The 72089-nt window shown below is 45.6% G+C and overlaps 2 protein-coding genes across 2 annotated transcripts; both read right to left on the bottom strand.

Moving 5' to 3' along the window:
• Positions 1 to 6704: 6704 nt before the first annotated feature.
• On the bottom strand, positions 6705 to 12056 carry LOC126531990 (disintegrin and metalloproteinase domain-containing protein 10-like). Its single transcript, XM_050179697.2, has 3 exons — positions 11855 to 12056; positions 7510 to 7671; positions 6705 to 6985 (listed from the first exon to the last, which is right to left on the bottom strand). Exons 1-3 carry the CDS (start codon positions 12026 to 12028, stop codon positions 6980 to 6982), a joined length of 342 nt encoding a protein of 113 aa, XP_050035654.2. The 5' UTR covers positions 12029 to 12056; the 3' UTR covers positions 6705 to 6979.
• Positions 12057 to 19026: 6970 nt separating this feature from the next.
• LOC126531989 (disintegrin and metalloproteinase domain-containing protein 10-like) lies at positions 19027 to 48496 on the bottom strand. The gene is made up of 11 exons (XM_050179696.2): positions 48460 to 48496; positions 43598 to 43742; positions 42295 to 42416; positions 37206 to 37477; positions 33962 to 34462; positions 31611 to 31803; positions 30549 to 30739; positions 28347 to 28584; positions 24611 to 24767; positions 20310 to 20494; positions 19027 to 19049 (listed from the first exon to the last, which is right to left on the bottom strand). Exons 1-11 carry the CDS (start codon positions 48494 to 48496, stop codon positions 19027 to 19029), a joined length of 2064 nt encoding a protein of 687 aa, XP_050035653.2.
• Positions 48497 to 72089: the final 23593 nt, after the last annotated feature.

Here is a 72089-nt window from a genome sequence, read left to right as displayed (position 1 = left end):
CAGACATAGCTAAACGACTACAAAAGCGCTACGACGAAGTCGCTGACGTAGCCTACGTGGACACAGCGGAATGCCCCAGCCAGAACGCCATGGCGGTCGTCGGAGTCGCGGACTCGCAGTATTGCCTCGCCGCGACCGCATCAACACTCCCCACTCAACCCGAAGAAGAAGTGGCCATCGCTTTGGCCTACGCCCCTACCATTGCGCACTGCATCATCAGCGATTCAAAAACGGCCATTCTCAACTACACAAGAGGACTGATAGCGCCCCAAGCGCAGAAGATAATCTCCGACACGCCTCCCTCAAAGCAACGCCGCGTCCAGGTCATCTTGGCCCCTGGTCACTCGGGTCTGGCTGGAAACGAAGCCGTCCACGATGCCGCTCGAACTCTCGCACACAGGGTACATCATCATTCTCCTGCGTCTTCAGATCCTGCTCAGCCCACTTTTCTGCATCGCGGTCACGCACGAAACCGAATGATCATGTTCAGGAAGATCCTCCTCCACTACAACCGAGAACGGTTGCACTACCCCTCAGCACACAAAACACTGAATAAATCTCATCCACCACTTGACGACTACTTCAGACGTGAACTTTCGCAAATCCCATGCTATGCAACCGCATTTACCCCGATGCATACTCCCGACTCTGCAAAGCGTGCGAGGCCCGCGCTGTACTCGATCACATTATCTGGCAATGCCCCAAAGCCTCACCCTCCAACACCTACCCACCCCCACCGCACCAACACTGCACGCATCATAACTACGGCCGAGCAGTGAGAGACTTTCCTGCTTAGCTTGTACCCAGAAGAGCAGCTCTGTGCCCTCCGGATGGTCGAAGACGCCACCAGAAAGCAAGGACTGGCCGCCGTCTGAGGAAGGGGGAGGGGGTACTCGAGGTTAATTTCGCAGCGCCCCCCCCCCCCCCCGAACCCCATCAAGGACACAAGTTTTTTTTCTCTCTCTCTGCCTTACGGGGCTATGAGCCATTGCATTTTTTGCTTGCTTGCGCGAGTATGAATGCTTACGGAGGTATGAGCCATTGATGATGGTTTTTGTTCACGGAGAACAAAAAATGCACGGAACCCTAGCCATGTACAGCTTAGCTGTAATAATCCATGCTCCCACCTAATAATTTCCTGGTTAGCCCAAATAATTGAGCGACCACATAAGGCTTAAAGCCCAGAACAAGGCGAATATTCTTCACCCATTTCTATTTGTTGTTTTTTTTTATTCGGAAGTTTATATCTAATGGTTTAAGAGTATGTCGAATTGCTGAATTAAATCCTTTCCTTGTTTCACGTGTGTTTGAACGTTGATCCTCGCAGAGCAGCAGCCTCGATCAAGTCACAGTGCTTCCATCTCCATCACAACTTCAAGGAAAATAGGCGAACTTGCGTGCACCGCACTTCAGAAATAGTATGCCAAAACGAGTTAGACTCTATTACAGGTCCAACATGCTTAGCACTCTCTCCAGCGCACCGTAGTGCGTTGAACTTCCGTCTGCTTTCGCTGTCTAAAAAGAACAAAATCTATCCTAATATTCCTTTTTAATTCTATTTAGCCTACTCACTAAAGACGGTGGTTGGGAAGGCCAGTTGTGTTTTTATATCACCAGCGACAAGCTGCGATGTTTAACCCCACGGGCCCAGAATTAGATATTTACCTATTTTTTTTTAACAGCGGAGAGGTTAACGCGGCTAAAAGCGCGCTCATAAAACTTATTTTCCCGTTTGCACGGTTTTATATTAAAAAAAAAAAAAACCTGGTTTACTCACAAACCCAATATTTTGAGGGAATGTGGTTATTTCTAGGGGAAGTGTGCAGGCAAATGTTTAAATGTACTTATGGGTTAAATAAAATAAAACCACGTTTTCGGCCAGTTTGAAGCGTTATATAGAACGCTTAAAAAGTTAACCTGCTACCGTGGGAGGACCATAAATGGCAGAGATTGCATAGTTCAAGGAAATGGGGACCAATTACGTTACGTGTTACGTGTGCAGCAATATTGAACTGTCTAGGGTAATTGAGTTCATCGAAAATAATTATTCGATAACTATCTCCTCCCAATTTTTATACTTTATGCACGGCATGTAGTTGCTCTTGCCTGGTCTCCATTGCGAACTATGCGAAGCATGGCGATTATAATGTGAACCTAGGCAGAGAGCAACATTGCTTCTTCGGGAATAACATCCACATTTCAGACCATAGAGTTACAGTGAGAAGCTTTACGATTCAGACAGATTAAAAACTAAAGAAAAGAACTATTGTACAGCTAATTCCAAGCATACGTACAATGATACACGTGAATGTATTAAATGGTTATGTATAAAAAAAAGTGTTTTGAACGTTTTCGATGAAAACTCGAATGGCTGACATATATTCGATCCCGTTGCTGAGCAGCACATCAAACATGCAGGAATTAGAAACATGCAGTGCATCATTTGTAAATGGCATTACACACACCAGAAGGACGAGCAAAAATCTTTCTGGACCAAGTCAAAAGTAAAGCCACCCATTTTCTTTAACTTGCATTTATCCGGTACTGCCGTGAAAGCATCTTGTTTTAACAAAATGTCTTGACCTATTGAGGAGGTTAGTTCCTCCTTGACATTACCTTCTATTTCGCTCCACAGTAGTACGTGCCTGCAGAGTACAGTGTACGCTTGTTGCCCGCATTTTGGGCCTAGGTTTCGCCCCTAAGCGACTTTCTAATATTTGCAACTCCTAGTTCCTTCCGCCGACTTCACTATCAGACGAATTTTCGCTTGATGCCTGCAGCCATCCCTAAACCTTCATTCAACGCTGCACGTTGGTGGTGTAGCCAGCGTTCATACTATTTACGCTCTGGCACAGCATCTCCCGATCTGCTTGCGCTCCTTTGACCGGCTTCTTCGCGCTCCGTGTTTCCTTCTTGTCCTTCTCTCATTTAATCGCTCCGGTGAAGCGATTTTGTCGCGTCCTTTGGTCGGCGCGTGTGGCTACTGTTTTGTAGTCAATATTTTTGGGACTTTTGCCTACGAATTACGCTTCTGCAAAAATAAACGTGAAACGCATGTTTGGCGCAGTTTCAGATCATCATTATAGTAATGAATGGAATCCTGCAGGTCATGAGTGCCGTGTCCCTTACTTGTAGACGTCGTTCGACGTCACCCAGCGTGGTGGTTCAGCAGCTGAAGAGGAGGCCGCAGCTTGTAAAATATTTGTTTATCTCTTGTATTGTTATAAGTTCAAAAATTCGAAGACATTTATATTACGGTGTCTGTAATCGCATCCGTGTCGCTTTGCGAAATTAAACGTACCAGTTATCCCCAGTGACTAAGTACGATGCCCTGACTTCAGTACCCAACCGAAGGGTCTGCCTTCCGTATCTAAATAAACGCATAGGCCTCACATTCGATAATTCCATATAAAGACACTCATGTTACCATATATAAAATGGCGCATGTAGCTACACAATATATTGGAACTACGAGCGTTTATACGGGATTATTTGACATGAGCCTTATGGCAATTCTTATAACGTTTCGCATGAGTATTATATGTAACAAAAACGTATACGTCTATTTAAATTCTACTAAGTCTGCTAGAAGCCTCAAGGGGTAAAAATGCACCGCGTCTTGTTACTCTGTCATTGCTTTTAAATGTTTAAACTTCACCAAGCAATATGCATCGTAATTTTAACACCCAGTCCCTATAGTTGCTGCCGTGGCACCAGCCTTCTAATTAAATCGAAGGAGGGTTGCCTGCCTACAGCTGGTATTATCGATATAACACAGCAACTGGAGCACAATCTATGATATTGTATGTTATTTATTTATACTTATCTTTCAGAACGTTGAAAATATCATCAGCACATAGTAGGCCAGAAGTGGTTGAATCGGAGTAAACTAGTTCTGGGCGGCAGGAGTAAACTCAACGCGACACACGCTATAGCCATTGGTTAGCCACTGTATTCAACAGCGCGAATACATGACTATGGGTGGGTTGTTCACAAAAACAACAAAAACGTAATTTTGTGATCGGCCGGATCTAAAACCCAAGCTCACTCTATGCAGCAAGCAGTGAAGAGAAATAGGTTCTAGTAATCTGCGTCATCGATGTGAGCGCAGTATAGTTAAACCAGATAGCAGTTGAAGTTGTTTTGAGGGCACAGTCGAGGTTAGTAATGTTTCAACAGCCTGAATGAATGCGCACATTTCCCTGCCGCTAAGCCTGTAGAGTTGCTCATGGTATATTATTCCATAACGTACCGGTACCAAAAAGTACTACACTGCGAGGGCAGAGATTAGCCGCTGGTGGGGAAATGCGCAATAACAACGCGATAGAGTTAAGAGGAAGCTTTAGCTCGGGTGCTCCTATCTAAATACATGTAAAAGGAGAATTCGTTTTTCTCGGCAACCACTGCACCAAATTTGACGGAGTTTGCTGCATTTAAAAAAAAAACTTAAAATCTAGTGACTGTTGGTTTCTCATTTTCGATTTAGGTCGTCAATTTTTTTATAAAAATGTGACAAAGATCGCAAATTTTCAGAAAACGAAACTATGAAGTTTACAACTCCGTAACTCAGCAAGAAAAAATGATATCGCAATTCTGTGAATTGTACCTGATAGCACATCTAAAGCGGACAAAATTGATGTGTTACACATGAACCTCAAAAAATGGAGTAATGTGTAATTACAACTTTTGCAGAACCCTCATAAACAACCTAACAAATTGTAAACTGACATATCAAATTTGTCCGCTTTGAATGGTCTAATGGATGCCGTTTACAGAACCGCGATATCTGTTCTTGATGCAGAGCTATTAGTTTGTATAAACTTCGTGCTTCTATTTTTTTCATACGTCTGAATTTTTGAAAATCCTTTTAACAAAATTCAAGCCCTAAATCGAAATTCCGCTTCCAACAGTCACTAGAATTTAACTTTCTCTGTCAAATGCAACAAATTTCGTTAAAATAGGTTCAGGGGTTATCTCAGAAAAACGTTTTCGCCTTTCTACATGTATTTGAATAGGCCGCGTCGGAGTTGGGCCCGAGCTAAAGCTTCCTCTTAAGGGCACGGTGTCGCAGCAAATCCGGTGCTGGAGCCGGTGTCGGCGGAGTTGTCAGTGAGCGAGACTAGGATACGATACGAAAGGGGCAATAGATCGAGAGGCGGACATCCCAGACAACGTCAGACAAACCCTCAGAATAAGTCCAATTCCACGCAACATGGATGCAAACCTGCACGCAGCCAGAAGGCAGGCAAGGGCAGATTACGTGGAAGGCCACCTGGCAACACAGGAAAACACGGTGTACACGGATGCAGGGCTATACCCGTGGGACAAGCACACTAGAACACACAGAGTAGCTACGGCTGTAGTAGACTACATGGGAGAGACAATCAGCTGCGCAACCATAAGGAATTGCACGGTAGCGGAGGGGGAAGAGGTCGCCATAGCGCTTGCAGCGACCGAAGGCTACCGAAGTAACAGATCACTAACCATATTAACAGACTCCAAAGTTGCATGCAGGCATTACATGCAGGGGAGAGTCTGTAAAGAGGCGCTGCGAATCCTCCTCGGAGCAGGAACCCTCGGAAATAAAGTTAAACACAAACTTTTCTGGATACCGGCCCATTCAGGGATAGAAGGGAACGTGAGAGCAGACAGTCTAGTTCGCGAGATCACATACCGAGCTGGACAGATAGAGCCTCTCGAGAACCCTACAACGGTGGAGCCGACGTGTGCGGAAATATTAAACTACTATAGAGGGCAGAGAATCAAATATCCTCCGCCACACACACTACTTACACAACAGGAAGCAGCCGACTGGAGAAGGCTACAAACCGGAACTTTCTATAATCTACACATACTAAGTAAAATGTACCCGACACAATACAGAAACTCCTGCCCATGGTGCGGAGAAATACCAACTCTTTACCACATAACATGGGAATGTAAGCATAACTACACATTCCATAAACATAAAAACCCGAGTGCGGAGCAATGGGAGGGCCTGCTCACCAGCAGCGAGCTCACCGCCCAAAGGGCAGTGGTGCAGCACGCGTGCGAAGTGGCCAGGCTCAGTGGAGCCCTGGAATAGGGGCACACCCGTGCTGAAGAGCCAGGCAGCAAGCGCAAGACGGCTCACCGCTAAACCCCTTGATAGCATCAATAAAGTTTTTCTCTCTCTCTCTCTGTCAGTGAGCGAAAATTTCTGTATATGCTTAGGTATCTGTGTATGCTACGCCTAGCTACATGACATGCGGTATATGTGGATTATACTACCACGTCATTCTATCACAAGAGTTGCTCATACCTTGTCTTACATTCTTGACAAAGTTCTTCGTTGTAATATTGAGAATGACTGTTCACGAACAAATGCCATGAAAGAAAACACCGACGTTGCATACCTTTTGTGTTAAGTGTTCTCAGACTTAAATATTAAAAGTACGAAACAATAACGGAAGCCTGAAAATGATGTAACTTTTGGCATGGCTGTGCAGTACCTCCGGGATCGGCCCACGCAAGAGATCGTGCTTCTACCAGAAAGCTCGCCTTCGTGTATAGCGTTCCCGTACACATTGCGATTACGTAAGCTGCCGTTACCGGGAAGCGTGAGTAGCAGTCAGGAATCTTTGAATCATATACATTCTACTATTCAAGGCGAAGTTTAAGCATCCTCCTAGTTTTTGAATTGTACTTCGCTAGAAAGCGCGAAGGTTCATTCCGAAGCTCATAGAACTACTAATCTTAGGCTCCAATTTCACAAAGAGTAAAATTTAAAGTATATCATACACGAATCGGGGAGACCTTGTGAGAATTGTAATGCCTGAAATAGACATTCAACTAGTATAATAATAATGAAGAACATCCCAGCATAAGGCAAGGCCTTTGAAGGGCGTTATTGATCCATCACGGAGTCATTAACAACGCGTCCCACTTCGTGTTGACGCGGTGGCGGTTCCCCTGTATGATGACGGCAGCACAGCCCTCGTCAGCTCTGTGAACGAAAAGACAAGGATGAAATGTTTATTTGAAACAGACCCAGCTCGGTGGTCATACATTACTCAAAACTATTCCTGCTGTGCCCTGCAAAGGGCGTTACTTCCAGAGGCACTGTAATTTCTTTCATCGCTTTCATCGCTTTCATCGCCCCACGAAAAAAAAAGAAAAGAAAAAGAAACGCTTGTTTACATGTTTGCTACAGTACATCATTTCCAAAATTGCACCCACCCCGTTGTTTCACATATACTCCTCGCTTCACTTGTGGTTGTATTCTCAGCTGATCACTTTCGGGGATACTCTCTCATGATTTCTCGCTGCATTCACTGGACACACGCCAGCGTGCTTCAATGCCAAGTGGAAGAGTACGCCAAGAATTATGTCTCGGGTAGACACCAGTGCTTCGCGCGCTAGTCACACAAAAGAGAGCGCCGATACGGCCTGTGGCCGCGCTTAGCAACAGGATTAAGTCACCTTTAAACCAGCTTAGTCAACGCCTGCTTTCAAGCGCTTGGCACTCACGCTGACGAGGGTGTTGATAGGGTGCCGCAGTGTGTCCTTGAGCTTGAAGGGCGGCTTCTTCAGCGGGTTGTTGCTAGGCGTATGCAGAGCGAAGCAGCGAAATATGAGCAGCATGAACCAGGAAGAGCCGAGGACCACCAGGCACGATACGATAGGATGGTGCTGCAATTTCGTAAAACTCATATAGCGGCTGGGGAGCGCGCACTGTTCTTTATAATGCAGGAAAAGTACATCCATGGTGCGCACTAAACGAGGCGTATGATTTCGTCTGGGTCCTTAGAGCGTGCGGGGAACGCTCGAGAAAGAAAAGGAAAATCTAGGAAAATTCGCTAGGAAGTGCGAGCATGCAGAAATACGGCGCAATTACATCATTATGATAGATTATACCTGTAATAATGTTAAATACCTGTAATACGGTTAAATGCCTGTTTCCACGATGTCTATAATATATAGGGAACGTGGTATATGTTAAGGGTGATTATGGCTAAATGTATATTTATGAACCATTGTTCTATTGCCTGTTTAAAAGTATTGTATAAAACGCTTACACAGTTTACCCGCGGTCCTGGCAGAAGGAAACTGGGGTCAATTCTATATTTGCAGAAAATAGCGACATACGCCGAACGTTTGAAGTGTGTAAATTATAATATATTTCTGGAAAATATTTATACAAGCGTATTTTACAAACGCTACAGGGAGTTTGCCCAATGTGCCGCAACCTTTCAACGGCATCAGTTTATCAAAACATCTGCGAAAAATTAGTTAGGTAAATGCTCAAAGCATTTACTTAAGCTCATATAAACCGTTATAACCTATAATCCCCAGTGTCGAAGTGAGAAATGGGGTGGGCGTTAATAATGTATAAAAATACGTAATCTGTATGAAAACAGTTTCTGGGCAAGTTATTAGTTTGCAAATAACTAGCGAACCTTGGTTTGATCACATTTTTTTGCGGGTTTGTGATAGCGTTCTTCGCTGAACTAAGCAAGCCACCAAAATCAAATTTCTTGAAAATGGATAAAACATTATAGCCATGCAATGTGCACATATGTAAGTATTTGTGAAAAGTATTCCTTCATAAGGTGATGGAAAGTGTTACACGCTGTTTCCCAATGTTCCGAGAAAATTCTGTCACACGGAGCTTTACAAATAACACCCCCCTCCCCCCCCCCCTTTGCGCGTGTTATGTGTAATGCGCGGGGAACGTTCGGCATTTCTGTAATAATTAGGAATAGAAATGTGCGAGAATTCTTTTCATTCAAGGAAAACAACAGTTCTTCACGTCTATCGTGAGATAGATAGATGCAAAAGGGGGCTAGTCTGAACGAGTCTGGTTCAGGGGAACCACGGATGTAGCGTAGACGATCCAGTTACTTAACAAACATCTAGAAGCCACATATGCGCAATAATTGCAAGACACTGAGTGGGTATGTCCCGCCTTGGGCAGCCTATGAATTCGCTTTATCTATTTAGACAAATCAATTGGCCCCTCGGCCCATCTCAGCATGTTTAGATTCCTTCAAAACGATGACACTGGGCTGTGATATAGCCCTTAGCTGTATCAACGACCTATACACTCTAGTATAAGCATCTGGTCACGTGCTGTTTAAATTGTTTATTCCATGTCATTGTCATAGTGCACCAGATGGGATCGTACTTTATTTTGCTTCTGAACAGATTCAGTGGAAGATTTCATTCTTCTTTCTCTAAAAATTGAGAATATCCGCACAAATAAGACGTTTGTAAAAACTACTGAATACTCGTGCTCTTTCTATCCTCGCGCGTCATATGAAGCACCTGCGTCCTCTGTGAATTGAAGCAGTCACCTTGTTTATATTTTTTGAAAATATGGGGCAGGAAATTTACGTATAAAAATGCTTCGGAGCGTTGTATTTAACGAAAGGGGCAGAATTTCACCCGCATTCATGGTAGAACTACAGTTGGCAGTGACACCAAATGTAGTAAACGTGTGGGGAATATTATCGGGTGATATCCATGGAAAGTTTAATGCTTGTGGATAAATTTACACCACTTATAATGAAAGAGGTGGAGTGCTGTAGCGATCCGGTGACGGCTTCTCAAGAAAGCTATAGTAATGCAGAAGCCGCAGCGTGCATTGCTGAACTCATTTTAGCGATAGCTTGGTGCCAAAGTGAACTTTCAAAACACGGAAAATGTAATGTGGTCTGCTTGCAATACTTTAGTCCTGCTTGTGAATAAAGATAAATGAAAATATTCTGTTCAGGTTACCACGGTGCGCCCTACAGTCATAACATTCCCCTAAATTATTCAGAAGAGGGAGAAGTAGCAAGCAGAAAAATGGTTTCCAGACAATCAATTGTGATAAATATGGTAAAAAATAATAAAATATACGCAGCCAGACAGAAAAGTACCAATTCCAACTGGTTTTATGGTGTGTCGCAGACGGACATTGTAAAGAAATTTTACACCCTTTGGGTTGTATTTTGTCCTAGTCACGAACGGCTCGTACGTTATCAGGTTGACCCAGAATTCTCGACAGGAAAGTAGCGAGCGCCGAGTTTTCAAGAGAGGCAACGCAAGCAAGGCAGATGACGATTATTGTTGTGGGATAAGATAAGGCCCAAAGGGTGTAGACTTTTTTTAGAGTGTAGCGGGTATAACTGCTTTCTTCGTGGTTCAATACATCGATACACGCAACAGCCATACCACGGGCCTTGTCAAACATCTCCTTGACAGTTCTTAGAGCTCATGTTTAGCTCAGTGTTCAAAATTATGCTTTAGAAACAGCCGATTCACTCTTGTCGTCAAAGCATGGAGTGAACAATGAGCAAAGTCTTATCTTCTTCAATACAGAAAAAAAATGTAGGCAAGTGAATAAGGAATTGCTGAACTCCTACAACAGTGTTATTCCACACTACTTCAAGAGATCGCAGAAAAAAAATTGGGGACGTAAAAGGCATGTTGAAGCCAAAAGCCATGTCTGCAAATGTTGACCCAAGTTCAGAAACGATTTGATGAGCTTCTTGCAACCATCTTCTTTAACGGCCGCCTCAGCCGACATATGGCGCCCTTCTGTGGAAGCTGGGTGAACCAGACTAATAAAAGCGCGCGATTTGAATGCTTCGGAAGTGGTCACTGAGGCGTACATGGCTTTAGAAGTGTCGACAAATATGCATACTGGCACTGATCAGGTTATCCGAGCATGGATATACGCAGTCGTCAACAAATACTAACACTCAATAATCCGATCTTTGGGTTGGAGTATTCAGTGATGACTATAGGTCTGTAAAATAAAACGTAATTTTAAACACCAGTATAAGCACGCTTGAATTGTAGTACGCTCTCATGTTTTGCAAAGTAACAGTGCTAAACGGACAAAGACTTAGGAAGAGAAGAATACGACACGGGCGCTTCTTGTTCTTTGCCTAAACCCTTGTCCGTTTAGCGCTGTTACTTTCCAAAACATGAATTAGCACCAACTCGCCCTAGATTTCCTTCTAATACACCTATAGTTTGTCTTTAAAAAAGATGTATTTATATTTCTGTCATTGCGATATGCTTGAAAGAAATAGTTACTGATGTCTCACATGAACACCTGCACTTTTCGTATGCGCAGACAAGCAATAGTATTAATATTTGTTCCACATCCGCGGGCAAGGTATACCAATTGAGAAAACTGCTGACATGTCACAGTAAACCGTTGTACGAAAGCGTTTCTGGTGATCTGCGCATTGGTCAGATTCCAGCAGAAATAAAAAAAAAAAGATAACTCCTGAGGATGTCGGTGTTTACTTCCTTTCGGCGCAGGATGGGCATGGCTTCGGTACGGACACCGGCCCAAGCAAAGCGCAGAAGCTGAATTTAAACCCGCGAACTGGATGCCCGGGAGATAGCGGGAAGAGACGCTGTGTGTCTTTTAGGCACACAGCGTCTCTCCTTGTTCGCCATGTCCTGGCCACCGAGCGCAGACAATTGTCGTAATCCGAGTACCCATGGCAGGGAGAGGGATTCAAACGTCACGCTTTGAGCGTGCGAGCTCGACACGTTACTCGCTTAAACGGCGGAACGGTAGAGCCAATGCCATGTGAAATGTCCAGTAGCGTGAGCAGCATACGTCACATGACTGTTAGAGAAATCGGTCCTTGCAGCTACAGAAACGCAATAGTGGCATGTAATGTAACAAGACTGAACCATACTAAATTGAAAAGGCGCGACAATAGCTTGCATCGTCGCTCCTTTTGATAACAAGCGTTGGCAAAGAGATCGCAGCGATATTTTTAACAACACTGTTTTTTCACTTCATACGTATACAGCAGTCTATTGCCATCGTATCTCGTAACGGGATACAGTACGCAACACTCACTGCGAGAAACTCGTACAGGGTGTGCACTGATTCGCCACCGAAGAAGAACGCCTGCAGCCGGGTCAAGAAACCCCGTGGCTCGACGAGGCGACACTTGTGAAAGATGTCGCAGTACCCGCGCATGTCATTGCACGGGGACCCCGGCTGCAGCTTGGCACCACAGTGGCTGGCCATCTTCGGGAAGGAGCACGCAACCTTGCATTCTGACGAGCCTGTCAGACGCAGATTACAATTAGATCGATTTCACTTTATTTTGGTGACCTTCAATGCCCATATTTAGCTGTCCTATCTTGTAGAATGGCATCGCGCCAATAGAAAGCGATAGTTTGCATTCCAAATTTAACAAGAACTCTACCTGGCAGTCTGTGTAGTGCCCGGGCTTCAATTATGAGTTTTTGAATGGGACCAGTAATAAAGACGTAAATTGTTTCGGAAGTTCGTTGCGCATGCCCGAATTGAGGGCATGCAAGTACTTTATTCTACAGCTGAATGAATGAGGAAGAATTCAAGGAGAAGGGCCGATAGAGAAAGCTGGGACAGGACACTATTGCAGTACAATAATAAACCTCAAGCAAGATTGCTTCTCTGTATGATGTGTGATCATCAACAGTGACAGCGATGACTTAGCGCTCCGTGGAGCTGTAACTAGTGTAGTTTCCTGGGGTAAATATAATGTAATTTCACTTTCCGCGAGCCTCTCCTACTCTTCATTGACGTTCAAGTGAGGTACCACATGTGGCTTTCTTGATTAGGGAATGGTCTCCAACTTGTGTGTCTAGTTGTGATCGGCCTGGAATTCGATCACTCAAGTGTAGGAAGCATTCCACCTTGCTGCCCAGTGTCGAGGTAATTGCCCTCGCCCCTGAGAAAGCGCCACCCATATGGCCCCTGCCACGCCCTGAGCGGATACCGAGGGGGAGGACACAAAGAGAAAGAGGCCGTCGACTTCACAACCTGACAAGGGTACACAAGATGGCGCTGAGCACGCAGGCACGGACACCTCCATGAATTCCCCAAGTTCGGCAAGTTTCCCAAGCAGACGTCGACTACCACAAGACCACTAAAAGGGAATGACCCTTCGCTGGAGACTTCTCCACCGTTTGTAATGGCCGTACGCGAGGGATTATTTAAGGCCGTCCCCGTGTTAGGCAGAACTGCTCGAGACTCGGATAGAGTGACAACCATGTACCAATCAAGTGAATACATTCCTTCAACTTTTTTTCATCATCACGATGCCCGCCTTTGTCTCTGTCTCCCGATTCTCACCCACCTTACCCTGTCAAGATCGTATCAGTCTTTTATGTTAGTGCTGCAGTTCTTGGTACACTTACTGGCTTCGTTCAGACTGAAATTCTCGAGAAGCTCATTTTGTGGTTGTGATACAATGTGTTGCTTGAAATCATGAAAACAACATCTTACGGGCACTCTAAGATCCTACATCGTTTATCATGACGCGCAATGGCAATGTTGCCATGCACCTCTATCTTCTTTGACCATGACCATTCGTCTAGGCCGAGTAAGAATCTTGGTGTTATTTCTGGTACGTTCGCCCTCTGTTAAGTTCAGCGAAACCCAAGCGGGTGATTTCGAAACTTCGGTGTTTTCTGCTTATTATTGCGTCTGCTCGTATGTCGTCGTTGATGCTTGGTCAAGTGAGCCTCTTCATGATTTTGTTGTAGGTGCACCAGAAGCCGTTGTGAGTATTATGTAAACTGATGGAATCATCCAAACGATTGTCAGCAGTAAGTTTCACTTTCCTTCAATTAAGTGCATTTTCTGATTGGCTCCAGATAACTTCCTGTTGTATGTGTGATCTAGGTGGTAGCTTGCGTCTGAAACGGCAACCGTTCACAGCATACCAGGGTTACGTCATATATCAGTCTTATTGCTGTGGATGGTTCATATATCTGAAAATTTGACACTTTGTTTATACGATGCCAGTTTGTTTTTATAGTTAAAAAATACCGTACAACTTTTATTTTTAAATATTACCGGTGTCCTTTCTTGGGCGGTGTAAATGGCTTCAGCATGCAGCTTCAATATCGGACTATGTGGTGCTTCTGACTACACCCATTGTGTCTACAACACGAAAGCAAAAGAAATCAATGTGTGGTATGCTTAGAACGGGATCCGATGATCACATTTATTAGGTCGCGATTGGTGCTTTGTGCACATGCTATTGTGCGAGATATTGTCTTCATAGTGTGATTTTTCGCTGAGTACCTGAAATGTCCAGCCAGGATTCGAAGTACCCGCAGGAGATAGACGTCGTAGAGCTTCACTATAGGTCGGCAAATTCACTCAGTCTAACCCGTAAGTCCCAGAAGTGCAAATGTGAGTGAGTTGAAGTGAATCTGAATCAAATGTGATCACGAAACTATACACGTGAGGATAACTTGACATATTTTTCAATGATCCTGAATGAGTGCACCTGAACAGTGCATTGTTTTTCAAAAAAAAAATTCATTTCATGTACCTAAGAAGCCAGGACAATAATGAGAGTAGTGTGAGCCAGTTCATGAATTTTTTAGTTTGATTCATTGATTTCATTTATTGATTTCCATTTACACACACACACACACATACAAAGGACTGGTAAATCAATCTGACTGAGGGAAAGCAGCACAGACGTGGCTTGAGGCAACCTCACCCCCTTAGGTACAAATACTTGCATGGAATAGGACATGAAGCACCTTATATAATATATTTATACAGTGGCCATAAATCATTGCAGTTATACAACATATGAAAAAAGAAAGAAAATATTTGCACGAGTAAATGTCATTACAAAGACACTAAGGCAACGGTATAAGTAAATGATATGCACTTCATAACATACACGAATACATAAAGAAAAAGAAACAAACACACAACATTAACATTCCTAAACGCCCTTTAAAGAGAGGCAATCAATATTCTTTTAAATTCTCACAGTGATAATTTCTGTAAATTATAGCCTGCTTCTGTCGTATGAATTTAGCAATCTTGGGAGAATATTACACGGCATTTGACAACCGTAGTTAGATTTAAAGCGCGGAACTTTTCATACTTCAGGTGTACGAGTTGTATAACGGCATAAATTGGCGGATAGGTTTGTAAGTTCTACAAGTAAGCTATTGTTTGGCACTAAAGTAATATTCGCGTAAGAGTACGAATTTATAAAATTTATGGGCTGTAATAATGTTGTATTTCCCAAACAAGTTTTCAGTATGAGCGACCTACGGTACATTAGCGATGACACGTATCATTTTCCTTTGCATACGAAATAATTTATTCAAGTTGCACTGAGTCATGGCGCCCCATACTAGACGCCCATAATGAATGTGAGACACAAATAAAGTATTATAAATTATTCATTTCTCAGAGACAGGTGAAGTATATTTGTTGCGATTTAAAACACCTGTTCTGTGGCTAAGTTTTTGGAGTACCGAGCATACATGGACTTCCCGTTCCATAGTACTTGTGAAGTGTACTCCTAACAGCATTACAGTATGTACAAGTTCTATATGTTATATTTATACGCAATGTTAAATCTGAAGGAAGGCTCATGCCTATGGCGTGAAAAATTGCAGCCTTTGTTTTCGCCGTATTTGCTTTTAGACGCTTTTTTGCGGCCTAATGGGACAGACTGCACAACAAGTTATTTGCCATAGTAACTAAATTGGTGCAAGAACCGGACCCGGACGAGATGAAAACGCTTGTGTCATCTGCGCATATTATAAATTTCGGCTTTTCGTAGATGGAAGTAATGTCGTTGGTGTTTAAGTTAAAGAGGAACAGCACCGAAATGCTGCCCTGTGTCACGCCACAAACCATTTCTTTGGTTGCCGATGTATTATTGCCTAGAGAAACAAACTGGCGTCTGTTATTAAGATAAGATTTTAATTGTTCAAGTGGAACCTCTCTAATTCCACAGTTCTTTAGTTTTTAAAGTAAAATGTTGCGATTAATATGGTCAAACGCCGGTGCGAGTCGACAAATATGCCTATTTTTAATAGCTTATGTTCGAAGTTCTTCAATATAAATTCTTTTTGATCGAGGAGAGCTAATTCAGTGGATCTGGTTTTACGAAAACCATATCGAGCATATTGAATTTATATTGTATTTTTGACAGAAGGAAGAAAGTTGACATAGAATAATTTTTTTTCAAGAGCTGTTGAAGCAACAGAGAGGATCGATATCGGGTGATAGTTTCTTACATCTAATTTATCCTCCCTTTTTACGTAATACTGTTCCCTTAGCAACCTTCACATTTTCTGGAAATGCGCCTGTGGAATTACGCAAACGTTGCCAGGGAGCGTTACCCGCGCACTGCCTCTCGCGATCTCCGAATTAGCGAGGCAGTCGCGGCACACTTCGCTCCGTCTGCAACGTGCCGCGCGAGACAGATTGTCCGCGCTAGCGATTATGCCGCGATATGAAAGCACGAATACAGCGGCACTCAAATTACGCGTTAGGGAGTAGCGTAATCGTCTGTGAACATTTTCTGTGGGTGAAATCGTAGGTATAGGAATAATCACTCGTACTCCTACGAGGGTCGTTCAAGTCAACCTCAGATTTTTTGTAGTGTTCACTCTAGCTCAATATTTTCGTCCGCAATGTGCACGTCACCGTGCGCTGATGTCGCTTCCCGCCGTAAGTGACGTGTTAAGAAACATGGCGGAGCAGCCTATGAACTTGTGGATTATAATTTGAAGACACAATAAAGAAGTTTCTCAGAAACAAAAGACTAAAACTGACTTCGAGCTCAGCATGGCGATTAGAAACAAAGCCACACCACAATATTTAAGTGGTAGAAATAGTTACAAGACGACGTGGCATCATTTATATTCATTTCCTCCCCATTCATAACACCACCAAAGCAGGATCATCTGAGACATTTCTCAACGTGTACACAGTGGCAATAAGACAAAGCAGCCTGAACTGTGGCGCAAAGCGAAATATTTCGATGCTGAAACGTTGGCAACACATTGACGTGTCCGAATAACTTCCGTAATCGTGAAAAATAAAAAATGTCCGGCTTAGACTTGAACGACCTTGGTGCTTTCGCATATGCATGTATTATGAATGAAAAGATCTTGAGCGCAAGTGAGTACCTATATATATATATTGGAACTAAAGCATATTAAAACGGTTGGAATAGGTATGTCAGAAAAAAACACCCTTTATCGCTTACTCATGACCCTTCATCTCCTGTGCACGTCTTTCTCCGTCAAATCATTAGGGCAGCAAGCCCTTCTTATTGCATGATTTTGTGACGATAAACTAACTTTTAATCACTAGCACCAGTTAATTTCGATCACCCGGTGTTCAATAACGCGCCGAAAGATTCAGCTTCATTTATTTCTTTTATTCCGTAATATCTGCCCTACAACAAGGGCAGATATTAAAGCCAATATGAAGGATATGGGCCTACTTCCAAGAATGTTTCTCTTTAATTTAGTGGAATCTACCTGGCTCTTACAGAAGCTTATTAGCAAGTACTGCTAACAAAATACACGAAGGTGGAGAAATCGTTTTTCTCGACAACTACCTTGCTAATTTTGATGAGGTTTGTTGCGTTTACAAGGTGGTGAAATCAGTACTCAGCCAAAATTTTCATTGGTGCCACATAATTTTTTTGCGCTGTAAATTTCGTACTCCATTTAAGTTTGAGCTTTTACAGCTGTGTAACTCAAAAAACGTTGACAGTCACTTTAGCCTACGCTAAAGGGGATGAAGGCGAAAGCCTACGTGCTCACGAGCCAGTGATTAAATTACTTGACATTGTCATAGAAATGCGTTGTTACTTCCTATTACTTGTTTTCTCCCACCAAAGGTCGTGGTTGGAGTGCCATAATTAACTCTATCTTAATAAGCTGTGCCTTTGCTTCGCCTTAACACCAAAAGTCGGACGCTCTACTACCACCAATGGTCGTTGGTGCGACAGTGAATGGTGGGACCATCAATTTTGTTGCGATTGAATTTTGGTCCCATCCATGGTTGAGGGTTCGTGTGTCTTGTTACCTATACCTTACCGTCGCCTTAATTAACACTAAAGGTTGTGGGCTCGACTCCCACCAAAAGCCGTGGGTTCCAATGCCTTGACTAACTCTATCGTAATTAACTGTGCCTTAGCTTCGCTTTAGTTAGCACCAAAGGTCGTGGGTTCACCTCCCACCAACGGTTTTCGATTCCGCCAGAAATGGTGGCGCCATCGATTTTGGTGCCATTGAATTTTGGTGAAATAACGCTGGACGGCGTGACGACGGACGTAAGATTTTTGGTGCTGTGAGCCGTATAACGCTTGAGCCGTAATAAGACAACGGTATCACAATTCTGCAAACTGCACCCATTAATATATCTAAAGTGGATAAAATTTATGTGTTTGAAATATAATCAGTAGGGCATTTGCGAGAGCCTTGTATCAGTTGCATCAATTGTAAGCTCGACATTCATATATCACATGTGTCCGCTCCAAATGCTCTAGCAAATGCAGTCTACAAAACGGCTATAACTGTTTTAGGTGCAGAGTTACTGACTTGTAATCATCGTGCTTCTCACTTTGTTATTTGTCGATTGTTTTCTTTATTTTTTGTGAAAAATTCGATGTCATAAATATTCTGCTTTCTGTAGTTATTGCAACTTACCTTTCTCTACAAGGTGCCGCAAGTTTCATTCAAGTTAGTCCAAATGTTCTCTGAAAAAGTATTTTTGAGCCCTACATGTATTTGAATAGAGAAGTCTGGGGTCCCCGCGTGCTAAAGGCTCCTCTGAAGTACCAATATATGCGTTAATTTTTTGTCACGACTGATGCGGATGAATATGTACGCATTTGAAGACGAGGGCTGATGTAGAAACAAGTATACCAGGACATACTTTCACGTTGACATTTTATTGTGATATTTGGAAATGCCATGCGTGCTCTTTTCTACCTTGACTTTAACCTACGTGCAGAAGCACATTAATTTCGAAGTAATTAGTGTTCATAATGTGATGTTATGACGAGAGGTACAAATCGATGCTAGATGGCTCATATATGTGGCACTTTTTTACTTCACTCAGAGAAAACAGTCGAGGTGTAAACGATAAAACTGAACAACCTTGGTGCTTGTTCCTACGCCAAACTCGACTACAGATATGAAAGCGTAGCAGCAAGTGCTGTTCATAACGTTGCTTCATCGTTGTGACATTTACGCGATGAGGCGCAGCACATCTTGAACAGCATGCAGACAACTGGACTGTGTGATACTGTATCTTCAACTCTGATTAAAATGCATGAGCGCTAATTTGGAGTAAAGCACAAATAACGCCGATTCGAACTGCTTTTCTTTTCTTCAACGGTTCCAAGGATTGGTACAATGCCCGTCAGTACAGAACGAGCCAACTAACTAGTCGTACAACGAATAAACTATAATTTCCTGTACATGTTCGCGCAGTTGTAAAGTGTTTGCTACAGCATTCTTCCCAGTCGAACACGCTCAGCTTAAAACTCTAGCGATACCTAATGTACAGTAATCCACGAAGTTTCACGGTGGTTCCCACTTAAAAGCCATATTGCAAATGGAGCTTTCATTTTATTTCGGGTTTTCTGTTCGGTTAAAAGACTTTTTACTCCGTTCAAGATCCCATGCGTGCTACATTATAGATTTCTCGCAGAGAGATAAAAAAACTAGTGCTTTGAACACTGGCACTAACCTTCTCGGAGATCTCGGAGATGGTATATTCGCGTGCTGTCGTTTCCGCCACACAATAAGCAATGGAGCTGCATCTGTGAAGAGCTTATGAACGCAAATGACACACTCCTCCCTGTTCGTGACATTATTAACTCTCGTTAGTACTAACTGTAGTTCTGCAGGAATGTATAATGATATTTAGTTCAATAAGGCCAGGAAGGGCGCTAGATGGTCACCTCGGCTCACTAGGATGAGTGTTACGGTGCCGTTGTTGCCATGCAAAGCTTCAGCGCTGGTTGCTCATAGGGAAAAAAGACCAGGAACCTACGAACAGATACACCGCAGTGGTTCGATGGCTATGACACTCTAGTGCCCAGTAAGAAATCACCGCGGCACCTCGATGGAAGCGAAATGTAAAAACACCCGTGAACTCAAATTTAGGGTCGGCTTTAAAGAGTGCCAGGTGGCCAAAATTAACCATGCACCCCGAACTATACGGCGTCTATCGTGTAAGATACTGATCTGTGTCGTTGTGACTGTTTCGTTGGGCTGCGTTGATTAGGTGGCATGTACCAACTAGCTAAATACAAGTTTTTCTAGGGGCCTGCAGTGCCTCCCATACCTCTGGAACATTAACAGTTTAAGCCTTGGTCGCACTTACGAACGACCCAATCAATAGAAAGAAACAATTTAACGTTTACTCCTTTTGCTTTGCCGTGATTCCGGCTGCCTTTGTGACTAAAGATCGAATTTATCCTAGACCCTGCATATCTACTGCAGGTGTGTAGTAAGCCACTCACCCCGTGCCTGACAGGTGAGGAGGCACTGCTCGTCGAAGCTCAGCCCCTTGGCGCTGCGGAAGCACTCCTCAAGTCCGTACTTCTGGCATATGGAGCCCATGCACTGTCCTGAGAGGCACACCTGCGTGTTCTTGTTGCACGCCGTCATGTTGGGCTTGGCTGGCGCCTTAGGACACTCGGCCCTGCTGCCGGTGCGAATGCATAAGTCAAGGAACCATTGTCTTGCAGCGCGCTGCAGCGAGTGGTGCGTATATGGTGGTGGGAGCGTTGTACTCAATCTTGCGAACCTCCTCATACAGCGAAGTTATCTTCATTGCACTGTCAACGTCGCATGAAACTTAGAGCCGAACGATTGCATTCCTATGAATGGAGTCAACTACTCAGCATTTAAGACAGCAAGCTGTCCGAACAGAACATGAAGCCTTGGCTTTGTTTACTTCGTATGGTTGTTAGTCATAAAATGTCGAGCCTGTTGGTTCGTCTTATGCCTCTCACTCAACTCTTCGGATCTACGAATTCTCTTCTAGACTGTCGACCATTTTTGCACATTTCTGCGGGTGAATAGCACCCTGCTTAAGGCTCACTCAAAGGATATTCGCAGTACGAAACCTCGGTGCAGTCGGTCGCCTGACTGCACAATTTCCCTCTAGGTACGAAGTTGCACGACGCGTTGCAGCAGACGCCAGCTGTGGGGCTGCACAAGAGGCATACAAATTTAATTCAATTTAATTCAAAATCAGTTTATTCAAACGGCTAATAAGAAGTACATGTGAATCATCTGAGCCCTTAGCCTTCTCGGCTAGACTTGGGCCCATGCAGGAAGTGCGAAAAAATAATTATAGCGAGACAACTCAATACTTTACACAGGATTCATGTAACAGCAGTTATGGGACAGTTATACACAAAAGGCGAAATGCTCAAGAAATTATACAATAGTTCGGAGGACAAAATAAAAGGAAGAATGCATCAAAGAAAAACACACTTATAGTGGAGTCGAATATTGCTGGCTCCGGAAAATTTTTTTTATATCGGCGATTGAGAATCGATCTACTTTTAAGTTAGCAGGCAGTTGGTTCCAAATTTTAGCAGTGGCATAGGCGATAGTTCTTTTACCGTACACATTAATAACAGCTGGAAGGTTAAAACGACAACTGAACAAATTTCTAGTTGGACGAGATGGATATACAAAAACACATGATGATAGTGGGATGTTATGGTTTAGTATATGTATAACCACACAAGCTAGTTTGAAGTCCCGCATCGCAAAGAAAGGCGTAATGTCTAAGTGACGAAAGAGCGGTGCGGATCTATCTGTGTGTTTGCTATGTGTTATTATTCGAAGTGCTCTTTTTTGTAAACTTACTATTTGATTTGAGTACGTGTTATACGTAAGTCCCCAGGACTCCACAGAGTAAGTCATATTGTTTTGAAAACAGCAATAATACAAAATTTTTAATGTGCGAAGCGAGAAGAACTTTCTAGCTTTAATTAGGACAAAGCAAGCCCGTCTCAATTTGCTGCTTACTCGAGTTATGTGAGGATTAAAATTGAAAGCTGAATCTAGAGTTATACCAAGATATACCTGTTGATCGACTCATTCGAGGGGGTTTGCGCCTATTCGTAACTCATTTAAGCTATATGAATTTTTATATGGACTAGAGAACACAATGTATTTAGTCTTTGAGGTATGTATTGTTATTTATTTTGTAAAAACCACTGGCACATCTGAGAAAGATCACTATTAGCGTGCCTTTCGAGCATATTAGGGTCATGACTAGAGAAGAGAAGGGCTGTGTCATCAGCATACATAATAGTTTGGGCATAATTCAAAGCATCTGGCAGATCATTTATGTACAAGGAAAAGAGTAATGGTCTCAATACCGAGCCCTGAGGCACGCCACAAAGGATGGAATGAACGCTTGATACGGATTTGTCGATTTTAACACATTGCTTGCGACCAGAAAGATAGCTTTTGAAAAACTGCTTCGCTTGACCTCTGAATCCATACCATAGTAGTTTTTTAAACGCTTTTTTAATATCAACAAAAATGCCAACTACATACTCTTTGTTATTTAATGCTTTGTTAATAAATTCACTTAAACCCTGTACAGCCGTGGAAGTACATCTGTTTTTCCTAAAACCGTGCTGGTTGTCTACTAGTACGTTATATTTATCTAGAAAATGGGTAAAACGTTTCATCAATAACTTCACAAATACTGTGTTAAGGGCACTAAATATTGATATTGGTCGGTAGTTCTGGATGTCATCCTTACTACCGGACTTGTATATTGGTGTGACTTGCACTATTTTAAATGCGTCTGGATATGTGGTCATGTAGAAGGATGCATTAAATAATTTTTTAAATGCCCACTCAGTTCCTGGATGTGCTGTTTAATGATGAGTAAGGGGATCTTATCTTCACCTGGTGTTCTTCCTCCAGTCATTGTTTTAACGGTAGAAACGATTTCATCATGACTAATGTCATCAAAAACAAAAGAATTAAGTACAGGAGCTGGGAGCTCGGGGGCTTCGTGCATACTTAGTTGTTTCGCAAGAGTTGGACCTATATTACAAAAGTATTGATTGAAGTCTTCCGCAAGGCTTTCTGTGGTTCTACTAGGTGGGATAATTTCTGGCAATATATGATCCTTTTCTCGAATTGTAATGATCGAGTTAACTATTTTCCACATTTTATGCGGAGCATGTTGGTTACTTTTCTATAAGAGTTGTATGATACTTCTTTTTGGATTTTCTAAGTAAGGCCAGAGCTTTGTTTCTATGTATTTTATATTGTATACGATAGTATTCATTAGCTTTGAACTGCTTGTGCTTTCTATACCATTTATCTTTAGTTTGTATAGCAGCTAACACCTCAGTCGTTACCCAAGGACATATTGGGTCAGAATAATAAGATTTTGCATTAATAATTGTTTCTTTAAAGCAAGATGAGACAACATTTATAAGGTGGTCGAATTCTTTGTTAATATTCTTACTGTTCTCAACATTGATCTCTAGAGTGCGTATACGGGAACCTAACAGGCTGTGATCAATAGTTGTTTTCACGCGTTTCTTAATTTCTTTTTTGAGAGGAGAACACGATGCTAGGAAAAACACTGGAAAATGGCCAGAAATATCAGCATCAATAACTCCAGAGAAAGATGGTGAGGTTTCGAAATTGCATAGGATATGGTCTATGAGCGTCGCTGTGGAGGGGGTGACTCGAGTTGGTTGTGTTATTTGATTAAGGAACCCGTAAGACTCAATCAGTTTTACATATGGTGCTGCATTGTCATTAAGAGTGTCAATATTAATGTCTCCAGATATTATTGCAGGATTATTCATAGAAGCGAGTTGTTCTAGAGCAGGTTCAAAGGCATCTAGAAAAAGACTAATGTGCGAACATGGGGAACGGTATAGAACACCTACAGTTAACTTGGAACTCATTTCAAGGAATAAGAAATCATATGCTTCGGAAACCTGACATGTCAGTTTTGGACAATGCTTGAAAGGAATATTCTTGTGTATATACAAAGCAACTCCTCCGCCACGCGTCTTTGTTGGTCGCGAGAGATAAACTGAATTAAAATTTGGAATAATAAAGAATTCATCAGGTTTCAACCACGTTTCTGACAACGCGATTATATCATACTCAAAGGAATGGGACTTTAATAGGACCACCAAAGAGTCAATATTGCTTCTAATATAGCAGTGTAGTATCTTCAGATTATGCGCAGGACATAATGCAGAAGTATCCGCAGGAACACTGCTAGGGCAATGTAGACTACAGTAAAGTTGCCCTAGCGATTGCAGGGGCCAGGCAGCCGTTAGTTCAAGAAAATGCCGAGCGTCAGATATTTTATTGCCCGTGTTAAAGCTATCTATTTCTCGAGTATACAATGTTAGGGATCACGTGACAGACATTATACTAATCCCTTGCAAAGCTTTCACAGCCCGGCGTCGTCAATGTTATGTGTCATTGCGCGCACTCTTCGTCATTCTAACATCATTTTTTTGCTCGCACACCGCAATTACTGCAGAACATCAGAAAAGCAACGATGGTCCCTTTGTGCACAGATAAAACAAAAACAAAAACGAAATAACAGACTCTCGTTCTTCTCTTCACTGCTCTCGCTGTGTGTTATTTCATTGTGACTTCAAACACAAAAGTTAGTCTCAGAATCGAGATACATTCAGAACAATCAAGAATAGAACTATAACTGACTGTCCTCAGCAGAATATGTATATTTTTTCGCCATGCTTGTTTCCCACGAATGTTGTTCCTCGCGCATGCGGGTACTCACCTGCACTGCGCAAACGGCTTGAGGCGGCAGGAGAGCGACTTGTTCTGCGCGTGACGCGGGTAGCAGCACTTGTCCGTGCACTCGGCCTCGTTGAGACCGCAGTCGCACTCCTCGTTGCCCTCCACGATCCGGTTTCCGCACACGGGACCGCTGTGCCCTGCGACGATGGCCGACAAAAATGGGCAAGCGGTCTTAAGATTTTCAGTTGACTCGGGTGGATTGTGGTATCATTCAAAGTAATATGGTATGTGGTATGTTGTTAGTTCAGACGCCGTGCGGAAGTAAAAAAAGAAAGCTCTTGTAAAAAAAACAATGCCCAGAGGTGTGGAGAAAACGCTACACGTAGTGGAATGAGATACAATGGTCTACGGATAAACGAAACAATGTTGTCAATATTGGTTGGCCTAACATAGGCACAATGTTGGGTTACGTGGAACCAATCTTCTTGTGAACTCCGTGTAAACGGGACTTCTATTGAAACTGCCGCCTACCGCACTGGCGCACGGAACAGAAAAAGTCCGACAAGCGCATCAAATTCTGGTGGTATAAATAGCGAAGAAAACCCAATCGCTCATGCAGTTGCGGGAACGCTAATGCAAATTGAACGTGTCGAAGGTGTGACAATGTATTCATCATGAGGGCTTCGCTTGGTAAGTAATGACTCCAGATGTTGAAGAGTAGGTAGGATCTCGCTGTCAGGATACCAGTAGTGCGTCGTTCACACCGCCAGAGATAAGAGACCTCATACGATGCCATTGTTTTCGGCTCTGAGGTGCCAGTCACAAACGCTATCGATAAAAATTCGAGGCGAGCACTGTGATTTTGCTTCTTTACACAATGATTACCCCGCTTAGACCGAAGGCACTATAGCAGGGGTTTACAATGTCGAAAAAACACATCTTTATTGACACATCACACTTGCTGACTTGATCGGCGATCCCATTTGCTAATCGAACGAACAAAAAATGAATTAGCATAAATATTAGTTCTAGTGTGGTATTCTAAAATCTTGATTTGATGATCAGCACGTGCAGAGACATAATGAGGCCTGTGTAAGTACATTTCCTTTCGTATGCCGGTTTTACCATGAAATATTTGATAAAGCATTTTCAGTCTAAATTTTTTTCAGCAACAGGAAAAATTTCCCATCATATTTCAATTTGCATACTGGTACAGCTATGGGTTTTGGAGTTCTGGAATAAGACAAACCTTGCTGCTCTGTTCGGGATTTTTTCAAGTTTATCACTTAGTGTTTTTTGCCAGGGGTCCCCACAGCACAAGCATATTTGAGCATTGGTCGAACGTATGTTAGTAAGCAGTTGATTTCAAACAAATAGGCGGGTGTCTCAGATATCGCTGTATAAAGTTGAAGGTCCTGGCGGCCTTAGCAACCACTGTATCAACGTGAGCATTCCATGAAGAATCGGCAGAGGATGTCACACCTAAGTATCTATTGTGAAATTTTTGTTTCGCTATGTTATTGCTGATGACATACTCAAATATTAGCCTGTGTTTTTTACGTGTAAAAATAACATGAACGCATTTTTAGTATTTATAAGTTCATTTTTCATATTGAACAGCGCATTTAAGAACACAGGATAAGTCATTTTGTAACAGCGCAACGTCATCTTTTTTTCTAATTTTCCTATGCAAGACGCAGTCATCGGTAAACAACCGTATACTGGAACTAATTCCTCAACAAATGTCATTTATTTGTAATGAAACTAAAAGTGGCCCCAAAACTGAGCACTGTGGGACACCCAATGTGATATCTATGAAACTGGATTTCTTTCCGTTTAATACTACGCATTGTCGGTGGAACGATAGATAGTAGTCTATCTAAGCTAGAAATGTATGGTCAATATTTAGTGACGCTAGTTTTCCTAAGAGCAAACGGTGTGAAACCTTATGAAACACCTTTTGAAAGACCAGGAAAAGGCAATAAATTTGTCCGCCGGTGTCGATTTGAGATACAAGGTCATAATATATTCATGACCTTGTATCTGATATTATGCTTGATATGATATCATATCATGTTCATATTGAATCATGCACAACACATGATTCAATCAGTTATGTTGTGCAAGATATACCCTTAAGCAACTCATGTTGTTGTGAAGCCAGTACCTTGTTTGTCAGTAAGTGTGTCCTTATCTCTTTATACAAAATGTGTTCTAATAATGTACATGGTATGAACGTAAGTGAAATGGGTCTATAGTTATTTACATCTTTTTTCGACCCACCTTTATGAATAAGGACGACATGTGCAATTTCCAGTCATGCGGGAGAGCACCCGAAGGTAAAGACGAAGGTAAAGGCAAATTGCTTTAAGGGAAGCATTACTGTTGAATTCGAGGAAAAATGTCGTTCGGTCCAGTTGCCTTATTATTGTTAATTTTGTTTAGTAATACTTTAATTCCATTCACATTTGGCTCTACTGTTTTGATGGTCGGGAAGTAACTTGTGCATGGTGAAGGAATAGAGCTGTGTTTTTGCAAATATACCGAACGAAAGTAGTTATTTAGACAAGTAGCTTTCTCAGTGTCATCTCAAAACTTCTCTTTATTAAAGGCAATTTCGGTGATGCCCGCTGGATCTGCTCCGTAGCCTTTCATATATTGCCAGAATGCCTTGGCATTTGTTTTTATTTCCCTGCCGAATTTTTCAAAGTAGCACCCCTTAGATATATTTATATTTTGTTTGTATTCATGAGTTATAACACGCAAACTTTCAAAGTGACGATTGCTGTTATAGTTGTTTGGTGTTTTAATGTACACGCATTCTATTCTTAACTATTCTTAAGATACGCTCATCAATGGCTTGTTACGCTTTTTAAGTTTACCGCATTCTATACTGGGAATGTAGGTATCGGTAAGCACCTTGAGTTTTTCTTTAAACTTATTGCACAATTCTTGAATGTCACAATCATCTGGCAGGCATTCAAAAGCGGCAAATGATCAAGGAGCTTCTTTGATATGCTGGAATAATCTGCTCTGTCGTATAGGTACATTGTTCTGATCTGTTTCTTTTTGTCTGCTACTTTGGTTGTAACATTCGAAGAGACAGCCCAGTGGTCACTTTGTCCCGGAATAACCTTTACAAAATTCACTCTATTTGGCAAGCTGCAGAAGGAAAGGTCCAATGTATTGGTACCACGAGTTCGATCAATAACATATTGCGTTAATCTGAAGGAATCTACGATACTTTTTATCTGCAAGTTGAAGTTTCCACCATCATGAACGTGTAAGAAGCCTCAGAAACAATTGCATATAAAACCTGTGGCGTGGTGACAGACGAGTTAGGAGGCCGGTAGAAAGCTTCGGCTGCCAATGAAGGATTATTTGGCAACGTAACTATGCACCATACTGATAGTTTACGAAGAAATAGACATTATTACCCATGTGCGTGTAGCAGTTCCGCACCGGACAGCGAGAATATGCCGCTGAAAGTGTGCATTTCTATTTTGAATACGAGCACAGCGTTGAATTATCGGGAACGCTTTCGCGCATGAACACAACCTTTCGCTGCACGCCGCTCAAATCCATGACGTCCCGGCGAGATGGTTCGGGAACTTAAAAGCGACGTCGCCACCTGACTTTTGTTCCTGCCTTTCTTATGGCTTACCGAGCGTCCTATTCGCGGCAATTTACTAGCGCACACCTAAAATAATTTTGTATCTTGAACGCGTCCCTTTACGCTGCATAATTTTCTGGCAATGCAGAAACGGCGGACTCACTCTGGAAGCAGTTCTCGCGCGTGCTCTGTCCCTTGAAGACTGGCACTAGGATCGCGCTGATGTTGCCGATGCTGCAGGGCGAGAAGCGGCCGTTGTTCGGCCTGTCCCCCTTGGTCGCCGACTCGTACATCAGGAACTTGCCCGCGGCGCCCTCGGGTTCGCAGATACTCCCTTTGTCGTGCTGTGAAGGCAAAGGAGGTCGGCAATGGTGGCAGAGGTACGGAGTGGCACATCGTGGCTTTGTTTTCGCTCACAAAAGAAACCGTGGTCGTGCTTAATTGAATATTAGGCAAGTTTACGTCAATTATCGGCAGATACTTCAATCTGCGAATTGCAGCTAGTGAGTATGCAACGCAATGCGACTTGGAAGGTATACTGAGGATGGCACAGGTTTCGGGACAGGCGCCGTCAAATCTTGTGGTAAAATGCAGTGTAGTTTTATTTACTTTATTTCAAGAAGACGCCGTTTCATGCCGTAAAGCACACAGCTAACCGGAACACCAATGCATTTCGTTGGACATTTTCAAAATTAGCCTTTCGGAACTGGCCTAGTCCTGTATTTTCCTTACAAGTGGATGTACCTTGCGTTCTCACTAGCTACAATGCATAGATTGAAATATGTGCCGCAAAGTAATTAGCTAAAAGGTTAAGTAGGGTCATTACGATATTGAATCAATTAAGCTTTTTGATTACTCGTAGAAGTTATGGCCGCTTCAGCGAGTAATTTAAATCCAGGGTTAGAATTGTTCTATCTGGCACAGGTAATTTTTAAAAAACTTGTTCAGCTAAAAAAAAAGTCCTGCATATGAGCACGTCTTCTTACTAGCCATTCTTTGACATGAAAGGCGAACTGTCTCGCACTACATGACAGCTTGAAAAACGGTTGGCATGTAGAGTGAACTAGTGCAGTTGATGCAGACAATTTGGCGGAGCGTTCGGCGCTGTTGAAAACTCCGTGCGCAAACGCCACTTTTAGAGTCAAGGATGGTGGTAGCACAGCATGTTTGTGTTGTGCAAATGCTGTAAATTTCGTTTTATATGTCCATGTTTTAATGGTCCATGCGCTACGCATAGTACGAGAATTTCTGATAATCGCTCTTCCCTCTCTGTTATAAAAGCTTTTCGTCAGCAGCGCTACTTTCGGAACAGACGCAGTAATCAAGGAATTACGTTGGCAATAAGTGCGACAACTCGTAAAAGCGTTCCGCAATGACCGGGCGACAATTGGTGATGTGCCTTACCACAACGGTAGCATTTTCTTTATCGTGATATACTAGACATTTTCGAGAATGTTATTTTTTCTGGGCTATGTATAATGTGCATGGATAGCCATACTGTGGACAACGCTTTTTAAAATCGGTGTACAACAGCAGACCAAAAATTAATAATGCATTAAAATGAGATTCTGTGAAACGTATAACAAACACGACTACAGCCGTCTGCCGTAGGATAGCCTTAAGAGGAAGCTTTAGCTCTGGGGCTCATATCTAAATACATGGGAAATGAGAAATCGTTTTTCGCGGCCACCAATGCACCAAGTTTGACGACTTTTGCGGCATTTAAAATGAAATGTTAAAGTCTAGTGACTGTTAGAAGGGGTATTTTTATTTTGGTGGTTGGTTTCTTCCTGAACATTGTCAAAAATCACACATTTTTTCAGAAAACAAAGCTATGAAGTTTACAACTTTGTAACTTAGAAACAAAAAGAAATGTCTCAATTTGGTCAATTCCATCCAATAGCACATCTAAAGCGGATATATTTTCTGTAGTTTACATAGTTCTCAAATGCATCCCTAATATGTGGGTAACACTTTTGCAAAACTTTCAAAAACGTTGTGACGAAATCATGCAAGAAATAAATTAATACATCAAATTCGTCAGCTTTCGATGTTCTGGTGGATCCAATTCACAGAAGGGTGATATCTGTTTTTGATGCAGAAGGACAAATGTGTAAACATCGGGCTTCCAGCTTTTTTGACACCCAATGACATAAAGGTCACCAGAATTTAACTTTTGTTCTGACAAATGCCGCTTATTTCATTAAAATAGGCCCGGGGATTATCTCAGAAAAGCATTTCTGCGTTTTGCATGTACTTGAATAGGCGGTGGCGGAGTTGGGGCCGAGCTAACGCTTCAGCTAGATCAGTCAGTGACAGTCATGCTGGAGTATAGGGAAATAAATGCAACGTAGACCGAACTCACGGGCGATCCGAAGCTGTGGCCAATCTCGTGCGCGAGTGTGAGTGCCCCTATGGGTAGCCCCACGTACTGCTTGTGGTTGATGAGCGTGGTGATGCCAGTGTTAAGGCTCAACTTGGCCTGCTTGTATTGGCCACTGCCGGGGTCCAGCTCCACGGAAGTCCGGAACCGCTCACAGATGCCGCCAGAGGCAACTGCGTGTGGCATCGATTTTGACCTGTTAATTATGACATATCCGCAATATTGCTCACGTAAAGTCCTTCAACGAACAACGAGCGGGATTGGCTCGTTAGTGGTCCTTTGCGGCGACCCGTATGTAAGTTCATCGACAGCCTGAAGCGATACTGGCACATGCAAGTCCGTCCACTTCGTACGAGCATCCGCAGGCAATGCGCATCGTCACAATGCGCGAACTATGTCTTGTTTTTAAACTAAACAGTAAGAATTGCTAGTAGTCTCGCGCGACTTGTTTGATTTCGCAATAATCTCGTCCTTCGTGTCCACATCGGCCATTAGCCAGCAAATATTGCGAACTGATATTAGCCATAACTGAATGACAATGAAACTATTGAAAAAATTAGCAGTAGCGGTCTGCGCAGCAGTAGAAAGCCGAAGCACCGACTCCTATGTGCCACTGTAATTGTATCATCACCTCAGCGCTTTGTTAAGCTACCTAAATGCTATAACAGCCTTGGGATGATATTAACAGCGGCTGTATGTCACTTCTAAACCCTGCTCCTTGAATATAGGACGCAGCAATAAATTGGAGTGGTGGTCCACTTTCATGCTGATTGTGTTGTTCTGACGCGCAAAACGGAAATTCGATTTAGGCGGAATAATCATTAAGTGGAGACAGCTTTCAGAAGCAGCGTTTCAACAGTCCTTATGTTTTAGCAAGAGTTTTGTTTTTTCCGCCCAAAACCACGAACAAGCGCCTGTCAGTCGCCTGCCGTCATCAGTGTCACCAAGGGCAGGAGGTGACCGCCCAGTGACGTATGACCGAACGAAACATTGTCGGACGCCGTTCCACCTTGTATTGGGGCTTATGCTGAAACTAATGCTCACTTTCGTCGCTGGCAATCCACGCAAGCCCCAGCGTGCCGTCCGCGAAGTCCCGGTAGTTGAGCCTGTACGAGAGGCAGTAGTCATCGTGTCGGGTCAGTGACGAAAGGTACAGCAGGTGCGGCGCGTCCAGGGACGTGCTGCACAGCGGGTCCTGCTTGGCCTTGTAGCCCACACAGTCGCCGGGCTCAGCAATCTGCGACTCGGAAAACAGCCCGTTGTGGCCCCTTGAAACCAATCCTCAAGCAGCGCTGGCTTATTTGAAGGCAGACTTAGACGGACGTCACTCGTGCCCCTGAAAAAGCTGCGTACCAGTTTACCGGCTTCTCTGCGAATGGCTCAGGAATCGTTACTATACAAAATAAATCCTTGAGACTTTTCTTTAGGCCTTGTTTCTGCGACATCAAACGCATATCCAGCGAAAAGTGATTCGTACATTATACTTCTAGAGTGCTAAATAATGCACCGATCTGCGGTTGTACTTTTAGAAATCTCAAAGATAAGATTAGCCATTCATTATCAGCCAAATTACGCAACGAGGCTTCATTGTTTATTCCGCACTGATCAGTAAAATGCAAAGCGTCACTGCATATTTCGTTCATCCGAATCTTCAGTTTAGAACACGCCACGATATGAAACCAGCCCCTTCTCTGCGGCAGCCTGTTCCTTTGATGGCGAAGTGCTTCCATATAAAATCGCTTTTTAAACTTCCTTTTAAACACTAACTGGGCAGGCTAAGAGACCTTGTGCTTCATGGAATGAAGCACACAAAGACGCGAAGTCATCGCAAATTTTAAGCGATAGCAAAGAAACGGTAGGCACAAAAGATTTTCACAGTTGTTATGGTGCAATCTCAGGTCACTATGAATTAGTCTTACTATGAATTTACAAGCTGGAAAAAATACGAAGTTGAAAGACGGGGTGGCAACGCGATCTCAGCATTACATCATCGGCTCTCCATGACGTACACTATGAATGTATTCATCCAGGGCTACTTAATGCTTTTCGCAAACGAGAATGACGCCTGGTTCTCAAGAAACTAAACAATCAACCTGATCGTTTTTGCGAACTGTAACGTCTTCAACGTCGCAACGTCGCACTGACGTCACAACGTCGCACTTCAACGTCGCACTGACGTCGCGAAGACGGCAATATGTGCGTGACTTGCAAATATTGGAAGTCCGGCTTTTATTACCATTGCCAATAAACGATATGTTCCCGCAAGACAAATTCAAGTGAAATTTGGAGGCTTACTGTATTGGTTAATAATTCTTTGAACAGGGCTTGTTAGTAAGCCACAGTTCAGTATACCGCGTTGGTTTCAGCACGAACAATAGCCATAATGTTAAAAAATACACTTTATGATTTTACGTGAAAAAAAAAAACTCGATCTGATTATGAGGCACGCCGTATAGTGGGGAGGGAGGGTTCCGGATAAATTTTCCCCACCCGTTATTATTTTCCCAAAGGTAAGTACACGAGTGTTTTTGCATTTATGCCCCATCGAAATGCTGTCACCGTGGCATTTTGCACCTGCCAGCTCCGAGCTAAGCAAAACAACGCTGTAGCATCTAAGCCATTAAGGCGTTTCAGCCTAAGCTGTTCGTTCATGTCCTTCCTATAGTGTTAACTTTTAAGTGCAAACCAGCGTAGCAAACTTAGCGAAACTCTACCACCCAAAACAGATTTAATGTTCATATGGACTGTCATTTGAATTCATTATTTCATTTCAATGTATATTTCATTTGAATTCATTTCAATATATACTGGAAATAGCTGCACCGACGACGGCCTCTAAAGACTAGTCGAAGTATGTACCGCAAGTCTGAGCGGCTGGCGCTGACTGGCTCATGCGAAATCAGCAATGAAAGTTACACCGTGATTTAGATATTACAGCCAATTAGGTACGCGGAGTCGCTTCTTTCATGTTCTCTACATCGGAGTGGTACAATTCTTATTAGATTATATAGAAAAAGTGTTTATGCCTTTTTTTTCAGGGTCGTTAGGATACTATGCCTGTGCAGAGAATTCGAAGAGAATAACTGTGCTGCTAACACCTTACGCCTTCTCGCTGCTGGAAGGCGTCTGTGATTAGCTACAAGCGAAATTGGCGAGAACATAAATACACGGAATGAGCCTGTCATCAATAAATAAGTAAATAAATAAATAAATAAATAAATAAATAAATAAATAAATAAATAAATAAGAGCTACCAGGAACAATGGTTTGCAGAGCGTAGTTGTCTGGATACACAGTTAAATTATTGCTGCTGCTTGCCAGGAAATTCGTCGTGCGCTGGTCTTTTGTTCCTCATGTCGAGTGCGTTCGAGATATTGAGCCTGTCGAGCTCTCACCATGATGTGTTGCACGACGAAGTTGATGTCTTCGATGCCGCCAAAGTTTGTGTCGCCGTAGATGGCGTTCACCTTGTCCACGATGTGGGCGATGATGGACGCGATGATCTCCCGCGCCGGTGCCAGCGTTGAGGTCTCCTCCAAGACGCTCTCGGCGAGCGTGTTGTCGACGATGATTTCCAAGTTGCATACGCGACGCGACCGTGAGTCTGCCCGCCGTCGGCTGGGTCTCCTCCCCTTGGGTCTCGGAGCCTTCAGCGTGTCTACCTCGTCTTCGGAATCGTCCAGGTTTTCCCGCTCCGTCTTATCGGTGGCGTCGCGTCGTTCTCCGACGACTCGCTCGCCGTCTTTCGCAGTGGTGTTTTCTCGCCTTTCGTCGTCGCCGTCATCAGCCTGACTTATTCCAATTTTGTCAGCGTCGTTTGTGTCACTTTCGTCGTTGTAACTTGCTTTGGTAACGGCGTGCAATTTTCGGCCCACGCGACCATGAGCGAGGTGAGGCTGCAAAGAATACATGCACGCGCGCGTCAAGTTGCGCAAGGCCTTGCTGTCGGAGTCCAGGTGTATTGCGCACTTTTGGTCAACACAAGAAAATCAAGAGGCTATTTCATGTTTAACCCGCACTACCTACAGTGCATAGCAGGCCCGTGTGTCAATGGCGGGCCTTAACAGGGAACGCACTCCTACGTACGTACTACATCTGCGCGCCAGCTTCTAAATCAGTGCCACTTATCAAGACCCAGCTGCCAGGAAGGCAGGGTATGCCGATAAAGGAAAGGTCACCGCGCTATTTTATCCCAAAGGGACCATTTAACCACATCGTTTTCCTATCGAAAACCTATAGCTAACGCCAGGATGTGCCCAGCAGTGAGACATCTAAGTCGCCTTCTCATGTGGAGTCGTGGAGTGTGGAGAATGAGGGTAACCATTTTCAGTCAACAATGGACTCGCTTTCGAGAGAGATGTACAACAATCAATCAGATCCACCTCATCACACAGGTGACTGAGAAGCCTGTAGGATATAAACTACCTCTTTATGTAACTTATAGATCACGTAAAGGCGTTTTAATCAAGAGCGATGCCAGAAGTGATGCGAACACTGCGCAACCAAATAGTGAAGAAAGAATAGGCCAATATTTTAGAAAATATACACATGTATTTAAAAGAAAAGGAAGTTATTCAGAAGAAAAGCAAAAGAATACCAACTTGAGGACGGTTAGTCGAGGCGGTGCATCCTCTCTAAGGCTACTTACTGCTATGTGCCCATGCCTTTTTAAAATATGTCAATCAAATCAAATCAAACAAAACGCTATTCTTTCCACAAGTCTGTTCTTTCAGAGAAGACGAGGGCTCGAGAAACAGTCGTTCTATCCACTTCAGGACGTTCCAGCCACCGTTTACATGGCATGGCATACAGCAAGAACGGAGAAATAATTAAGTTAGTTATGGGGTTTTACGTGCCAAAACCACTTTCTGATTATGAGGCACGCCGTTGTGGAGGACTCCGGAAATTTCGACCACCTGGGGTTCTTTAACGTGCACCTAAATCTAAGTATACGGGTGTTTTCGCATTTCGCCTCCATCGAAATGCGGCCGCCCTGGCCAGGATTCGATCCCGCGACCTCGTGCTCAACAGCCCAACACCATAACCACTGAGCACCCACGGCTGGTAAGAACGGGGAAATACAAAAATATTTATGTGCATCGTATAATTATAAAACCCTCACGTATTCACGACATTAAATTCATCATTCCTTTATACAACTTTAACAATGCAAAAAAATTCAAGAATCTGCAATAGAATTTTACATAATGTGCAGTTAATCACATGAAAAAAGTTGATCAATGCCTCACGAAAAAAAAGTCTTAATTCCACAGTCCCCAGCTGTTCTAAGTTGATTTCGTATTGATAAAGTTCGTTTAACAGCTTTAGAAGCGTGTGACGAAGTATTTCTTTTGTTAACAGAAGGCGTGTAAAAGGTATTTTCTAGATGTCATTACTGTCTGAATTATAAGATCTTGTGAGTGGTGTCAGCTCTGAAAGCGCACGTAGAAGTACGTCAACTACTATTGTGCTGTTAAGCATGAAAAGTACAAGAAAGTACGTAACAAGCACACCATAAAATTATGTTTGAGGATCACTATGCCAGGGTATATGGTTTTAATAACCTGACAACCGAACAACCGTTTGTCATGGGTAGACAACCTCTCGAACTACATTTGTACAGGTGGCCGAATAGTTGAAGGGGAGCCCAATGACGAGAAGTAATTTCGCCACGTTACCTTTACCGCAACATAGACGTTTACAAAGGCGACAACAACGCAATGGACGCTATGTTGTCGTAGTCTTTGTATTCATTTACGTTGATCTGAAGCTAGCACGTACGACTCGCGTCAAGTCACCCGTGTACGTGGGCTAATTTCCACACAAATAAAACATTGGAGCCCCTATGGCTGGAACTCTACAATCATTACTGACGGCTTACAGACATCATTTGTAAAAGCGGGCATATATTCAATGCGTTATTTCTATGCAGCTAAAATTACGTGGATAGCGGCAAAGTTTCATAAGAAGCCAAGGACCGTAGAGCGACCGATTCACCAGGAATGGTAGCGGCATGGTAGCAGGAATGGTAGCAGGAATGGTAGACAGGAAGACAATAGTATGGATTAGAAACCAAAGTGTGCAACTTATATTCTAGAAAATAAGGTGCAGTTACACAGCTCATGTTATCAGTACAGAGCCAGCAAGATCGAGTGCGTGTTAAAGGAACGGACATGTACTCCAATACTGCAGATGATAAAGTAGTGTAACAGGAGCTACATTTGGGGGAAATTTACGGAGTCGGATGAAGCAAGACAGTCGTAACCGGATATTTTTGGGAGATGATGGTTTCATCTGCCATTGGACATAAAATTGTCTCGTGATAACGATGCTTAGAGAACATGGGGGCCTCAACCGCAAATGTAACGACGTGACAGAATTACATAAACAAACGTAAGAAAAGGAGCCAGCGTTCCCAGTCAGACTGAATATTGAGCGAGCCCTTGTTACCAATACCAGAGAAGGGTAGTAAATAAATCACGCGAGCTTCAACAAAGCGTCTGCACAAAATGACAGTTATCGAACGTATTATTTACGCTATACAATGACAAGGTTACGTATAAATAGAACCCAAGGTAATGGATAGCTCCTGCGAGAAGATACCTTGTGCAAAAGTTGGGAGCTGTGCTGAGGTCTCACCTCAGGAGGCGAAGCGCGACGGTATCTGCGTAGCATATCCTTCATCCAGTGCTCGGTGCTGCCGTGCAACCCGCACCAGCGGCCGCTGCCTCCTTCAGCCACCGTGGGGATCTCGACGTCAGCGCTCGAGTAGAGCACCGAGTGGTAAGGGCGGGTGTCGTTGAAAAACTTCCTGGCCCGCTCCACGTAAAGGCTGTCGCCCGAGCCGGTGTCGATGCTGCCTTCGAACACACCACGGTGCAGAGAGCCGAAAACCCGGCTGCGTGGTTGGCCTGCGAATCGCACGCATATTTTAATGCCGAGCCACATCTCGTGAACAGAACTGGTTATTCACTCTAGCATGCAGCCTAACTTTGTAAGGACGAAGAGGCAATACCGTGCCCTGGCTGTCCTGTCTTCTTGACCCTGTCTGTAAATTTAGGCGCTACAGCTATCGCCAATCTACTGGCTCAAGCGAAACCGCCGTTAACGGTATTTAGGTCCAACACGTTGCAAAGTGCCGACTCTTAAGAAAGTAAAATATTAAAGGGGTTTCTTTTTCTCTTCCCTGCTAGTTTCCCGGTAGCGAACTCTGCGAGTCCTGTTACGACTAGCTTTAGGAGGACCCAATATGGTAAATATTGTTCAAGCTAGGTTGGTCTTCGAATACCAAAAAGGTGAGTCTCGTTGTAAGTGGATGCTAAGCATCCGGACACGGCAAAGAAAGACACGGGTGGGACACGGGACACGGGACACGGGACACGGGACACATAAAGACACGGGATTGGCTGGCGACGTCACTTTGCAGTTCTTGCAACAGGTCCATTGACGTCATGTTTTCTGACAGTGTCTGTTCGTGACTAGCTATTTTCTTATCACAATTTGGGATGAGATTTCCCTCTAAAGGCGCCATAGATTTACTACAATTTCTTTAGGTTCTAAGATAAGACACTTAGGTTCTAAGTGTCTAAAATACAGTTAACTAATATAATGAAATACTAACATGTAATTTGAAGTCCCGGAAGTCAGATATTGCAGGGCCGGTGCGGCCCTGCAATAGTGGTGCGAAATTTTCGGAAACGGAATGACAATTTTTAGCATTTCCCTTATAGTTCAGTGCGTTCTTGCCAAGTAAACGCGATGCGACTTGTGAAGCGAAGACTTAGTGTACTCAAATTAGCGCAACTTTTTTTATAGTGCCTCCTTAAGGCTTATCTCACGCAGTGTCATAAAAGTGGGTTCTTTACCCACCTCGCGAGTGGTTAAGGTAAAGCAACGTCGTTTTAAGGTGCTAGCCATGCCGGCGTGATATTCGCACACCAGTTCCCTGTGAAGCGAGAGAAGTTGGCAGCCTCTACCGTAATTGGGGTTAGGTAAATGTTAATAATTAACTTGGACGAAACGGCTACGAAAAACGCCGTGAGCTTAGTAACGTCAATACCACCGAAATGCAACGTTTCTTTTCTCCTGCATGTGGCCTATCATTCACCGCTGAAAGACTTGCGACTTAATGTTAGTGCCACTTTATTTGGGTACCAGCGTCGGCGTCTCACTTTCGCTCACGAATGAACGAATCAAGTCCAGCCCGATACGTCCTGCTGCCATTCCGACAAACCTGAACGCAGCGCTTAACACGTTCTCCATGTGATATTTAACTTATTTCCCCATTGTGTTCTGTACTCCAGCGTTAAGATCTGATGTTTTTCTCCGATTCGCAGCGGCTTTTCTTAAGCCTATTAATTCATGTATGCATCAATGGGCGAATTGTAAAGATATTGCTGCGAAAGAAGACGTGCAAATATTGCACATTTCGCGGGCAGATTTGCTCACGAAGTACCCACACCACAAGTCACCGTCTTCGTGTTCAAAGGTTAGTCCATATTGTCGCCTGTGCACAAGCGGTGGCTTATAAACTATCGCCGTCACGTGGAAGCTGCCAATATATCGTGACGGTCTTTGTCACCATATTCACAGGAGCGTAGCTGAACATATTTGCTGAAAGAATGCGAGATTTTGGCTTAACGCAAAGAAACAACGGAAGAAAAATAATAGCCAGAAAGCATCCCTCTCTCTCTCGACAAGTACACGGCCTTTCTTCAAAATATAATGCAAAATTTTGAGCGGGATAACCGGTAATATGAATGGCGTGCATACAAGTTTCGAACAATAAACTGTGGAAGTTAGTGCATCGTGGTGTCGTCGCCTAGCGCTTGTTGGCGGGCTCTGAAGCTCTTCTCTCTATAGTGACAAAACTCCCAACACATACTGCCATGGGATCGTTTTACTAAGAGTAATCGCTGTGCTTCAGAACGCAGTTTTCAGTAGTACATTTCTCTTCGAGTGCCCCAGCTTGTTTGACTGCAATTTTTACCCTCTTGTAGCCTGAATTGCATTGCCCAAAAACAGTACACTCGAATTGCAGTTAGAAATACCCGTATGCGAGGTAATAACATCCACAATTACTCACGCCGTTCGCTACCTCAGGTGACATTTGTAAACACGTTTAAAGAAAACTTAAACGGTTATCTAACACGCACGCACGCACGCACGCACGCACACACACACGCACACGCACACACACACGCACGCACGCACACACACACACACACACAAAAATTCGTTAATACTCGGATGTTTTCACACTGAACAAACTCAGACTTTGCAGGCACCTGTCTGAACCTTATTACAGTCTACAAAATATTGTTATTGCAGATGGAGACTTCGATTTATGTACCTGAATGGATGCAGCTGAACGAGTCCTCACCCGCATTGGAAACAACACGTCTTCTTTTATTTTTCTTCTTCTGGTTAACCATACATGACGTTACAATCAGGATTTATTTCACTTAGGCGTTCCGTTTGAATTTATTATGTCATATTTGGCAAGATTCGCAAAATCGCGACAACTCGCAAGGAGAGGTTACACAAATCTTGTACACACAAATTAGCACAATGTATATAGAGGTGAGAGAAATTTGTGTGTGCGGCTTCCCCCCGCACATCTGCCCACTACATCCACTTATAGACACATTCTTCATAGCGGCAATCGAAATAAATACTTTTTTAAAATAGTTTGATAATGCTTTCTTTTTAAAGAAATAGTCGCTGTCCAAAATCACCAACGCTGCAAGTGATAACACTGTACCATTTCACTGCTAAAGGAAAGAATTAACGCGTCACAGAGCAACCTGTGCCAGTACAGTGCAGTACACTGCTGTGTAGAGAGCGACCGTTGTGCAGCAGGCTATGCAACGTCTGCCCACGAATGCTGGGTCTAAGATTGTGCGCCCAGGAGCGAATGGGGAAGCTGATAAGCGTATTAATTTACCCAAATACGCACTCTACTTGAAAGCACTCGCGACGCCATTCAATTACAGGCATTGGCTGGCGCCCGATCCTTTCGCAGTAAATGTGCACACTCACTGCTTGTTCCTGATACTCGCTTTTCTAAATAGCGAAGAACGTAAAGAGCTGCGTAAAAAAACCCTGGGCGCTTAATATTGATACCCTGGTTTTACTAATGCGTCTTTCACCTATTAATGGGCCGGGATGCCCCTGTTCACTGTGAGCATAGACATAGAACGCCTTGTAGCTGCACATATCGCTATCTGCGAGATCGTGCGTTTCGTAATAGTCATTGCGCGTCGCTCTTCCGCTGTCAGTCTATGAGCCACGCCGAAACAGAGAATTCGGCAAAGGTGCGTGGTGTCTACACATTTACTCTATCTATTACACACGTGGTGAAGTCCCTTTATTGACCGATGATAATACGTGATATTGAAGAAGACAGACGCTTTTATATTTTATGCCAAATGACATAATGAATCGGACGTGTTATCAGCCAACGTGCGTGACTCCATTGCCCACGGTGCAGTGAAACAAAGACCAAGATAAATATACCTGATAGCGAAGCTCCCATAGGAACCCACACGTTCAAAACATGGCGGTTCATCGGTGGCTAACGGGGCTTAGCGTCATCTGTATGTGGAGGGAACACTTCCGGTGGACGAAAAAATAATGTGACGCCATATCCGTTAAAAACAGAAGTGACGTTATCTTGTTTTCAAAGGTGCGAAATTTGTTTTGTTGGCATGCCTTTGGAGCTACATATTCAAATGCCCCGCCATTCGACTTGATGGAAGTTTCGAGCTTTCAGCGCGGAAAGCGATGCAGGAAAAGGCCAGCCGCACGGTTGTCGAAATCGCACCCCTGCAAAACATGTTTTCTTTGGAGGCCGACGAAAGCTATAGTTGTAGAGTGCTGATCCTGTCGTCGGATGCCAAGTCCGTCGGCCATTGCAGTCGCACGAAAACAACTACACAATTATCTGGCGGTGGTAACTCACTAGCTTTCACTGAACAAGTTAACAAGCGATGAAGCTACCCGCGTCACCAAATGCAGACAAAATACGACAAGCAAGAAAGCACAACATGTGACGGGAGCGTATTTCAACAGGTGAACTTTACGAGCGCGCCCTTCTGCACATTTCAAGAGGTGCATTTCATTGCGAGTGATAGCGGCGTAATAGCCCCTTGTAACGATGGGCGCTGAAAAAAATATATTTAAAAATAATAATAAAAAAATAAACTTGTATTTGCTCAACTCGTCACGAATATATAAAATTAATGAGGGATTTTATTTTCGTGGAATGAATCTAACTGTGTCTCGCTTGAATTCAAAAACGCGTTTTTTTTTTTTTTCCCAATGTTCGTTCCCTCCAAACATAGTCGCGCTTCAATCGCTGCTCCCATAACCAACCTTGGTGATGTCGGTGGCAATTTGTACTGAACCGCTTTTCGCCCGAAGCTTCCCGACCTATTTGGATCGACCTTGCAAAGACCTCAGACCATGCGCAGACCCTGCGAGATAAAGGTGCACACTAACATGACCACTGTTTTAAAGGAACACGAGGAGGCCTGCATGTCTATGAGGCCGCGCATGCTCCTGACTTCTCTTTCGGACCCAACAGCCAGCTCCTAGGCATTGCCCAGTGTAGCGAGGCTGTAAAGGGTACCCGGATGCGCGCTCTCCGCTAGCGAAGCGGTCCGTTCGCGCGCTCTACAGAGAACTGTACCACCCTGTTTATAAGCGAAAACGAAAGTGAACCTACCGATAATGTGTCCCTTGTAGATATGGCTGGTATCGACGGTGACAATTCCTTCCGTAGACGATTCGACAATGAGATCCTCGTGGAACACGGACGCGTCGGCAGAAAGATGCAAGTTGAGCAACCTGTAAAAAAAAAAAAAAGAATAGAATGGTCACTGCGAATTTTAAGGATCCTGACACTAACTACATTAATCAAAAATTTCTTTTGTGACAGCCGCGGTCCGACATTCAGGCTCTTGTCTTAATCCTCTCCCCCCCCCCTCCCTCCACTTCTCTGTCCTTTGTATCGTTTCACACTATTTAAAGAGATGTAAAACCCACTAGCTTGATCTCATACACTACTCGAAGCAAGCAAGCTTGATTTATTTGATTGCTTGAATCTTTATTACTTGAAATCACATTTTATTCCAATGAGAAACACGCGCCTTTAATTTGGGTCACCGATGCGTCCCCAATTTCCGTCCACCCGTATCCCTTGCTAGTTTCTACATCGCCAGTCAATGACACCGGTCATTCGCAAAATTTCCGTAGAAGCTTTATTTTATTTATCTTATGAAGTTACTTCACATGTTTCTCACTGAGTAGCAGCTTAGCACCCAGTTACAGGTAAGAATGTTCAAATAAATGCATTTTTGGCGTTAACTACACCTCAATTCCCCCCCCCCCCCCACTTTTGATCAATAGTTTTTTGCACACTGGTAGTCGCACTAATTAGTCGCAGAACGTTAGAACTATGGTGGTTATCTCGTGAAGCTTAAACACTGTGGCGGCCAGCTTCCCGCGAAGCGTGCCTGTGTAGCGCCGTCATGGAGCAAGCAGCTGGCCTCACCGATCTTGATTTTGCCAGTGCGGGATTCATGCGATGGGAGTTGAGATCTCGAAACCGTTCGCACACGTGAAAGGCAGCTTTTGTTGTTCGCGCGCTGTTGTCCATATCGGCTCACTACAGGTTGCTTCGATGTCGGCGGTGCAGCGGGCGAGGGGGACATCGCACTCCGACTCTCGGTCCATGCGTTGCTCTGCTGAGGCCGGCGCAAAGCGCTGATTGGTGCTTTGCTCGCGAAGCAGCGGCAAAAACAGCGCCCGGACATATTCGCTCGGCTGAACAGAAACCTTGACGCGATGCGCGAAAACTGCCTCCAGCATGTTCTGTCATTATGATGCTCCCTGCCGTCGTAGCATGCTATGGCTGTTAGGCCTCGCAAACACTGGAAGGTGCTGGATAACACCCACGCGCGCGCATATCCACGTGCGAGAGCTTTTGTAGACCAGCTTCCAGTGGTGCCGCTGCAGCGGTTCCTCACCGTTTAGTGCTGCGTATCTGCACGTGCACGTGGCCACTCCCGCCGTCTTCGATGGAACGTTTTGCCCGCACGTGGTTGCGGTGCACCAGCTCTGGGTCGTAGTACACGGGCTCGAAGCGGCGCACGAACATGTTCAGCCGCTCATCTGTGAACGGAAGAGGGCGAGAAATTGGCTGCGCCTAGATGCACTCTGTACCTAAGGCGTGTTCACATTGGGAACACCAGTGATCATTATGGTGAGAGTTGCGTTCACAGCGACCCGCCACCTCGCTCGCGATGCGCTGTGCACGCCCTGAAGGCCGTCATGCCACTTCTCGCAGGTTTGTTCTGAATTCATGATTTGTGCAAGAATATTTGGTATTTTGGGTATTCAAAAATATGTGTAAATACACAGCACATACATCAAACGCAGACAGCACATTACGTGGGGAAATACAGTGACGGGCTTCAGCAAAAATCCCGTATCAAACGCGGGTCTCGCTTCCCACCGTGCAAAATTAGCATTGCCAAAACTCGCCCTTTAGCTACAATGAAAATATGCTAGCCAACTACACCGCGTCGATCGCGCTCATAGCTACAGCGCGTGCAAGGCCGTATCGCCGGTGGCGGTCATACGCGATGTGGTGCATGACGTCGGTTGTGAGATGATGTGACCTTTGCTTATGCACGTTGTATACCTAGAATTACCGTGGCACTTACCGCCGGTAACTGTAATAGCCACCCTAATAGTTATCGTCTGAGATTAAAGAATTAACTATGTTTTGTCGTAATTAGTGAGAACGGCTGTTTGTTTTCACAGTGCTATCACTACGGACACGGCGCAAAGCAGTAATATTGGTTCGAGTTATAGCTAGCAGATGGCGCCACACCTTTATCACTGGTGATGCGTTGTCAAGGCGGAATGCTATCAAGGCCCAATTGTTCACTGCGTCAATAATTTACTACCAAGCTCTATCATGGTACGTGATGACGCTGAGCAGATTCAATGCTGCAGGGGAACATTTATCAAGGCGTTCGCCCTTTGTACTTGCTATCGATGCTGCAAGGTAACTGCAGGGAAAGCGTAAAGGTGAAGCGAAGCGCCGCTGTCGCATGCATGCAAACAAACCTTACGGTTACAATCCACCAGCCATGGGGCATGCACCGACATGGTGGCAAGCAGACGCTGAGGAGACGACGCGGCGCGGATGAGCACATCTCCAGGGGCATTCGGCCTTACTCCTAGTTAAAAATTCATGTAGCTTCCACAGTGCAGCAAGGTACTGTCGAGCTAGTGTTATGCAAACCGCAGGATAAATAGCGTTCGTGTTCGCTGGCCAATGAACGTTGGAAAGAACTGGCATGATCGCGTAATTCTCTCAACGCAACATTGTAGAGAGAAGAAAGAAAAATATTACGTACTCACGGTGAAAGCCCGAATTGCCTCGTACGAATACTGCAGACACACACGCACGCTTGATTCACAGAAAATCAGTCTGTAACCGATCCGTGCGTCGAGTTTTTTTCTAGACAGTTTTGAAATAGCGTTTGCAACCAAACGTTAACGCATTACGTACGTAAAGGAATAGCGTCGTCTTTACTGCGCATGCTCCGAACGTTATTAGGTTTATGTGGTTTACGTGCGATACGATAACGTACGTTATTTGGCGAGTTTAGCGTTCCTAATGTTTACGGACGCTAAGAAATAGCGTTGTCGAACATGACGGCACCGAGGGCTCCTGCTTAAGTTAAGTTATTGGGTTTAACGTGCCAAAACCACTTTCTGATTATGAGGCACGCCGTAGTGGAGGACTCCGGAAATTTCGACCACCTGGGGATCTTTAACGTGCACCTAAATCTAAGTACACGGGTGTTTTCGCATTTCACCCCCATCGAAATGCGGCCGCCGTGGCCGGGATTCGATCCCGCGACCTCGTGCTCAGCAGCCCAACACCATAGCCACTGAGCAACCACGGCGGGTCGGGCTCCTGCTTGAGCTAGCTTTAATTCGCATGATGGCTAAGGTCTCACTCGCGTTGATCGCCAGTAACTATTGAAACGAGCTTTTGCTTTGTGTAAACTCGCTTGAAAAGTTAGTTATGAGCGCATAGTGCATCCAATTCCACAGATAATTCGGCTATTCCGGCGTCCGGAAGCCTAAAGATACGCGCTCACATAGCAACAGCAGGATGGTTCTAATGAATTGTCCCTGCTTGGATGCATTTGGCCCGAGGCACCTGATAGCACCCTATTTGAAGATGTGTTCCTTACGTGTGCGTTCCGTAACGTCCCGCAAAGGCGCCTACATTTGACGTACGTAAGGCGACAAACCTTATTCTAAAACTGTCTTCTGTCGCACGACGTAGATTTTTCGTTCACCGATCTTGTCACCGCGGAAATGGCGCTTTAGTGTTCTACACAGCATAAAAGAGTTTGAACAAAATGTTGATTGATCATCGTTCCCAAAAAGAAGCCACCGACGTGGCTCTGAGGCCGAGGTCTATGCTGATTAAGTCTGATATCACGCGTTTACTTCGCTTACGCCAGATCTCGAGCTACGCCACGATTGGCACGATGTGCCAGGCTGCCACATCCCAGATAGTTGTTTCGCGATAAAGACCACAGTGTTGCACAATTAATTCTTAGCCTGACCTATACGGACTCTCAAAACCGCGGGATGTCACGTAAGGAGGGAATATTCAGGAGTCTTCATGGGCCACGCGGCCGCAGTAACGCTTGTGCTAACTTCGTCATTACGCTGTGAATGTGCCAACACAAAAAATTAGTCAAAATCGGAATACAAACATAAAATCAGGACTTGTTACCCGTAGCCTGAGTGGTGAAATCGCAACACCGATAGCCGTAATTTACACGCCGGGAGCAGAAATTAACACACCGATAGCTGGAAAAACAGCTTGTACCCATCGTGTATGGCTGTGGGCATGTTATTGCCTGCGAAGCAAATACTATTATTTTTGCCCCTTTCTTTAAAAATATAACCGTACAGTGAACTACCCCAAGTCCATATATGGAAATGGCCCGAACATTTTTTGCTGCTTGCATTTTCTTTTTGCCAAATACTGTGCCACTTTACGACATCCCAGTAGTTGCCTACTATGGGAAATACTTCCTATGACTAAGCTCGGGAACATTATATGCAAAAGTGTTCCACAGCAGGCATGTATATCAAGTTCATGACCTATGGTGCCGATGTCGATAGAGAACAAAGTTCACAACTTACGGAACTTACAAAAGCCAGCTGCTCTGAGTAGAAGATAGAGATGAAGAAGAGAAACGTTACCTAAATTCCTTACTTTATCCCTCATCGCGCCAATCAATACAGTATTGTAAAAAATAATGTGTGCAGCTTGCACTACTTGTGCAAGGCTGCAGTCAAAAGCGGTGCTTGTGATCCCCTAGCTTTTACGTGGCTTGTCTAAGTTGTTTGTAGGCTTTGCGAGGTTATGCTAGGTTTAGCTAAGTTTTTAGTAGGCTTAACTAAGTCGTTTCAAGGTTTTGGGAGGCTATGGTAGCCTTAGCTATGTAGTTGCTAGTTTTGCGAGGTTCTACTAGGTTTTGATAAGTTGTTGGTAGGCTTGCGCGACAGCTGTTCCCAAACTTCATGCTCAGAAATTCGCGCTTGAATCGGCCGTTCGCACACTACATGTCTCGGCGGGCTTGACGCTGGAAGTTTTCGAGCAGTCGCAGGCCAGGATCGCTTTCTTGGCGACGTCGAGCGTTCAAGCGTCGACTGTCATTCCCTCGACTCAAACTCGGGATCCTGGACTCAGCGTCGCCTCTTCTGAGCCGCAGCATCGGTGCGGTGTTCCGCGTCAGCTCGGTGGCGACGCGTCACTTCTCGCTTGGCAGTACGGCGCTCTTCCTGGTAAGTCGCTTCTTATTCGGGCGTCCCGGCTTTGTTCGGTCTTCCCATGGCAGCAGCGCGTATGCACGGTGTAGAGAAGGCGAGAAGTGTGTCGCCGCGCGGGCTGTTCCGAGCTTTTACTCGCCTGTGACGTCACGACTCCACCCTACGAACGTGGCGTGCGAGGAGATTACGTGGCTCGGTGCTCCCGCAGGTATTTGCTAGGCAACGCGAGGCGGCACACAGCTGGGCTGAGTTTTCTGGTAACGCTCCACGGCGGAAGTAAAAGCTTAAACAGCGCCGCTGTTAAAAAAGATTTCCATGCTTTGGGACTTATATTGTCCTTGCACAATAATAGTATTCCATTTTTCATGCCTTCGCTTCTTGAACGCTGCGTACCTGGTACTTAGAGACCGCGAACGGCATGTACGTTATCAGTGTGCCAAAGCATTCTTGACGGGAAAGCAGAGAGCTCAGATTTAAAAAGTGCAACGCAAGCCGGATTGATGACGATTGTCGTTTGAAGACAAGACACGCCCCGCTATTTCTGTAGTGAACGTTATCTTTTTGCTTGCGTCTTTCGCGCTAAGCCCTGTGCCTTCAGCTTGCATGTTGTACAGTGATCAGCGATAAAAGATTCATTCACAGTAATATTAGAATTTTCACTGCTGCTGTATCACGGAACTTGATAAATAATTCAGTCAGAGACGCCGTAATATGTCGATTTGGTTGTTTTCTTTCTGCATAACGGTATTCTGAGCCCCGTGCCTAAGCTCCGGAGCACCTTGCTCTAACATAGGACCTCGCCGGTAGACTATCTTCAATCCCCCCGCTACATCCTTTTTAGAAAGCGATGGTTAAAAAAAGCTCTAATTACTTCATCGCGGCAGTTATGCAACGAACAATAAAGGCTTAAACAAGCGTATCGCTGTATGATCCGAACAAATATAGTTTCCATGTCAGGGATGCAACGGATTTGATTCCAACGGTGGCGTGAACGAAATTGTGAACAGCTTACCATCATTGCTGGCCGTAGCTGAAGCCAAGAGGACCATGACTCCTAGGAAAAGCATGTTATATGATGGCCGAGGGCAGTACTAATCGGTATTCTCAACGTCTCGTGAGGCTTGCACGCAAAATAGCACGTGACGGCGCTTTCTTCAATTTCTTCTTCTTTCGTGATCTTTCTAAACCAGCCGATTCTTTGCCATACCCATAGTGGGTATGAGCTATTCAATAAAGCTAGCCAACCTGCCAATTCTCCGTGCTTAAAATGATCCCCCTATTCCCCCTTCTTTTCATCCAACTCTTTTCTTCAGCTAACATTACTGCAATTAATAACTTCGTTACCGCTTCCACAGCTATTGCTTACGTTAATTAAATTGCTGGAATGCCACCACCCACCTTAACAAAGTTGCCTTCTTCCTGAAGGGAGCGGCGTCTGTATCGCTTGAAAACTACGAACAAAGCTAGACAACGTGGCAAAAATCCTACATCAATGAAGAAGTGCTTCGGAGATCCGGCACCTATAAAGAAGCATACATAGCATAGCTTAATGCAGCGAGCTCAAGGTGTCGGGGAAACTTCCACAAGGTCCATCAAGGAAGTGCTAAAGTTGTGTAAGGTCCTGAATCCTCAAGTGTCACAAGAGGGCAAAGTTGGACATCTTCTTAAAGGGATCGCTGAAGACATGTGCGAGTTACTCATCGGAAACGACAGTCAGGATTGCGTAAATGACATCGTCCTGTACTGTCGCATATTTCAGGCCCCGAAAGGTCGGCGTATCACACCGAAGTTCGACCGCCTGGCCAACGTAACTACTGTAACCAGTGTTGACGTGGTACCAGCTCCACACGATCTCGAGTCAGTGGTTCGACAAGTGCTGCACGAAGAGCTTGACCAACGTGATGCGGTTTCAGTCTCGACCCCTCCGGTTCGAGGGCCTTTTTATTCTTGTGACTTCGCTGAGACATCTATCGCCACCGCATGCGTAGATGCCTACAGCTACAACCAAGAGTGCCAAAACCTACTATGAACGCGCTTCCCAGTTACCAGTTCCACGGCAGCTGCTCACGCAGACAACCTGCAGTTCCTCAAGCGAGAGCCGGCCGGGCCAGTTATCCTTCTTCTGACGATTTCAGTGCGTGCCGTGAGCGCCCCATCCCCATCTGCTCCCAATGCTGGATTCGCGGCCATGTCGTCCAATGGTGTCCTGATTGCCGTCGCAGGACATCACCATTCTATGAGCGACCGCCTACCTTTTATTGGCCTAACAACCAGCACGTTGACGAGACACAGCGGCTCTCTTACTCTGATAGTAGGATGAACCACCAGGCGAATTACCCTAGCGAGTCACCAGCTTCTGTGCGGAGCTCTGCGCCGCCGCCTTCACGCCAGCGCAGGTCCCCATCTCCGCGACGACGTCTCACGTCATTGCGCCGGAAAACTATAGGCGGCACGACCAATGGCGGTGAGGCCGCCAGCCATCTACAGCTACACGTCTGTATGCCTACGCCTGTCACCATGTGTTATACAAGGTTCTTGTTGTAGTGGACAATGTTACTACGTTAACCTTAGGGGGCAAAGCAGCGAGAATCTCCGTTATCAACCTGGATTTCAAGGCCCAATCCGTAAAGGGATGTTTCGCTCACATAACACCAATGCATTTCGTGTTGTAAGCAGAGTGTTGATGTAACTTATTGGTGCGTACACCGCAAACGCTTATTTCTCCGATAACGTATATGAAGCCACCCTTTCAATGGTCGCTAAATCCACTCATCGTATTCTTCGCCTCTATTCCCTGCAATAGTGCGAGGCCACTGTTGACTCTTCTTCTTTTTTCCCTTTGCAACTTGTCAATTTGACCAACCAGAGGGGCTAGTTCCTGTACATCTAGTGGACAAGTACGGTGCGTGACCACACTCACAAGAGGTCGCTCCTGTTAGCGACATTAAACAACTACACTTACAAAGCGAGGGGAAAAGTTTCTGTGGTTTTCATTCGTACTTACAACGTTTTGTGCCCAACTTTGCCGATACTGTCTACCCTCTGACTTCACTGCTGCGGAAGGATAAGCCTTTCACCTGTACAGCGGATTGTGATTCCTCGTTTCGTCAACTGAAGCTCCTGCTCTCTTCCGGACCCATACTTCGTCATTTTGACCCCTTCTCGCATCAGAATTGCGCACAAACGCCAGTGGAATCGGCCTAGGTGCCGTTCTCGTCCTGTGGTTTGGTGACACCGAGCATACCATTGCCTAAGCCTTTTTGCTTTTTGCTGCATAGCTGTCCTTTTTGTTATCCATAAGTTCCGTCCATATCTCTGCTAGCGCTGCTTCACGATGGCTCCTGATCACCTTCACTACGTTGGTTGGTTGGTCTCCGCGACCCGTTGCTCGATGGGGGCTACATTTGCAGGAATTTGATTTCGCAGTCCTTTGCAGTCCATCATGAGGAAGCCGACTGCCTTTCGAGACTTCCTCTAGCAACAACTGCATGTGACGCCGCCAATTTCGCTGAGTTTCTTGAAGCCCTCGACGACAACCTTTTTCCCGACCTGGCCATGGCAGTGCAATGACTGCAGCATGGATTCCCTCTTTGCATCGGCTGCTCAGTCAACAGGCAAGAATGGCTCTCTTGTCCGCCATGGCCTGTTCTACAAAATGAATTACACGGCTGATGGTACCCGCCTTCCCTTAGTGGTGCCTAAGAACTATCGAACTCACGTACTGGGTACCATGCACGGTGACACCACCGCTGGACACATGGGTTTCACGAGAATATACCACCCCATAAGGACCGATTGTACTGGCCTAGTATGCGACAGAATGTAGAAAAGTATGTGGTCAGTTGTGACTAGTGGCGGATGTCCTAGCGCTTTAATACTGCTCTGGTCTGCCTCCTTCACCCGTGGCTCCAGCATCACCTCCTTTCTAAATGGCTGGTATCGATTTTCGTGGCCCATTTCCGCGTTCAACAAATGACAAGCGTTGGATTATAGCCTCCGTTAACCACCTGACGCATCGTGCTGAAATCGGAGCGATGCGAACGACCACGGCCATCAATGCTTCGAGCTTTCTCCTGTCCTCTGTATACTGCGTTATAGACACCCTCGTATGATGGTCGGCGATCATGGTCGCCAGTTTGTGGCCGACGTTGCTGAAGCGCTGTTGCGTCTCTGATCTTGCTAGTTTTGCCGCGCGACCCCGTTTTACCCGCAGACTAATGGTCTCGTCGAGTGCACCAAGACAAAAAAAAATTGTTATTACATCTTGCATACAAAACCACAAAGCATGAAACTACCGGTGACAGCCCCTTCTAGTTTATGTTCTAGTTAGTTCTAGTTTATGTTCTAGTTAGTTCTTAGTTAGTTAGTTCTAGTTAGCCCCTTCTAGTTTATATTCTAGTTAGTTCTTAGTTAGTTAGTTCTAGTTTATGGTCTAGTTAGTTCTTAGTTAGTTAGTTCTAGTTAGCTAGTTAGTTAGTTAGTTAGTTAGTTAGCTAGTTCTAGTTCTGTTTAGTTCTAGTTAGTTTAGACCACCCCGCAGCTTCACTAACACCATTCTGTCTTCCGCTCCTCATGCGGACGCTTCTATCACCTAGACTCTCTGCAGCGTTGACGAAGCACGTCGCATAACTCAGTTCCGTACGTTAGCTGACATTAGTTCCGTACGTTGGCTGGCATAGCTCAGTTCCGTGTTGTAGCTGACATTAAAAGAAAAAGAATGTAGATTGGGAGGCCATGTAATACGTAAGGCAGATGACTGGTGAACCATTACAGTTCCAGAATGGACGCCGACGGATTGGAACCGCAAGTCGAGGAAGGCAGAAAATTGTCGGGTGATGAAATTAGGAAATTTACAGGCACAACTTGGAATCAGCTAGCATTCCGCAGGGATGAGTTAAGATAGTTGGGAGACGACTTCTTTCTGCAGTGGACATAAAGATAGGCGGACGATAATGATGATGATAATGACACAGCTGCTACAACGTACTCTGTGACCCAAGTTCAAGTTAAAGAGGCTCATTGAAGATCTGCACATAGCCAGTGGCATCTAGCCACTGATTCGAGTTGGAGTGAAAGAGGTTCTTTGAACACCGACACGTAGCCAGAGCATCATACTGACTGTCGTTATGTGGTCCCACGGTTGGTTTCTAAAAGTTTGCTCAGCACAGCGGGGCAATATTTTACCCTATAAAACAGGGACTTCCCATGGAAGAAAGCTGGCGTAAGGATGGTTACAGGCATAGAAGCATAGATGGCAAAAAGTACCTGAAGTATCCTAAGATTTTCAATCGAATTAAAAATTCGCTTTTTTATGGTACTCCGGCATGCGTGAGAGTAGTGCTGAAAAGCAGAGCATGGTGTCATGGACACCAAGAACATGCGACAAAGCCATAGAGTTCTGGCTGCCCACTTTCCTCATTGGATATCGATAACGCAAACTGGAATATCCGCTGCACTCTACGAGGCCTCGCAACTTAGAATGGATAGAACTTTCTTGTTATTCCCTGCAGCAGCGATATTTCTGCGGAAGGCCTTACTTCGCATGGCGTCGAAATCATGCCGTTGTACTCGCGGCACCTCAAAAACACTGTAGTGAACGATAAATCCTTCGTCGTACTTGAAACGCTCCATCGAACGTCAAAAACCTGCACCGAGCCTACACGTGCCAGTGGGCCTGGTCGCAACACGGCAGGACACCTGCACAACTTGCTGTTTGTGTAGGTCACTTGTGCATCACTTGCGCATTTCGCAAAGATGTTTGCCTCATGCATGTTTCAAATGTGATCACAGCTTTGTTGTTGTATTGACGATTCCACTGAGGCACTGCCTAAGCCACTTTGTGCTTTGCTATTGTTGATGTGCGTTGATGTGAAGGTAATGCTGGCCCCATAATCAGTCACACAGAGCAATAGCCGAAATTCTCAATCCTGTTAGATAGTTAAATGACCGGTCCATCCACTCAGAAACAGCTGTATTGGTTATAACAAGCGATATTGAAGAAATGAAGAATGAGCAGCATCGTATAAATAAATGCATGCCTCAATGTTGTACAAGGCCGTATATCAGTTTCTGAAATGGTACAGGAGGACATTGCTGTTTACACAACGCTTTAGATCGTTTGGAAAAGGATGTGCAGGCGCTTTGTGTATGACTGGAAATCACTAAGATCATCGCGGGGAGATAACCTTCAATTCCATGGCATATACCCAATCGACAGAGCGTTGCAATCGGAAGAAAAGGTTTTATACGTCAAAAATTATTCACTGGAGCTTTTCGTGGACGGTAAACACATAAATATACACATAAATCCTGTCTTTACACGGCACACGACGATGCGTGTTATTGCGAAATATTCAGCGCACAAAACAAAAGAAGCTGTTGTTTCAAAGCGCCACATGCTTAAGGACCGCACTTGTGCAATGAATGAAGACTTTTGTAAAGCGATATGTCAAGCCAGGACAGCTTTGGTTTACTTTGCTAAATAACTAGATAGCACTTTTAAACTTCGCTATGAGACACTTACAATTGATAACAAGCGTTGCCAGTGCAATCAATTCACTAGCAAAGTTTCACAAGTAGCTTCCACCTCCCGTGTTAATGCCCTTCCCGACTTAGCCATGAACGTGGACAGTACTAGCGGTATCATACCACGCACCCTTCGTTTCGGGTGAAACCCGCCTAAAGGTAAACAGGGGAGCTAGAGGGGTGCAGTAGCTAAAGCTACACAAAAATACTCTGGTGGTTTTGAACACCAACATTATGACGCTGTTGAGTCGAAAAGTTTCATTATGTACTGCAATAAATTACTGCGAGGCAGATATCATTTACTTATCAGAAACATGACTATCGGAAATTGTATGCTATTTTGAATTTTTACATCTTAACGTTAAATTGTGTTCCGATGTTACAGACATGGTTTAATAGGAGGTCGTAGATTAATAGATATCGAAAAATTGTTTGATTGCTCGATTATTCTTGTTTAAACTAACCTGGAAATACTTTGGTGCCGTATGTGCACTAGTTATAGGAAAGGGGCTATCGGTGTCTGTTTTGGGCCACATAACGCACCTATTTCTGCGATGATATTTATAATTGAGTAAACTCAGTAACTAAGCGGTGTCCTCAAGTAGATGTTTTCTTATTATATTCCATGAATTTTACAAATGCAATTTGCTCTAATCGTAATGGATACCCATCATTTTCTCAGTCCGTTGCTTTTCCTTCGTCATTTTCTTTACGTATGTTCCGACGTTGGCCTAACAGAAGCAACAGCGCTTTCAATACGTGTGACAGTCGCCACGTCAAACATGATTGATTTGCTTCTGACATCTTCGCGTTTTAGCCTATCACCTGTTGCGTATGTCAGGCCTTAGTGACCAATACATAATTCATTTCACACTGTCGCTATCGCTGTCTCGCTTGCACAATAGTTCTAAACAGATAAACAATTATGCAAAATAGTGCTAATTTAGTGATCAATTTTTACTGACGTACCTTGATCAAACAGTGAAGCTAAACTGGGCCCTATTTAAAGCAAGAGTCGATCACTTAATTGATAAGTGAATTCCTGCAACCTGAACGCGCAGTAACAAAAATGCCCCGCTCCCCAAAACTTGGTATGCCCGTTAGACAAGGAAAAGGCTCTAGCTGCTCGTGTAAGGAATTCTGCCGCTCACTGGTCGGCCAACAAAACCACCGCGAACGAGTACTCCGAAACACTAAATTCAGCAAATTGACTTTCTTTGTTCAATATATACCTTCGTTATTAAAACTAACTCAAAATAATTCTAAACCACGATACACAAGAATGAAAATAACGAACTATCCCTGCTCACGTCAGAAGGTCATGCAGTACGCAACTATTAGTGCGCCTCTCTTCTAAAAAAGCACCTTCGTATAAGCACTTTGCAATAATCCCCATAGAACAACACGCTTCACTTCCCACCGTATAACTTCCTGCAGATAGGCTCTATTATCATTTCTTCAGAAGAAATCAAGTCAGTTATACAGAACCCAAAGCTTTCGTCGACATGCAGTGTCGCTAGCATAACAACAAAATAAAAAAAAAAACACAATGATATTTTTTAATTTCGAATGCGTTTTGTCATTGTCGTTTCATAAAGGTTGCCTTATACGCGACTGCCCAACCAGAAAAATAACCACAGTGCACCAATCTGGGAACAAGCAAAACCCGCTTAACTTTCGGCCCCCGTCGTTTACACCAATTGCATGCAATATCTTTGAGCATATCATCTACACTCATCTCGTCATTTTTCCAGAAGCAAATAACTTTTTCACTCCTCCACAGCGTGGCTTCCAGAATATATTTCCTAGCGAGACACACTTGCTAATTAATACTAATGACTTGCATGTGTCTCCTAATTATAGATTTCTGAATGATTGCATCTTTTGAGACTTCGCGAAAGCGTTCGATAAAGTTAAGCACCCACTCCTATTGTTCAAGCTAAGACTCCCTAATATCGACCCGAATGTTCGTAACTGCGCCTGCGCCATCATGATTAATTGGACACAGTTCTACGAGACTCTTTACTAGGCTCTTTATCAATTCATATCTATAGCAATAAGATGACTATCAACATCTCGTCGAAAGTGTGCCTTTACGCGGACGACTGCGTATTGTATCGCAGAAAAGCTAACCCTGACGAAATCACGTGCCTGCAAACTGATCTCAATCATGTCCGTGGGTGCTGCAAAACATGGAAAATGGTGTTAAATATTTCAAAGTGCACGGCAATGCGACAAGCTGATCATCAGGCCTAGAATAAGAGCCTAACCAAACGAGTCTTAAGCCGGTTTCTTCATACCGGCTTCCACCTCTCGTGTTCCACCTCTCGTGTTCCACCTCCCGTGTTCCACCTCCCGTGTTCCACCTCCCGTGTTCCACCTCCCTTAGTAGTAACGTATCACGGAACCATCTTTTCAAGTGCATTACATCAAAATCTACGTGCGCGCTAGGGAACTTACGCAGGAATATATTCTTAGCTCAAGTTTCATCAGGAAAGCTACTGTACGCAACTTAATGTTCGGCCACAATTAGAGTTCGCATTATCCATATGGGATCCTGGTTAGATCACCCCAGGGAACGAGTTGGAAGCCGTCCATAACCGCGCCACACATTTCATCTCACGTAACTGCAGACGCAAAGGCAGTGTAACCCAAAGCGAAATCTCAGCCTTCCTCAACTCACAACACGACGTAACTTTTCTCGCCTCAGCCTGTCTTACAAAATTTCCTACCACCATCCTTGTCTTCGTTCTCGCGTGATGATGCCGCCTTCATTTTTTTTCAGCTATAGTGACCACACTCAAAAGGTACACGATCCGAGTTCCCTAATGGTTACTTACTGTCATTTCTTATCTAATACTAGCAATGAATGTGACCACCTCTCACAGTCCCTTCGAAATATTGCCGAGCGTGATCATTTCATTTCTAAATTGCACAGTATCTAATTAGATAGATAGGGTTAATTCCTTTCCTGCTCCGTCTTCATTGCTTCGGAGACAAGCATCTTCAGTCTGCCAGCATGTCTGAGCAGGTTAGGGAATGCCTTTTGCTTAGGTTTGAGAGCCGACCCACATTTCCTTTTTTTTTTTATTTTACTGAGCCTCACGATTAGTTTATTATTGTTTCACGCAGTGTTGCATACATTATAAATTGGAATGTCTTTTTTATGTCCTTCTGTCGCTAAGTGCCAGGAAAATGTTCTACTTATATTTTTGCTTCTTATCCGAACTTGTTTTTATATCATTGATGTGTTTATGAGTGTGGTGTGTGTTTACAGTGCACTGTTTAATAATATTTTGCTTGTTCAAAGTTCTCTACATACCAACGATCAACAAATTTTGACCTTGAGTAGCCATGTTACCATAACAATCATATTCTATTTATTTATTTATTTATATATTTATTTATTTACTTATTCACTTACGAAACCCTTAAGGTACATTGTACATTATAGAGGAGAGGGGCATAAGCAAACAAATATAGTAACGCAGCACAGTTGCAGCATTGAAACACAAAAAACAGACTCTTAATTTAAGATAAATACAAATTATAAAGGACCCTAACGGGCAAATACTCATATAAATCTGAACATAAATGCGCCATACCACAATTACAACATGGACTTGTGAGGGCACAATCACTAAATTACTTTTTCTATGGAGAGAGAGCAACGAAAAGGGAAGTGTACGGAGGTTAACCAAGCACGTGCCCGGTGGGCTACCCTACACATGGGGAGAGAAAAACGGGAAGGATAGATAAGAAGGATTGAAGAAAAGTAATAGAGTTAGTCAATCACAGTCAGTCGCAGAGGAATATCCACTGTAACAAGCGTTCGTACAGTCCTGTAGCCTTCAAGAAAGACCAGCATCCCTTCTGGCCAAGAACGATGGCGAAATGTTCATGCATTCTTTACAGGTTTCAAGGACATACGAATTCGAGTACGTGTATGTGTTAGAGTGAGGTACAATGATTTCCTGGGAATGGTTCAAAGGATAATAAGTAAATAACGCCGGTTAAATGGAGTGAGAACGCAGGGTACTGTTGTGGTAGAAATGCTTATGAAGAAGTGAAACACGGGATAGTTTCCTTTCAGAGGCTAATGAAGGGAAGTGCAAAATGCGCTTCATTTCTGTTACACTGGTTGTCCTGTGGTAGTTACTTAAGACAAATCTAGCTGAGCGATATTGGGCAGCTTCATGGCTTTTGAATTGAAGTTGTATGACCTGGGTCCCCAGATGGATCCCCAGAAGTGTGGCGACGGGTCGGATGGGCTCCACATCTGCTCCGCACAGAAGCTACATTTTCGGCGAAATCACCTCCGCATCCAGATTCTACGTAATCATCGTGTGCCTGAAGTCAGCCAGAGCACGCCAACACCAAACTTGAGGGTGTAAGTGCTATATTTTGCATTTTACGGCCACATCAAGTTTCGAAGCGGGGCCACCCCGCTAAACCCACTTCGCTAGTGTCGAGGCTTCGGCCGCCGCACCGCTGCAGATGGCGAACGCGCTGCTCAATGCCGACGCCGACAAAGCCCACCAATCGTCTACCGGGGCCCCGGAGGACGAGGACATGGAAATTCGCGAATCCCAAGGACTTCTTCGGGCTGCTGAGGAGAACGAAGAAGACAGTGAGCCTTGGATCAATGTTACCAGTCGTGCCCGTCGCCGTCGGCTGCAGACACGCTCGACCACGCCCCAACTTTCCCGAACGCCACCGAAGCCCGTTCTCCGCCACAGCCGACCGGCGATGCGCAAGCCCCGACAACCCCCCCTTCCTGCCGATGATTACAAGTTGGCGGTTCGTCCGCGGAACGGCCTGCAGCTCAACAAGGTGAGCCCAGGGAAGTTAGTAGACGCCATCACAAATGAGACAAAGCTACAAATCGGCTCCACCGGATTCAAAATACGCATCGACGAAGAGCAAAACATCCTTGTTCTGAGCACTGCCTCAGAAGCTACGGCCTCAGCACTAAGCAAGATGCAAAAAACCACAATTGATGCAACAACATATGATATTGCATCATACGGAATTTCCCCCGATAACTCTTGCAAAGGGGTAATATAAACATTGATCACGACACCACGCCCGAAATGTTACTGAAACGCATTGAATCTCCCGGATACGAGGCGCTAACATGTAGAAGAGTGGGAAACACAACCACCATGGTGATCACATTCTTGGGAAAAACAGTACCATATTACATCGAATTTTCCGGCCTTCTTCTGCGGTGCTACCTCTACAAGAGAACCGTGCCACATTGCCGAACCTGCAACGAGACAGGCCACAGAGAGGACGTCTGCCCGCGGCCCCCCGCCACACCCAAGTGCAGAGAGCGCGGCACTTCGCTAGCAACGGAGCAGCACGAGTGGCACCCTCGGTGCTCTCTGTGCGGCGGGAATCACCCGACAGCAGCGAAAACCTGCCCCAACAGGTTCCTGCCTCCCGTCAACCGCCGGAAACCGCAGCAGACCCCGAGAGCAGGCTCCTCGTCTCCGAGGCCATGTGGCGAGCACTCAGCATCCCGCAAGTCGCGGTCCCCGAAACGACGCGGAGCTGTCCAGGGGAGGAGCAGTTCCAGGCCGCGTACCGGTTCCGGTTCCAGGCGAAGGACCTCATCGCGACGACGGACGCCATCCCATGGCAGGACCTCGAGCCGTGGTCGTTCCGCAAGCGGCAGGAGGGGAAGCAAGGGAGCAGCGCAGGTCACGCAGCAGGTGAGCTGGGCACAGGTTGTTTCTCCCAAAGCTCGCCCCCCCCCCCCCCCCCCCCCCTGTTGACACAGAGCTGGCACGGGCACATGCCCAGATTAGGCGTCTCACTGAAGAAAACGCAAAACTCAAATCAGAAATCACTAGCGTACACGCAGAATTCGTAGCACTTAAAGATGAATTGCTTGGAAGAAATAGCACTACCCCTACACAAAACACTTCAAACCCACCCCCGGAGAAGCGGAAACGGGACGAGCAGCCAGCTCACACAGTCACTTCAAATCCGACACCACAACGAACAACCGCGCAGCCCACTGCACCGCAGGGAGCCCTACCCGTCCAATATGCCACTCTCCAGAAGGTAGAAGAGGTAGTAGCAAAAGCTATTCAGAGCCTTCAGACATCCCTACAAGCTACTATGCAGCAACAACTCACAGCTATACAACAGTCAGCGGCACAACAACAACAATTCGCAACTCAACAACAACACTCTAACACTCAGTTGGCGGAACGCATCATGAGACTAGAGGAACGCATACTAGCACTGGAAGCTCGTCAAAGCCGGCGCCCCAAAAAAACAGCTCATCAGACCCTACCAGAATTGCCAGATTCTCTGGGCTCCCCAGAACCCCATCTTGTGCACGCATCACCACCCCTTGATAGCCAAGATGGCTCCGCCTTAACATATATGCAGTAAGCGCGGGGGCTCCCCAGGCGTAACCACGGTGTGGCAGTGGAATTGCCGGGGCTACAAGAACAAGTATGAATCACTGATACAATACATCGCTACATCAACAAGACCACCTGAAATCATCGCACTGCAAGAAACGAACACACACGTCCGCCTACCCGGATACGTCACTTATGGCACCGATACAGGGAGCAGCCTTCACACCCTGGTCAGTAAAAAGCTAGTGGCCGTTCAACACCATCTCCAGCAATCCGAACCGCTTGCCATTCTGCTCGAAATTATCCCACAGGCAACAAAGAAAAAGGGTCCCATGTTTGTTCAACATGTCTACTGTCGGCCGAAAAGCGCGCCATCGGTCCTCAAACTGGTTTTGGAGCAAGCCACGCAGGCAGCAGGCAACCATCCGCTTCTAATTGTGGGCGACTTTAATGCAGCCCGCCCCCTCTGGGGTTATACGTACACCAACCCCAGGGGAAACATGCTTCACAAAGTTATTGAGGACATGGATCTCACGCTCGTCAACGATCCAAGGAATAGCACGAGGCTCGACACAAGTGTTCAAAGACACACGAACCCCGACTTAAACCTCACCAGAAGTATCCCCCAAGCTTGCTGGACCAATCTGGAGGAGTGCCTAGGCAGCGACCACGCGCTACTAGCCACCACTCTCCATGGGCTCGAATACAAAGCCAGGATAGGCACGGCTCGCCTCACGGATTGGACCAAGCTGCGGGAGAAAAGAGAAGAAAGAGCTGCGAACGAACAGAGCCAACAGCTTCAGTCAATTAAGGACTTAGATCACTCAGCTTCACCAGGATGTGAAGGCGCACACCAAAATGCTTGAAACATCCACCACCACTCCAAGCATCGACGCTCGCTTGCTCCACATGTGGGAAGCCCGGCGTAGCCTGCTGAAGCGTTGGAAAAGGCAAAGATTAAATCGCAAGCTCAAGAGGCGAATAGCACTACTCACACAAGAGGCTGCGGAATACGCTACCACGCTATGCCGAGAGAATTGGCTACCCTCTGCGACAGCTTGAGAGGAAGACTGAGTACTTCCAAGATGTGGAAGTGTGGATGTAGAAGATGTGGAAGATGTGGAACCCCGCCAGCAGCAAAACGGAATCCCACCACAATATGGCCCGAGTAATTCACCAATTTCCTGGAAACGAGGCGGACCTCCTTTTGACTCTCAAAGCCCAGTACTTCCCCACACAGACATCGGAGCCTCTGCCACCCTATACACCGGCACCCCTAACGAGCTCCTAAATGAGGACATTCATCTGCATCAGGTAACAGCGGCGATAATGGGCTTGAGACGCCACACAGCCCCGGGAATGGACCAAATTACCAATAAGGCACTTGTAAATCTTGACAGCCCCTCGCTAGTAGAGCTTACCGCTCATCTTAACGAAGTATAGAGGAAAGGAAATCTTCTCGAGGACTGGAAAATAGCCGAGGTTCGTCTGATACCGAAGCCAGGCAAGCCACCAGCCATTGAGAACCTACGACCGATCTCCCTCACTTCGTGTGTAGGAAAGCTCCTAGAGCACATCGTTCTCAACCGGCTACAACCATTCCCGGAGGATTCGCGGAAACTTCGAACAACGATGATAGGATTCCGTCCACACCTCTCAACTCAAGACATCCTACTTCAGCTGAAAGAGGGGGTGATTGTACCAGCGACACGCAACTCCCCCACGCCTATCCTCGCCTTAGATCTTAAAGGGGCGTTTGACAACGTCAAGCACACAGCAATCTTACAGAGGCTAAATGCGCTGGGCTGTGGGGCCAGGACGTACCCCTATATCAGAGATTTCCTCTCAGATAGAAAAGCCATGCTAAAGGTCGGGGACAAAGCCACAAACCCCTTCCTTCTGGGCGGGCGCGGCACACCACAGGGCGCAGTGTTATCCCCTCTCCTTTGCAATATCGCCCTAATAGGCCTACCGCCGCTCCTCGATAACATCCCAGGGATCCGGCATGGCCTATATGCCGACGACATTACCATCTGGTTGTCCACAGGATCCATCGGGGAAATGGAGAACCGCTTGCAGGAAGCTGCAGACGTGGTGAGCGACTATGTTAAGTCATGCGGGCTCAGCTGCGCCCCCCAAAAGTCGGAGCTAATCCTGGTCTCACCGCGAAAGAAGCACACATCCGACTCGCGCACTATCAACATACAACTGGGGGGACACACCATCGTTCCTTCTCAGAGCGTAAAGATATTGGGAATGGTTTTCCAGTAGAATCGCACCAATACAATAATAATTCAAAAGCTTAAGAATACAACAGCCCAAGTTACGCACATGATCCGGCGAATAACAACCAAGACAAGAGGCATGGGGGAGGCGGACACGCTTCGGCTTGTCCAAGCCTTCGTCGTGTCTCCAATAACTTACGCTATTCCATACGCACTACTCAACGAGACGGAACTGAAGAAAATCAACACAATGATCAGAAAGGCATATAAGCAGGCGATGGGCCTGCCAACCAGTACGTCCACAGAACGCCTACTACGACTAGGTGTGCACAACACGGCCGAACAGCTGATCGAGGCACATTTATCCAGTCAGCGAACAAGGCTGGCGGTTACGGAAGCAGGGAGGACCATGCTTTTACGCCTGGGGCTCTCTGCCCCTCTGAGCCATCCGCCGCCTCAGACTGTGAGCTTACCCCATGCCATCCGGAGAAACATCACCGTACGTCCTCTATCTCGGAATATGCACCCAGTGCACCACGCAGAGCGAAGGGAGGCCCGCGCCCTGGCCATACACAAGCGATACGGGACTTTATTTACCCTCTACAGCCTACACGGACGCGGCTTCTTACTCCAGACGAACAGCCACAACAGCCACTGTGGTCGTCAACACAGAACATCGGAGCAGCATTTCGCTCACACGAAACAATCCCCTCCAAGCCGAGGAAGCGGCCATAGCCCTCGCGCTCTCCCAAACAGAGGTTGAAGTCATAGTGACCGACTCCCAACAGGCGTGCCGCAACTTTGCTAGGGGCAGAATTCATACCACTACGCTCCGGATCATCAATCAAAAGCCGCCAACGACATCAGTCATGATCATCTCGGCACCAGCTCACGAAAGCGTTCCTGGCAACGAGGTCGCCAACCACGTGGCTCGAGATCTGACCCACCGAGCCGACGCCGAGGAATCTGAACCCGAGCGCATGCACCCTCTAATCTCTTACCAAGACATCACACAACACTACAAGCTAACCCGCAGAACATATGCACCCCCACACAAGTCACTACCTAGAGAGCAGGAGCGATTCCTCCGAGCTCTACCGGTTAACACATTCCCCCACCCAACCAGAAATCACCTCATAGACCCTACAAAATTCTCTCCGCAATGCCGCTTCTGCGCAGAGCCCGGGTCCCTCAGGCACATAGTAGGGGGTTGCAGAGCGGCACCATTAAATCCTCCGAACCCTTACCCCACTAACGAGCTTTGGGAGAGAGCCTTGGCCTGCTCCGACCTCGAGGATCAGCAACGGCTGATTGCGAGCGCCCAGGACGCGGCCCGAGCTCAAGGCATTCTGGAATGAGGACGCCTCTCCAAAGCTTCATTCACCGAATAAAAAAGCTTATTATCTTTCTCTCTCCTGCAAGTTCAAGCTGCGGACGAACATAGGGGGTTTAAAATAGCAGTTTCAAACATGAGGGTGCTAAAGAGAAGTTCCGCCGAAAGTGTCCAAGTGTACGAAGAGCTTTTGCTCTTACATGCTCTATGTGCAAATTCCAAAAAAAAAAACGTTGTTAGTAATGTGAACACTAGGATAATGATAAGAAATGACTGTTTGCAATGTGTCATTAAGAGAATAAGTATAGTAGCTCAAGTCATCACGAGAAACTGTCACTAATGTGCACGTGTTTATATTTAATTCCATCTTCAAAGTACGACGCCAGTTACTGATGTTATCAAAGTCAGTTTCAAGAACTTCAACGCCGGCATCGTTGGTAATTTGATGGTATAGCGCACAATTATCGGGAAACAGTTATACATTGGACGAAACGAAAGTAGGTAAGTCACTTATACATATAAGAAACAAAAAGTGACCCAGCACTGATCATTCAGGTGGTGGTATAAACTTTATTTAATGAAGGCCAAAAAAGAAAAGAAAATTAAGATGCCGCCGTACCGTGGGTGGCCTTCAGGCTGCCGGTCGTGGCCACCAGATCATGCCTGGCGGCGACTTCCGCTGCCCAGATCGTTATCCGTAGCTGGACATCCGGCTCCGAGCTGGCCAAAGCAGCCTCCCACAGCTGCGGACTAGATACATGCCAAGAGGCAGGGGGAGAGTGTGTCGGGCATGAATAGAGAATATGAGCATAGTCTGCTCGTGGGTGTCTGCAAAGCGTGCATTCGGGTGAGAAGGGTGGGTTACACAGGCAGGGGACACAGGGGTCAAGCGGAGGGATGAGAGAAGGGCTCTACCAGAGGGGCTGCGAGAAAGGCGGTCGAGTTGTGCCGTGCGATGGGCCTCCACAAGCTCTGAAAGAGTATTGTGGACGCCCATCGCCAGCAGACGAGAAGTGGGGGTGTAGGTGGGGAGCGCAAAGTCCTACTTGTAAGCTTGGCGGATGAGACAGTTCACCTTGTCTTCCTCGGTGCGAGAGAGAAAGAGATAGGGGAGGGAGTAGACAAAGCGGCTGAGAACGAAGGCCTGGACAAGACGACGGAGGTCGTGCTCACGCATGCCGTGGTGCCGATTAGCGACACGTCGAATAAGTCGGACGGTCTGGTGGACAGTGGTAGTTAGGCGGGAAAGGACGGCAGTGTGTTTGGCATTGGATTGGAGAAGGAGACCCAGTATGCGGAGCCAGGAGACAGAAGGGACGGGGTGCGCGTCAATAATAATGCTAAGGGTGGGAGATGAGTTGGCGACCGTGCCTCGAGCTGGGAGGAGCAGAAGCTCCGACTTTGACGGGGAGCAGGCCAGTCCGACTGCGGGAGCATGACCGGCAACCACGTCCGCGCCCGCCTGGTGGACGGCCTCCATCTCTCCAATATTTCCCGTGGTCACTCAGAGGGTGATATCATCGGCGTAGAAAGCGTGGGAGAGGTTAGGAATGGTAGCGAGAGCGCGTGCCATGGGGAAAAGAGTGATGTTGAAAAGAAGGGGGAGAGGACAGAACCCTGGGGGTGCCCTGATTTCCAAGAGTGAAATTTGGAGAGGAGAGAGGGCCGAATGAGATCTCAGCCGTGCGACGGGCAAGGAAAGCCGTGGATACGAGGACCCAGGTTAAGGGTGGAAAGAGCATCCAGGATGGCGGAATGGAGGACGTTGTTAAATGCTTTCGTCATGTCCAGTGCCAAGACCGCACGAGTGCGCTTGGCGTGAAGAGGGTGAAGAACCTCTTCGGTGAGCTGGAGCATGACGTCTTGGGTAGAAAGGGAGGGGCAGAAGCCGAACATAGAATCGGGGAAAAGGTGGTTGTCGTCCAGAAAGTTCTGCAAGCGGTCGAGAACAACATGCTCCAAGAGCTTACCGAGACAAGAGGTGAGGCAAATGGGGCGAAGATTTTGGATGTCTATTGGTTTGCCAGGTTTGGGGATGAAAGTTACCTTAGCGTGGGTCAAAAAGGCTGGCATGGGTCAAAAGGCTTAGCGTGGGACAAAAAGGCTGGCATCTTGCCGCCGCCGGGAAAGGAGTTCCAAGAAGAGGTGAGTGCACTCCGGAACGTCGAGCGGATGCTCGATTGCCATGTAGGCGCGATGAACTAGCGTGGCAACGTTCGGAGGTGAAGGGGAAGCAGGGTGGAAAGCTGTGTATTCACGTAGTTTTACTGGGGGTTTCTTGAAGGGCGATTATAGCGGGGAGGTCGGAGGGAGGGATGTTCTGGAGGTGGAGCTGCAGCGTGTGCCGCTTTGCACGGAAGCCGCGGCAGTTCTCCTGCCAGAAATTAAGGCGTGGGGGGTGTCTGGCCATCTTGAGGCCGGGGTGCCCCTGCTGGTGCAGGGTGCTTGGGAGATGAGGATGAGCGGAGGAGGGATGAGACATTAACGGTCATCTGATCAAGATCGGCCTCGAGGGAACTCTGGCGGGCCTCAATTTTGGCCACACGGTTGTTAAATTGAGCCATCCAGGTCTGCGCGTCCGTACGCAGAGCTGTAATGGCGGCCATGAAGCGTCGTTCATGTGCCTCGAGGAACGAGGCCGTGTGGCGGATGACAGCCTCCATCTCCGGGGTGGGGGCAGGTTCGGTAGAGGAGCGCCTCTTATGTGGAGGGCTGCGGGAGGGGGAGGCGGCACGAGAAGACGCGGGAAGCAGTTGATGGGGTGTCCTGCCCCGGTAGCGGTGGAAATGAGACGGAGTGGCGGCGGGGGCTGCGGTCCTGGCTTAATCGGGAGCTGGATCGTTGACGGGGGCGGGATGAACGGCAGTCCTTGGCGGATGGTGTTGACTGCGCTGAGTTGGAGGACGTTGACTTGGGACTGGATGTGTGTGGGGAGGGACCTCCCCGTTCGAAGCGGAGCTTACACAGGCGGGATCCCGTAACATGTGTGCCGCTGCACAAGATGCATTTAGGAGTGCAGTCAGGGGGTCCCGAGCCGCGTGCACAGCTCCGCAGCGTGGGCAGCGTCCGGACCTGGGCTTGGTACATACGTCGGAGCGGTGACCATGGCTCCAACAATTGACACAAGCTTCAGCCTTGGGGAGGAAGGGGTGACAGGTGAACATGCCGCAGTTGAACACCACGGTGCGAGGGAGTTCTTTTGTGCCTACGAAAGTGATCACGATGGACCAGGTGCGACCCATCTGCCTTGCGTCGGCGATGGCGTAAGTGCTGCTGGTATTCATAGCCTGCAGGTCCTCGATTATCTCCTCTTGGTTTTGATTGTCCACGGCGTTGTAGATTATGCCGCGGAGGGCGTTGTCAGGTGCGGCCACATAAGCGCGCAGTGGGTACAGCTGAGTGGCGAGACGCAACTCAGAGGTATGCACGTACTGCCGGGTGCGTTGTTCCGAGGGCGTACTGACGGTGAAAGAGTTGTATGGGTTTATACGTACGCGGTCATCGCCCCGGGCGGCGGCGTACTCAACGCTGGCGCTAGAACAGAGTGAGGCAAGGAGGGCCCAATCGGTGGTTGTACGGAGGTCGAGGTCACCTCCAGGGCGGAAGACAATTTTGTAGTCTTCCGCTGGGAGTCGAGGCAGCGGGACGTGGCGGCGTAGGCGGTGAGTCTTCAGCGATGGCGGGGTTGCCATGGCGGTCTTGAGGTGGGCGTTCGTGGCTGAAAGGGCTTTCTTTGGATGGGCCGCTCGGCGGGCTTGGAGCATTCGGGTCCAGCGGGGGTCGTCATCAAATTCTTGTTGAGATATTAGTGTACCGTCAACTATACTTTTCATATCGGCGGCTTCGAGGCAACGGGAGTGTGTGCCGGCGCAGCGGACGCCGATGCGACGCTAGGGGCAGCTGCGCGCTGCGGGCGAGGTGGCGTTGCGCCGAGCGTTGGGCTTAGCTCGGTGGCCCCGTGGTTGGTCAAAGATGAGGCTCTGGTGAAACGGTGGTTGGCGGGTGCGGGCAAATGGGGTGTCAGGAAGGTCCTTACACCTTCGCGTGCTCGGTAGCAGAAACTGGAGGATATCCCGGGCGAGATGCCAAAGCCAGGAGAAGAAATCGCGGAGCCCATGCGAGGCACGTCCGAAGGACGCCGGACGTGGGTTGCGTCCCTGATCATTCAGTCACACCTAAACCAACTGGCGCCTATGGGGAGGAGACGTCGTTAGCATAGACAAACTGAACGCGAGACGTAAGGAATGTGCGTATCCAGGTAATTATGGCGGGATTAATATCAAGCAAACTTAGTATATTCGATAGTAGCTAATGGCTTACCTTGTCAACTACTTCAGCAAAGTCCACAAATATGCAGTCAGTTACGAAAAAAATGTATAAATATGCATGCAGGTCGTTAGTGAAGGACAAGAGCTGGGTGTCACACGAAACATCTTTGCAGAATCCGTGCTGCGAGGGGGGAAACAATTGACCGCTTCCAGTAAATTAACCAGATGTGTGAAGATAATGTGCTCCATTATCTATCTCCATTATATCCATTATCAGGGTGCGTATGTTAGTGAGAACGACCTGTAAACGTATAAATGTGCATGCAGGTCGTTAGTGAAGGAGAAGAGCTGGGTATCACACGAAAGATCTTTGCGGAATCCGAGCTGCGAGGGGGGGGGGGGGCGGGAGGAGTGAAACAATTGACCGCTTCCAGGAAATTAACCAGATGTGTGAAGATAATGTGCTCCATTATTTTGCAGGGTCCGTATGTTAGTGAGAACGACCTGTAATTTTTAGGACTATGAGTTTTCCCAGATTTTCGAATCGTATTTGCTTTGCTTGTCTTGCAATCTGTGGGAAGGTTCCAGAATTAAACTATTGCGAGAAAATGCATTCAAGAATAATGAAACAAACGTTCTTACGCATGAATCTGAGATTTATCTGATCCGCACCATAAGAAGGCTGTAATTTTAAATTCTGGAATATTCCACTTGTTTAGGTTGTTGATAATTGATGTAGTTGCAATGCTGGTACTAGCGGCGTTGCTTATGTCATGTGTTTCCATGTCCCTCAGCTCTGTAACGAAAAAACCCTGAGGGTAATAACAATGAGAAAAACCATTAAAAGTGCTTTACCTTTTGAGGAGTTCCGCGTTAATGTGTAGGCCATTTCGTAGATCAGGGGTCCGGGGGACAGGAGAAACACACACAGACGCAGTCGCACACAAAAACACACATTTTTAATTCAAGAACGAATGAGTAGCTATTCCTGTTCAACATTCAAAAACAAACACTGCACACGACTTACACTCATCGAATACAGAATACAAAGCACTATACGCAGTCCTCTCCCTAAGGCGAGTCCTGACCGTTGGTGTACATCGGAATTTGTCTTGCTAGCCCAGAACAGCTGCCGTAGCACTTGCGGACGTCAGCGTTTGGTCGTCTGGTGGCTGCAGTTGGATAAGATCGGTCCTCACGAGTGCATGACCCCCGAAACAAAGAATAAAGCCTGCATTGTCATTGAAGATTAAAAAGCAGAACGTGATGGTTCGTCAAAGTGTAGGAAGAGGACGCCGAGTCGGTGTGAGGCCTCGTATCTCCTATTTAAAGGTGAGGTCTTCTTAGGATGCTGGTGCTAGTTGCAGTCCATAGCTAGAAAGCCAGACATTTATTCCAAATGCGACGTACCGCACCCTAAAGAGATCACGTGAGGACTATTTTTCTTTTGGTTCATGAACCTACTGAAGAATTTGCGGCATCTATCTGTTTTATTCTTCGTGTGGCTGCGTCGTTGGTCAATTCAATTATATTTTATTTGTTCTTTCCCTGCATCTTATTTCATGCGATCTTCGGTCCAGAGGCACGCTTTGAAATATTCATAAGCTATCATCAGCGGTTGTATACTACAACTCCACCACACTGGCGGATTCATGAAACTCCGCGTTAGGTCAAATATGTTTTACACTACGTAGATAAAATCAAGCACGGTCAATATACAATTTTTAGGTTTTACAGCGGCTCCTGACCATAACAACAGATGACAAAGAAACATTTCTACAAACAAAAGCTGCGATCTTTGTGAAACACTGTTCCTCGAGCAATTACGATATGTGTCAAGTGTGAGGAAGCGCACAGTACACCATACTAATTAAGAAGCTCAACAAATGGACAAAACAGTGACTTCAGTCACAAGGATAATTTCTTTCGAAAAAGCAGTGTTATAGTCCGTTGAGCGCCACGATGTGACAATGACGTACGCTATTTACCAAAACAAAAGTAAGGAAACCTTCTTGCTTGAAAGTCATAGTATCATTTTATTTGATGACCATCCAGAAGCGACTATTCACGCTCTTTTAGCATTAAACTGCCTTATACACGTCTCCTTTGGTTTTGCAATATGAAGCATATCGATCATCGTGCTGGTTATGAATACGTATGGTTAGAAAGTGTAGAAAATGTGGTGGTTTCACTGATATATCGGCTGCAATAGACGGTGCTGGTTGCTAAAGGTCAAAACTCTCATGCTTTGTACAAACAAAGTGTTTGCGGTTCCAGCGGTCGTCTTGTCAATTGTTGCTGCTCAATGCCTCATGAACTCGCTGCTGCTTCACAAGATTTAAAATAATTGGTCACTCTATCGTCGATATTGCAGTTTTAGGATATACACAATTCACTTGACAAGCATCACTCTTTCGTGCCTAACATTGATGAAAGGCACCAAAAGCTTTAACAATGTAACCAGTTACATTAGCAACATTTCGAAAAATCGCATACCACAGAATATAAGTTGTCTCACCAACCGCACAGTCACTACAAGTTCGCAACTTCCCACGCAGCGCCATCCTGGCCCTATTCCTGTACATTTGCTCTTTATGTATGAAACAAGGGAGCTTATGTCAAAGCACACTTTTACTCAATTGAAGCACAGTCGACTGTCTTATGTAAGATAACGTAGCCCAATGCAGCCTTTATCTCCCCTTCATTTTTTAACAACTGAAATACGTCTGTACAAAAAAGAAACACAAGTTCGCACAATAATTCTATACCGAAACAGTTGCGTATGCCTCTGTTATTCACCTAGAGATAGTAAGCATTTTGTTATCTTTTTCTCTTCTCGTGCACTGGTTTTTTTTTTTTCACCAGAAGCCCAGTATACTCCTACAACTTTGAGATGCCCACATCTCAATGTTTACGAAGCTTTGAGGGTATCATGTGTTGCTTTAGGTCGGCTTTCATTTTGCCTGCCAAACTATTTTCTTTTTACTAAGTATTCTCGCTGCTGGCATGAAGGCGTGATGACTCTGCGCTGAATCATGTCGTCAACTTGTTCCGTAATTACACGATGCTCCGCAGGCGACACACAATAGGTGCGCTGTCGTAAAGCATCGTGAGTTCCAGAGTCAATCGTGTGAACAACCGCATTAGTTTGGCCAAGTGACGCTTGCGGTAAGTCAAGCGAAGTACGGAACTAATGCAGAAGGGCAAAAAGCTGCATCCGTTCAGCTGGAGCAAAGCCGCTGTCAATGGAACGGGGAAAAGAAATCGAGGGCACGGCGTGTGACTGAAGGTGAGGTGCCAGGGCATTCAGCTGACGTTTTGTCTCAGGCTCAGAGGGATCAAGGGGTAGGGTAACATCGACGTCTTAAGGGTGTACGCGGCCAAGCGTTTTATTGCTGTACAAAATCAGAGGGCCTGAGTTAAGGTTGCAAACAAGTAGCCCGGGATTATCCCAATGAAGCGCGAAGATGGCAAATGGCAGTAACGTAATGTGGCGGCCACAAAATATGTCAGACGGCGTGAACAAAACGATGGCATCGGGAAGGGCGGCACAGGAAACGGGCACAATGACGGCATTGTAAGGTTTCAGGTCAGTATCGATGGCGACGACAAGCTTCCTATCACCAGGAACGGCTACATAGGAGGAATGCGTCTAGAAAATGCAGAGACCTCTACCTAAGTGCAAGCACAGTTGATAGCCGCGTGATTACTCGACAAAAAATCCCAACCAAGGTTCAGTTGATAGGAACACGAAGCCAGAACAAGAAAATCAACGGTGTAGATCCCGCGTTGTATGAGCAACATGGCCGTACATGCTGCAACGAGTGCAACATTGCCGCGGTACAACGCGGACAGAAGACAAGGAGACGTTCTTCAAGAACAACAGGACAACAACACAGGCACTTCTTCTT

The sequence above is a fragment of the Dermacentor andersoni genome, chromosome 5, assembly GCF_023375885.2.
Source record: "Dermacentor andersoni chromosome 5, qqDerAnde1_hic_scaffold, whole genome shotgun sequence".
NCBI classification, from domain to species: domain Eukaryota; kingdom Metazoa; phylum Arthropoda; class Arachnida; order Ixodida; family Ixodidae; genus Dermacentor; species Dermacentor andersoni.
The sequence above is the reverse complement of the archived record's forward strand: the minus strand, read 5'-3'. Positions and strand labels throughout refer to the sequence as shown.

Bases quoted from the DNA above. Each gene is read 5' to 3' on its own strand.
- LOC126531990 (XM_050179697.2), bottom strand. From the start codon at position 12,028: ATGGCCAGCCACTGTGGTGCCAAGCTGCAGCCGGGGTCCCCGTGCAAT. The intron at 7,672-11,854 runs GTGAGTGTTGCG...ACGAAATTGCAG, and splicing joins CCCTGTACGAGTTTCTCGCA to CACCATCCTATCGTATCGTG.
- LOC126531989 (XM_050179696.2), bottom strand. From the start codon at position 48,496: ATGGTCCTCTTGGCTTCAGCTACGGCCAGCAATGATG. The intron at 34,463-37,205 runs GTGAGACCTCAG...TATTCTTTGCAG, and splicing joins GTCGCGCTTCGCCTCCTGAG to CCTCACCTCGCTCATGGTCG. The intron at 30,740-31,610 runs GTGAGCATTAGT...TGCCACACGCAG, and splicing joins GTGGATTGCCAGCGACGAAA to TTGCCTCTGGCGGCATCTGT.